General features: G+C 44.2%; 4 protein-coding genes and 2 long non-coding RNA genes across 11 annotated transcripts; 3 read left to right on the plus strand and 3 right to left on the minus strand.

Moving 5' to 3' along the window:
- Nucleotides 1-8,602: 8,602 nt before the first annotated feature.
- On the plus strand, nucleotides 8,603-13,037 carry LOC118366356 (zinc finger protein 37-like). Its single transcript, XM_035748957.2, has 7 exons — nucleotides 8,603-8,771; nucleotides 9,106-9,308; nucleotides 9,450-9,542; nucleotides 9,667-9,762; nucleotides 9,865-9,975; nucleotides 10,145-10,274; nucleotides 10,876-13,037. The coding sequence occupies exons 1-7, from the start codon at nucleotides 8,738-8,740 to the stop codon at nucleotides 12,585-12,587; spliced, it is 2,379 nt and encodes a 792-aa protein (XP_035604850.2). The 5' UTR covers nucleotides 8,603-8,737; the 3' UTR covers nucleotides 12,588-13,037.
- Nucleotides 10,943-19,339, minus strand: LOC127914633 (uncharacterized). 2 transcript variants are annotated; one of them, XR_008089140.1, is made up of 3 exons: nucleotides 19,194-19,339; nucleotides 12,927-12,968; nucleotides 10,943-11,082 (listed from the first exon to the last, which is right to left on the minus strand). It is a non-coding gene; the product is annotated as an uncharacterized LOC127914633 (long non-coding RNA). The 2 variants fall into 2 exon arrangements; XR_008089139.1 differs by lacking the exon at nucleotides 19,194-19,339 and adding an exon at nucleotides 13,223-13,368.
- LOC118365987 (zinc finger and SCAN domain-containing protein 2-like) lies at nucleotides 13,363-19,010 on the plus strand. 2 transcript variants are annotated; one of them, XM_035748272.2, is made up of 7 exons: nucleotides 13,363-13,531; nucleotides 13,789-13,991; nucleotides 14,076-14,156; nucleotides 14,638-14,733; nucleotides 14,823-14,933; nucleotides 16,461-16,581; nucleotides 16,848-19,010. In XM_035748272.2, exons 1-7 carry the CDS (start codon nucleotides 13,495-13,497, stop codon nucleotides 18,584-18,586), a joined length of 2,388 nt encoding a protein of 795 aa, XP_035604165.2. In that variant the 5' UTR covers nucleotides 13,363-13,494; the 3' UTR covers nucleotides 18,587-19,010. The 2 variants fall into 2 exon arrangements, with proteins under 2 accessions (XP_035604165.2, XP_052348345.1); XM_052492385.1 differs by having other exon boundaries at nucleotides 14,641-14,733.
- Nucleotides 19,329-25,388, plus strand: LOC118366357 (zinc finger protein 530-like). Of its 2 annotated transcripts, none has more exons than XM_052492386.1 (7): nucleotides 19,329-19,501; nucleotides 19,759-19,961; nucleotides 20,052-20,132; nucleotides 20,600-20,695; nucleotides 20,785-20,895; nucleotides 21,066-21,186; nucleotides 21,422-25,388. In XM_052492386.1, the coding sequence occupies exons 1-7, from the start codon at nucleotides 19,465-19,467 to the stop codon at nucleotides 23,113-23,115; spliced, it is 2,343 nt and encodes a 780-aa protein (XP_052348346.1). In that variant the 5' UTR covers nucleotides 19,329-19,464; the 3' UTR covers nucleotides 23,116-25,388. The 2 variants fall into 2 exon arrangements, with proteins under 2 accessions (XP_052348346.1, XP_052348348.1); XM_052492388.1 differs by having other exon boundaries at nucleotides 20,603-20,695.
- A 67-nt stretch (nucleotides 25,389-25,455) lies between these two features.
- On the minus strand, nucleotides 25,456-27,879 carry LOC118366358 (transcription termination factor 2, mitochondrial-like). Of its 2 annotated transcripts, none has more exons than XM_035748963.2 (2): nucleotides 27,735-27,879; nucleotides 25,456-27,118 (listed from the first exon to the last, which is right to left on the minus strand). In XM_035748963.2, the coding sequence occupies exon 2, from the start codon at nucleotides 27,090-27,092 to the stop codon at nucleotides 25,956-25,958; it is 1,137 nt and encodes a 378-aa protein (XP_035604856.1). In that variant the 5' UTR covers nucleotides 27,093-27,118; nucleotides 27,735-27,879; the 3' UTR covers nucleotides 25,456-25,955. The 2 variants fall into 2 exon arrangements, with proteins under 2 accessions (XP_035604856.1, XP_035604857.1); XM_035748964.2 differs by having other exon boundaries at nucleotides 25,456-27,139; nucleotides 27,735-27,868.
- Nucleotides 27,880-42,872: 14,993 nt separating this feature from the next.
- Nucleotides 42,873-59,999, minus strand: LOC118365894 (uncharacterized). Of its 2 annotated transcripts, XR_004821847.2 has the most exons (4): nucleotides 59,930-59,999; nucleotides 48,818-48,924; nucleotides 44,488-44,881; nucleotides 42,873-43,886 (listed from the first exon to the last, which is right to left on the minus strand). It is a non-coding gene; the product is annotated as an uncharacterized LOC118365894 (long non-coding RNA). The 2 variants fall into 2 exon arrangements; XR_008088894.1 differs by having other exon boundaries at nucleotides 42,873-44,881.
- Between the last annotated feature and the right edge of the window lie 949 nt (nucleotides 60,000-60,948).

Consider the following 60,948-nt stretch of genomic DNA (forward strand, 5'->3'; position numbering starts at 1 on the left):
GATGGAGAAAAAGAGGACGGAGATCGGCTGCTTTCTGAGAATTTGTTGGCAATCGAACAAACCCCTGCTGCCTTCCGTTCAACTACCTAACATGCAATCATTGGAAAATAAAATCGACGACCTACGAGGAAGATTAAACCACCAACAGGACATTAAAAATAGTAATATCATATGCTTCACGGAGTCGTGGCTGAACGACAACATTATCAACATACAGCTGGCTGGCTGGTTATACGCTGTATTGGCAGCATAGAACAGCGGGTTCTGTATATTTGTAAACAACAACTGGTGCACGATATCTAAGGAAGTCTCAATGTTTTGCTCGCCTGAGGTAGAGTAGCTGCTAGGCGACCTAAACTGGAACATGCTTAACACCCCAGCCATCCTACAATCTAAGCTTGATGCCCTCGACCTCACACAAATGATCAATGAACCTACCAGGTACCACCCCAAAGCCGTAAACATGGGCACCCTCATAGATATCATCCTAACCAACTTGCCCTTTAAATACACCTCTGCTGTTTTCAACCAAGATCTCAGCGATCACTGCCTCATTGCCTGCATCCGTAATGGGTCAGTGGTCAAATGACCTCCACTCATCACTGTCAAACACTCCCTGAAACACTTCAGCGAGCAGGCCTTTCTAATCGACCTGGCCGGGGTATCCTAGAAGCATATTGATCTCATCCCGTCAGTAGAGGATGCCTGGTTGTTTGTTAAATGCCTTCCTCACCATCTTAAATAAGCATGCCCCATTCAAGAAATTTAGAACCAGGAACAGATATAGCCCATAGTTCTCTCCAGACCTGACTGCCCTTAACCAACACAAAAACACCCTATGGCATTCTGCATTAGCATCGAACAGCCCCCGTGATATGCAACTCTTCAGGGAAGCCAGAAACCAATATACACAGGCAGTTAGAAAAGCCAAGGCTAGCTTCTTCAAGCAGAAATGTGCTTCCTGCAACAAACTCAAAACATTTCTGGGACACTGTAAAGTCCATGGAGAATAAGAACACCTCCTCCCAGATGCCCACTGCACTGAAGATAGGAAACGCTGTCACCACCAACAAATCCAAGCGTTTTTCTACGGCTGGCCATGCTTTCCACCTGGCTACCCCTACCCCGGTCAACAGCACTGCACCCCCCAGAGCAACTCGCCCAAGCCTTGCCCATTTCTCCTTCTTCCTAATCCAGTCAGCTGATGTTCTGAAAGAGCTGCAATATCTTGACCCCTACAAATCAGCCGGGCTAGACAATCTGGACCCTTTCTTTCCAAAATTATCTGTCGAAATTGTTGCCACCCCTATTACTAGCCTGTTCAACCTCTCTTTCGTGTCATCTGAGATTCCCAAAGATTGGAAAGCAGCTGCGGGACACTCTTGACCTAAACTGCTTCAGACCTATATCTATCCTACCCTGCCTTTCTATGGTCTTCGAAAGCCAAGTCAACAAGCAGATTACCGACCATTTAGAATCCCAACATAACTTCTCCGCTATGCAATCTGGTTTCAGAGCTGGTCATGGGTGCACCTCAGCCACGCTCAAGGTCCTAAACGATATCTTAGCCGCCATCGATAAGAAACAATTACTGTGCAGCTTTATTCATTGAACTGGCCAAGGCTTTCGACTCTGTCAATCACCACATCCTCATCGGCAGACTCGACAGCCTTGGTTTCTCAAATGATTGCCTCGCCTGGTTCACTAACTACTGCTCTGATAGAGTTCAGTGTGTCAAATCGGAGGGTCTGTTGTCCGGGCCTCTGGCAGTCTCTATGGGGGTGCCACAGGGTGGTGCCACATGGGGGTGCCACATTGGGGTGCCACAATTCTTGGACCAACTCTCTTCTCTGTATACATCAATGATGTTGCTCTTGCTGCTGGTGAGTCTCTGATCCACCTCTACGCAGACGACACCATTCTGTATACTTCTGGCCCTTCTTTGGACACTGTGTTAACAACCATCCAGGCGAGCTTCAATGCCATACAACTCTCCTTCCATGGCCTCCAATTGCCTCAAACCCTAACCCTAACCCAAATTACATGCATGAGAGCACCAGCTGTTCCGGACGACTGTGTGATCACGCTCTCCACAGCCGATGTGAGTAAGATCTTTAAATAGGTCAGCATTCACAAGGCCGCAAGTGAGAATGCTATTCATGGACTACAGCTCAGCGTTCAACATTGCCCTCAAAGCTCATCAATAAGCTAAGGGCCCTGGGACTAAACAACTCCTTCTACAACTGGATCCTGGACTTCCTGACGGGCCGCCCCCATGTGGTAAGAGAATGAAACAACACATCTGTCACACTGATCCTCAACACAGGGGCCCCTCACAGGGGTTTATGCTCAGTCCCCTCCTGTACTCCCTGTTCATGCATGGCCAGGCACGGCTCCAACACCATCATTAAGTTTGTCGATGACACAACAGTGGAAGGCCTGATCACAGACAACGACGAGACAGCCTATAGGGAGGAGGTCAGAAACCTGGCCGTTTGGTGCCAGGACAACAATCTCTCCCTCAACGTGATCAAGACAAAGGGGATGATTGTGGACTACAGGAAAAGGAGGACTGAGCACACCCTCATTCTCATCGATGGGGCTGTAGTGGAGCAGGTTGAAAGCTTCAAGTTCCTTGGTGTCCACATCACCAACAAACTAACATGGTCCAAGCACACCAAGGTACCAGAGAGTCTAACATTGTCCAAGCACACCCAGGTACCAGAATGCCAAGTCGAGATCCAATAGGCTTCTTAACAGCTTCTACCCCCAAACCATAAGACTCCTGAACAGCTAATCAAAGGGCTACCAAGACCCCTCTTTTACACTGCTGCTATTCTCGGTTTATAATCTATGCATAGTCACTTTAACTCTACCTGCATGTACATATTACCTCAATTACCTCAACTAACCGGTGCCCCCGCACATTGACTATGTACCGGTACCCCTCTATATAGCCTCTCTTGTGATTTTACTGCTGCTGTTTAATTACTTCTTACTTTAATTTTACATGTTTTACTTATCTATTGTTTACTTAACACTTATTTTTATTATTTTCCTTATCTTCTTAACGCATTGTTGGTTAAGGGCTTGTAAGTAAGCATTTCACTGTAAGGTATACCTGTTGTAGACCCGTCTACCTGTTGTATTCTTGCGCATGTGACAAATAAAATTGTATTTTATTTGATTTGATTCATCTTTACAAGAGGCTGTTCACCTACTAATCTCACTGCAACCCCCCTCCAGGTCTCTACTTTGTTTCCTTTTCTGTCTCCCTTTCCTCCAATCCTAGCCACCCAGCCCCTAACTGGATGGTCATGCACCGTTGCAATGTTCTCTCTCTATCCCACTACTCTCTTCTCTTCTATCATATCATCTCTCCATTCTGCTATATCCTTCTCCCTCCTGATTCTGCCTCTTCGACCCTACTCTCCTCCCTTTCCGCATCCTATGACTCGCACTGTCCCCTTTCCTCCCGGCCGGCTCGGCCCTCCCCTCCTGCTCCATAGCTGAGTGACTAATTGCGAGCTTACAGAACAGAGCTGCAAGCAGCTGATAAAAAACTACTTTTGGAGGTCCAATCATCCCTTCACTTCCTCCTCTCTACCTTCTTTTCCTCTGTATTCATGTCTAAAACCACTTTCTTTTACTCTAAATTTCAAACTTCTGCCTCTAACCCTAGGCAACCACCTCCTCCCTCCTTAATTCTCCCTCCCTCCCTCCCTCTCCCTCCCCCTCTCTGTGGACGACTTTGTCAACCACTTTGAAACAAAGATTGACGACATCCACATCTCATTCACTCAGCCTATTGAGTCCACTGGTTCCACTCACACAGAAATACCCTATGCCTTGACCTCTTTCTCCCCTCTCTCTCTCTCCAGATGAAATCCTGTGACTAGTGAGGTTCGGCCACCTGATTGCTCAACCCCATCCCCTCCTCTCTTTTTCAGACTACCTCTGGAGATGTGGTAAAATGGTAAAATGGCAAAGGAAGAAATGGCAGTGGTTTTAGGGGTGCCCAACCAATTTGTGCTACTTTGTGGGGGGGTTTTCACGTTATTTGTAACTTATTTTATACATAATGTTTCTGCAATCTTACAGCAGAAAAGAGCTTCTGGATATCATGACAACGATCACTCACCTCGAATTAGAAATGATTTTTTCAACAACAAGCGAGACTCACGTAATATTCTCCAAACACCCGGCAGGGCCGACATCCCAGTTATTCGCAAGAGGAAGCGACACGGGTACAGAGGACAAAGATCTGGATGCCTCGTCAGGACCCGCAGAAGCCGTGTAGGAACGCTGCCGTTACCGTCAATATTACTCGCCAAAGTGCAATCATTGGACAATAAATTAGATGAGGTGCGATCATGAATATCCTACCAACGGGACATCAAAAACTGTAATATCCTATGTTTCACGGGATAGTGGCTGATTGACGACATGGATATTCACCTGGTGGGATATACGCTGCACCAGCAGGATAGAACAGCACACTCCGGTAAGACGAGGGGGGGCGGTCTGTGCTTATTTGTAAACAACAGCTGGTGCACGAAATCTAAGGAAGTCTCTAGATTTTGCTCGCCTGAAGTAAGTATATTGTGATAAATCGCAGGCCACACTACTTGCCTAGAGAGTTCTCAGCTGTACTTTTCGTGGCTGTTTATTTACCACTACAAATACATCCTGACACTCTTTTTTTCTCCTTTATTTAACTAGGCAAATCAGTTAAGAACAAATTCTTATTTTCAGTGACGGCCTAGGAACAGTGGGTTAACTGCCTTGTTCAGGGGCAGAACGACAGATTTTGTACCTTGTCAGCTCTGGGATTCAATCTTGCAACCTTTCGGTTACTAGTCCAATGCTCTAACCACTAGGCTACGCTGCCGCACTCAGTCCGCACTCAGTAATCTGTATAAGGAAATAAGCAAACAGGAAAACATTCACCCAGAGGCGACGCTCCTAGTGGCCGGAGACTTTCATGCAGGGAAACTTAAATCAGTTCTACCAAATCTCTATCTACATGTTGAATGTGCAACCGGGGGGAATTCTAGATCACCTGTACTCACAGAGATGCATACAAAGCTCTCCCTCACCCGCCATTTGGTAAATCCGACCACAACTCTAACTTCCCGATTCCTGCTCACAAGCAAAAATTAAAGCAGGAAGCACCAGTGACTGTCTATAAAAAAGTGGCAAGATGAAGCAGATGCTAAACTACAGGACTGTTTTGCTATCTCAGACTGGAACATGCTCTGGGATTCTTCCGATGGCATTGAGGAGTACACCACCTCAGTCACTGGCTTTATCAATAAGTGCATCGAGGTCATCGTCCCCACAGTGACTGTATGTACATACCCCAACAAGAAGCCATGGATTACAGGCAACATTCACACTAAGCTAAAGGGTAGAGCTAAAGGGTAGAGGAGCGGGACTCTAACCCGGAAGCTTACAAGAAATCCTATGCCCTGCGAAGAACCATCAAACAGGCAAAGCGTCAATACAGGGCTGAGATTGAATCACACTACACCGGCTCCGACGCTCGTCGATTGTGGCAGGGCTTGCAAACTATTACAGACCACAAAGGGAAGCACAGCCGAGAACTGCCCAGTGACACGAGCCTACCAGACGAGCTAAATCACTTCTATGCTCGCGTCGAGGCAAGCAACACTGAGGCATGCATGAGCGCATCAGCAGTTCCGGATGACTGTGTGATCACGCACTCTGTAGCCGACGTGAGTAAGACCTTTAAACAGGTCAACATACACAAGCCTGCGGGGCCAGACTGATTACCAGGATGTGTGCTCCAGGCATGTGCTGACCAACTGGCAGGTGTCTTCACTGACATTTTCAACATGTCCCTGATTTAGTCTGTAATACCAACATGTTTCAAGCAGACCACCATAGTCCCAGTGCCCAAGAACACAAAGGAAACCTGCCTAAATGACTACAGACCCGTAGCACTCACGTCCGTAGCCATGAAGTGCTTTGGAAGGCTGATAAGGGCTCACATCAACACCATTATCCTGGCATCCTGGCATAAGACTCCTGAACAGCTAATCAAAGGACTACCAAGACCCCTCAGTCCGGAGCTGCCCCTCACTCAGGAGCTGCCCCTCAGTTCGGAGATGCCCCTCAGTCAGGAGCTGCCCCTCAGTCAGGAGATGACCCTCAGTTCGGAGGCGCTCCTCAGTCCAGTGGGGCCTTTAATTAGGGTCTTAGACCCAAGGTCGGAGGCGAGGGTCGCCACTCTAAAGAGGCCCTTGAAGAGGGAAATGACTATGGTGGAGTGGAGCCAGAACCGCCACCGCGGCTAGATACCCACCCAGACCCTCCTCTATAGGTTTAGGTTTTGCGGCCGGAGTCCGCATTTTAGGGGGGGGGGGACGACGACTTATACTCAGGGTCCTTCGCCGTCTAGAATCTCCTCCCAAGTCCATGAGTCCTGCGTTCTTTGCCGCTGCTGCTGGCCGTTACCACGCTGTTCGGTCCATTGTAGGTGGGTTATTCTGTCACGATCATTGTATTGAGGAGACCAAAGCGCAGCATGATGTGAATACATCTTTTAATGAAAGACGAAAAAACACGAAGTACACTAAACAAACAAATTACCGAGACGACCGTGACCGCTTTCAAAACTGAGCGCAAACATGCAACATCACATAGATAATAACCCCCCAACTACAATTCAAAACAGGCTACCTAAATATGGTTCCCAATCAGAGACAACGACAAACACCTGCCACTGATTGAGAACCATATCAGGCCAAAACACATAGAAACAGACCAACTAGACATGCAACATAGAATGCCCACTCATATCACACCCTGACCAAACAAAACATAGAAACAAACAACTCAAATAATGGTCAGAGTGTGACAGTCCTAACCGAGTTGCCAAAACTGTAGTTTGTTAAATTAACAAGAAATTTGTGGAGTGGTTGAAAAACGAGTTTTAATGACTGCAACCTAAGTGTATGTAAACTTCCGACTTCAACTGTATGTATACTGTAGCTAAAAAACCAATACTAAGTGTTAGTAGCCCATATCCCTCACCCTAAAAATGTACTCTATTTTCACCAACGCGGTATTGTAAACACATCTTTCGTGGCCGGTGTGTGCTTGTTTGCCAACATTTTTTGTACAGCTTTGACAGTGTTACTGATAATTATGGTGGCGCTTGGCTTGCACCTGCAAATTCGGCACACATAACATTCTATAATAGAATTGTGTTATTTAACAGGTCAAATTGTGTTATATGACATGTATGTTTTTTGACATGCAAAGACACACATTTTTTATTTATTTATCTAGGCAAGTCAGTTAAGAACATATTCTTATTTACAATGACGGCCTACACCAGCCATCATGTGACACAGCCTGGATTTAAACCAGGGTGTCTATAGTGATGCCTCTAGCACTGAGATGCAGTGTCTTAGAACGCTGCGCCACTCGGGAGCCCAAATGGTGCTCAATGTGCCTCACCCGAATAATTTGGTCTATTTTCACCTCTTAACCTCTTTACTTCCAGCAGCATACCGTCCTGCATACCACTGGTGGCTTGCTTCTGAAGCTAAGCAGGGTTGGTCCTGGTCAGTCTTTCGGATGGGACGTTAAATGCGTGTCCTGACTCTCTGGGGTCATTAAAGATCCCATGGCACTTATTGTAAGAGTAGGGGTGTTAACCCTGGTGTCCTGGCTAAATTCCCATTCTGGCTCTCAAACCATCATGGTCACCTAATAATCCACAGTTTACAATTGGCTCATTCATCCCCCTCCTTTCCCCTGTAACTATTCCCCAGGTCGTTGCTGTAAATGAGAACATGTTCTCAGTCAACTTACATGGATAAATAAAAAATAAATACTTTTTTTGCCTACTATTCTAACATGGTGGTGCACATGAAGCCTATAACCTGTTTTAGAAAAATGTAATCATTGAATAAATAATTAAATAATTTAATTGTCTGTTTATATGCCCCCTTTATTTATCCTACGGTTCTGACATGTTGTACAGGGAGTACACTGTAAGAACGGCTTATGTTCTGAATTCAGTCGCTGCACATTTCAAAAAGGCTGAACAAATATTTATATTGACTACGTCTGTCGTCGCTCGCTCATTAATGTCTTAATCGAAATTACGGATTGCCGCTTATCCGCTTGTCCTACCCTTATGCCATAGTTTGTACATCTCAATTGTCAGTAGAAATTACATTTGTTTAAGCAAATCAGCCATATCAGCTATGTTTTTTGAAACGGCAGTAAATGAGTCGGAATTAACTGTTTCGCTGCCAGACAAGGCTACGCTGAAAGCCAAGTGTAGCAGTGCTAAGGTGTCAGGACTGCTGTTGGGACAGCATTATGTAGGCCCTAACAGTTTGTGGGCACTGTTTGTCACCGCTATAGTGCAATTGATGTATTGTTTAGTGTTGAGTTGTGTAGTGGCTTTGCTGGCATGCATCTCCCATAAAATGTGTTTGCCCCACCAAGATGTACATGCTAAAATCGCCACTGAAATAGAGGTGAATTACTTTTGTACTATTACGTGGTTACTTTTATTTTGAAATTTCCTGAAACAGTGACCCGGAAATACTTTTCTAGTGTTGCTGACGAGACACTAATTACTTTCTGAATGTACGGTTGTTGTTTCCATTTCCACATTTATTTTATTGCATGTTGATATACAGTTGTATGCTGTTAATTATCCATACATACTTTTGATAACAACTTTTCCATCATGGACAAACGAGTCAAAGCGACTGCCAGTACGGGTAGGGGTTGTTTCTAAAAGTAACGTTACAGTCTATGCTATTAACCCTGGCTAACGTAAGCTAGAGTAGCTCAGATTCAACATACAGGCAGCCCCAAGTGAACTGTAAAGTAACTTACTAATACAGCTAACTACATTCATTTCATGTTAATATCATGTTGGCTTTCTATCTAAATGTTGCTGCTAAATATAGTAAAACCAACGATTCTAACGCTCATCTGTGGTTTTGTCTTATCATAATATTTTGTCTAGCCTTGATGTTGTAGACGAATATGATTTTTTGTTATGCAACAACCACAGCCTAAATATTTATTGGTTCCGTCTTCTTTCCATAGGCCCCCCTCTTCCTCTCTCCTCTTTACGACTCATGGTTTCTCCCCTGCGGCTGATGTATTCCTTTGTATGGCATGTGGTGAATCAACGAAATGTGATGCACTATGGGAAGGTCGAGGAATTTGTAACTGTGGTGACTGAAGCTGTTCCAAAGTTGCTGAGTTACAAACAGAGGGCTCAACTCATCCTGGGCCTGAGAGCAAGGGTGAGTGACATGTTGTGTGGTCATGGGAGGAGTAGTTGATTTTGCTTTGATTGACACATGTATATCAATGCCAGTAGAAACTATATGTGTGTAAGGAGGGCAGGGATGTTGCAAGTTTACTCAATATCTCCCATTATTTAGATGATCTTGGAGATGTTCCGCAAGGATTGTCCACCTAACACTCAGGCCATCCAATGTCTCCTGGGAAAGATGAACATCCGTGCATCCGCAGGGGTAAGAATATTTTTCTCTCTCCTGCATACATTCAAAGGGTGTAACAGCTACTAATTTTAATAGCTCAATTCAGATAACCAGATAAGTTATACTTGTACCAAATTATTCACATTATGTGTTACAGCAGCAAGATATGGAAGTGGAGGAGTCGCAGGCTAACTTTGTGTCGCTGGTCCAAACCCTTCTGACAAACCCTTATGAGAGGAAGCACTTCTTCCAGGTTTGACATACTTTCTCTCTGTCCCTTTCGTTTGACTTGCTTTTAGCGGCTCATCATTCAGGTAGGTTATCTCAGATACTGTCACTCTTTCCTTCCCTGTAGAAGGAGTTCCATACACAGTATGGCTCCAAGTATGACACAGCACTGCAGGCCCTTGTGGGAGGCTTGGTCTTCAGACTGGAACAACTGCTATCTGTGCCAGATCTCTCCCAGGTAATGAACTGGTGCATGACAGGTCTATAACTAACAGTTCACTGATCATACCTAATTTTGTCATTATTAGATAACAGTTTATGTCAACACATGCCATATTATTGTCTTGACCTCACATGCTAAGCCACCCCCCTGGTTGCTGATCTTAGCTTCTACCTCTCCTTCTCAGATAGCGTCCATTATCAGTGCTGACCCCTCTGACCTGGAGGAGTGTGGACAGTCTGTGTCTGACCCTGAGCACCTGAAGATCCTCCTCCAGCACCAGAATCTGCTAAATAAAACCCAGTTAAACAGAAATGGTAGGCTTGAAAACAGTCCATAGAAAGCTTTGGAGTCTCTACTTCAATCATTATCTGTTATCCTCTCTGTGTATGTACAGTAGATTTAAAAACAGATAAACAAAGAACATTACAAGTTTTATTTTTGACATCTATAATTAAAAGTACAATGTGGAGAAATTGCTCAGCCATTACCTTGTTGGTAAAATTCTGTAGAGTTCTTCTACTTTCAGTTAGTGACAAAACAAGCCATTTAAATAATGGCTGTACAATATAAACCACTGTAAAATATATTTTCAATGATCATGAATTTTTAGCTGTATGAATTTAGTTTACAAAACCTTAAATAAAAAGATTAAAAAACTAAACTTAAGGATGGAAGGCATAGAAGTAGCGTGCATAACACTGATATAGCACTTTTCAGACTTGTTTATAATGAGAAAGACAGATCTATAACTCATATTTCTATGTACATTTGGTTGACCTTTCAGTTCATTACGAACCATTTAATGATTTTTTAAAAACAGGAATGGAAATAAAAAGCTTAGTATTTTTTTAATTCGCAGAATATCCTTAACTGTGATGTACTTAAATATTTTTTATATATTTGATTTTTTCTCAGTACCGGTCACATCTTCTGTGGGTGACTGTGTGCTGTCCTCGCTGTCCTTCCGCCTCGCCTGTGGAAGGCCATCAATGGAGCCAGATTTTGATGAGCCATCAGAATCATTAGAAGCCGCTTTAAGCGTCATGAACCCTGCCTCCTTCAGTGACTTGGAGGATCTGGGAATGATGTCAGAGGACTCGCCACATGCTGGAGAAGATAGTACTGTAGAGAGAGAAGAGGATGCCAGGGATAGCGGAAGTGGGGTGAAAAATGCAGTGCGTGACAATGCACTGCCAGAGAGCGTGTCTCGTCCTCAAGGTGTTAGCGGACCAGTAGGAGGGGCACCATCAAAAGGGGCACCAACAGTAAGGAGTATGTTGCAAACGAGTAGTTCCTTCACCAAATCCTCTCCTTTACAGATAGTCAAATTAGTCATCCCTGCCACGGTCACCAATGGGAACCAACCGTGTAACCCACCGGTCAAAGTAGCGAGTGTCCACCAGTGGGTCTCCCACATTGCAAGTAACTCGATCTCGCTCCCTTCCTTGCCACCCCTTCCACAAAACAATGATGTAGACAAGGGGATCTGGTCAGGTGACACATGTCTTGGAAGCAGTGTGGTAATTGGGGGTCAGGAAACAGAAGCCAATCTCTTTGAGAAGGCTGTTATCCGAAGGAGATGGGTGCCCAAGCCACAAAGAATAACAGTACCCTCAAAGAGGAAAATCCCTGAGGCAACCATCATTTGCCAGGAGTGTGGGAAGAGTTTTGTCTATCCGTCTCAGCTGGAAAATCACCTCCGCATTCACACAGGAGAGAAACCTTTCAAGTGCACTGAGTGTGGCAGGGCCTTCAGGTCCTTAGGAGGCATGACCACTCATATGAAAAATCACTCTGAAGCGCGGCCATTTAAGTGTGATGAGTGTGACAAGGGCTTTCGGAAAAAGGCTGACCTGAAGAAGCATCAGCTCATCCACACGGGTGCGAAACCACATAAATGCACCATCTGTGGAAAGGGCTTCAGCCAAGCATTCTATTGCAGAATACACATCCAGTCTCATGCAAGTGAAAATAACTTTCCCTGCACTCATTGTCCAAAGAGATTCCCAACCCAATACAAGCTGTCTGTCCACGAGCGCTGGCACACCATGGAGCGCCCGTTCATCTGTGAGCAGTGTGGGATGCGCTTCTTTCATCCCAGTGGGCTGAAGAGGCACATGGGCTATCACATTGGGAACCGCCCGTTCCTGTGTGCCCAGTGTGGAAAGACTTTTGTTTATGAGTTTGACCTGAAGAAACACCAAAGGGACCATGGCCCCAAGCCCAAGATCCCATGCCCTGTCTGTCAGAAGGTGTTTGGCAGCAACGGACTCATTAAGGCCCACATGTTTACACACACCTCTGTAAAACCTTACAGATGTGACATATGTGACAAGACCTTTAAACAGAGCAGCAGCTTGAGCAGTCACAAACGTCTGCACACGGGTGAACGCCCTTACCACTGCGACATTTGTGGGAAGACATACAAGCTAAATCAGCACCTGAAGGAGCACATAATTGTCCACCACACGGCGGAGGGGCACCCCTGTGACCAGTGTGGAAAGGTCTTCAAGTTACAACGTCTTCTGAAGGCGCATGAGCGGTTGCACTCAGGAGAGCGATCTGAACAGACAAGGAAATACAGTCACACCAGCCGTTGTAGGAGAAATTCCTCCAAAATGAGTTGATTTACTGCACAGTGGCTGCCTTCCATAGACATCGACTGGAATGCTAGTTTTATTGTTCTGACACAAGTTTAACTTTGTCTCAATGCCATGCCATTGGCTGTAATCATGTCCTTGTTTTTGTTGCTGTAAACTTTACAATTTTGGCCCATAATCCAGGATTTCCTAGACTGAACATTGACAAATGGTAGAATGCCTGGCTTAATTCATGCAGAAACAAACATATGTCCTGTTAGATACCAACAATGAATGATTGTGTCATTAAAACATATTTGTTTGTGATGCTTTTTTTGGATAGTTTGAAATTCCAATGACATAAGATGTAAATTGATAGCTACTCACTTATTTCTCTTTTTGAGAGTAGTCAATGATTGCCGGGAAAGCCTTTACAAAAAATATGCACAACATTTGGTGTTGGATAAAGGCAAATAAAGTCAAAATTGTGTACCACAACTTTCTTGTTTTGCTATTTTATTATAAGCAAGGGAAACTAAATGTTTGCTAGAATGGTCCCGTGCGATGACTTTTTATAATACATTTAAAGATAGTATTAAGCCACAAAAGTTCATTAATAAAGATTAATACTCATCCAGATATATAACGTTATACAGGAAAAATTATAAAATTCATGTTTTTACCTAAAATGTCATTTCAAGAAAAGAGCAGAAGGATTCACTTGCGGCTCTTATTCCAGCACGATAGGTGGCGGTAATGTTGTTATGCTGCCAATCTTATTGTAAAATAGTCCGGTCAAAACTCTGTTCTGTGTTTGGTTCCGTTTCCCTCTGTTCCGTTGTCACCATTTTCACACAAAAAAAAATCGTCAGTGAGTTGATGATAGCTATGTACCATGCTAGTTACCTTTACTGTTAGATTTCTGCTTATCGTACATATTTGGTAACATTCCGGCATGGACAAACGAGTCAAGAAGAGTACAGCCAGTACTGGTAGGTTACATTATATGACACTTACTAGCAATCTAACCAATTTTACAAATGTGAACCTGGCTGGACCCAAGTCACTGCAGTGCAGAGGGCTAGCGACTATCTTTAATGGGTAGCTAAGTATAAAGCTAATGTCCGTTTCGGCTTGCCTTCTAAATTAAGTTTGCTTGCTAGTTAGCCATGTTGCTGGAGGTATGTGTTGCTAAAGGAAGAGGATGAAGCCACACAAGCTAACATTTTGTCCTATCGTCTTGCTATAGGTCCCCCACTTCCTCTCTCCTCTTTGCGACTATTGGTTTCTCCTCTGCGGCTGATGTATTCCTTTGTATGGCATGTGGTGAATCAACGAAATGTGATGCATTATGGGAAGGTCGAGGAATTTGTAACTGTGGTGACTGAAGCTGTTCCAAAGTTGCTGAGTTACAAACAGAGGGCTCAACTCATCCTGGGCCTGAGAGCAAGGGTGAGTGACATGTTGTGTGGTCATGGGAGGGGTGGTTTTGAAACTATTAGAAAAATCATATACAATTTTGTCCCATTATTTTAGATGATCTTGGAGTTGTTCCGCAAGGACCCACCCAACCTTCAGGACATCCAACGTCTCCTGGAAAAGATGAACATCTTGGGGGTAAGAATATTTCTCCTGTGTGAAAATGTGGAAATTCCGCCCCATACCAGTGAACAACTCACATGTAACACAACATATTCAAGAATGACTTGATACCAGAAAAACCAAGGCTGGAGCAACATCACTTAAAAGAGGGTCAAATATGCGCTGTAATCTGATTTGAAATTAGCCTTTAGCTCTGTAGTGTACAGATCTGAGGGGACTGGATAAGTTGAAGTGACATACAAGTGTTAACAACTTCTAGTGGGGTTGCGGGAGCTTTCTGCCATTTGTCTTGCTTTGCTGTCACTCATTTGATTCCTTGGATCTGCAAAGTGCAAACATGGATGGGGTAAGAGATAAAAGTTGTTTTCAGGTTAGACTTATGACTTTTACAAACCCAGTCACCCATGCACTCAATACCCCTCTTTTTAGTAACATGTAATTCTGATGGCTGAAGTGGCTGTACTTTGTATCAAATTATACCTAATCTGTGTTACAGCAGCAAGATGCAGAAGTGGAGGAGTCGCAGGCTAACTTTGTGGCGCTGGTCCAAACCCTGCTGAAAAACCCTTATGAGAGGAAGCACTTCTTCCAGGTTCAGCAGGCTTTCTCCCTTTCCTCTCACACTGTCCACTTTGTCATGTCATAGACACTGACTTTAACTTTTTCTTTCCTTCCGTGTAGGAGGAGTTCCATACACAGTATGGCTCCAAGTATGACACAGCACTGCAGGCCCTTGTGGGAGGCTTGGTCCTCAGACTGGAACGGCTGCTATCTGTGCCAGATCTCTCCCAGGTAATGAACTGTTACACAACAAGTCTATAACTAACAATTTACCAGTCATATCTAATGTTGACATTGTTAGACAACTATATACACTACCGTTCAAAAATTTGGGGTCACTTAGTAATTTCCTTGTTTTCCATGAAAACATACATGAAATGAGTTGCAAAATTAATAGGAAATATAGTGAAGATGTTTACAAGGTTATAAATAATGATTTTTAATTTAAATAATAATTGTGTCCTTTTAAACTTTGCTTTCGTCAAAGAATCCTCAATTTGCAGCAATTACAGCCCTGCAGACCTTTGGCATTCTAGTTGTCAATTTGTTGAGGTAATCTGAATAGATTTCACCCCATGCTTCCTGTAGCACCTCCCAAAAGTTGGATTGGCTTGATGGGCACTTCTTACGTACCATACGGTCAAGACGCTCTCACAATAGCTCAATAGGGTTGAGATGTGTAACCTTTATTTTACTAGGCAAGAGATCCAGTGACTGTGATGGCCACTCCATTATAGACAGAATACCAGCTGACTGCTTCTTCCCTAAATAGTTTTTGCATAGTTTGGAGCTATGCTTTTGGTCATTGTCCTGGTGTAGGAGGAAATTGGCTCCAATTAAGCGCTGGTCACAGGGTATGGCATGGCGTTGCAAAATGGAGGGATAGCCTTCCATTTTACCCTGTACACATCTCCCACTTTACCACCACCAAAGCAGCCCCAGACCATCACATTGCCTCCTCCATGCTTGACAGATGGCGTCAAGCACTCTTCCAGCATCTTTTCCAGCTGCCATTTGAGGACTTGTGAGGCGCCTGGTTCTCAAACTAGACACTTATGTACTTGTCCTCTTGCTCAGTTGTGCACCGGGGCCTCCCACTCCTCTTTCTATTCTGGTTAGAGACAGTTTGTTCTGTTCGGTGAAGGGAGTAGTACACAGTGTTGTACGAGATCTTCAGTTTCTTGGCAATTTCTCACATGGAATAGCCTTCATTTCTCAGAACAAGAATAGACTGAAGAGTTTCAGAAGAAAAATATTTGTTTATTGCCATTTTGAGCCTGTAATCGAACCCACAAATGCTGATGCTCCAGATACTCAACTGGTCTAAAGAAGGCCAGTTTTATTGCTTCTTTAATCAGACCAACAGTTTTCAGCTGTCCTAACATAATTGCAAAAGGGTTTTCTAATGATCAATTAGCCTTTTAAAATGATATACATGGATTAGCTAACACAACGTGCCATTGGAACACAGGAGTGATGGTTGCTGTTAATGTACCTCTGTACGCCTATGTAGATATTCCTTTAAAAATCATCAGTTTCCAGCTACAATAGTAATTTACAACATTAACCATGTCTACACTGTATTTCGGATCAGTTTGGTGTTATTTTAATGGACAAAAAATCTGCTTTTCTTTCAAAAACAAGGACATTTCTAAGTGACCCTAAACCTTTGAACGTTAGTATACATAGTATTTTTCATCCTGCGCACTCTAAGAAACACCCTGGTTGCTGATCCTAGCTTCTACCTCTCCTTTTCAGATAGCGTCCATTATCAGTGCTGCCCCCTCTGACCTGGAGGAGTGTGGACAGTCTGTGTCTGACCCTGAGCACCTGAAGATCCTCCTCCAGCACCAGAACCTGCTAAATAAGATTCAGTTGGGTAGGGTTACTTTAATTAGTATATCTTCTCCATGTTAATGTTCAGTGGAATTATCAACAGCTGAACAAAGAACAATGTAGTTTCCCCTTTTTGTCAAATTGCCATGGTTCAATCTATTGATAACTTTGAACATGCTGTATTTACAGGAATTTTAATTATTTTGAAATGGTATTAATCTAAACATGCCCAATACTTTCAAATTCAAACAATCAGAATGTGGTGTAATATAAAATATTGATTTTTCTTTATTTGTCCCTTTTTCTCAGTACCTGTCACGTCCTCTGTAGGGGACTGTGTGCTGTCCTCCCTGTCCTTCCGCTTAACCTGTGGAATGCAGTCCATGCAGACAGATTTTTACGAACCAGCGGAATCATTAGAAGCCGCTCTAAGCATCATGAGCCCTGCCTCCTTCAGTGACTTGGAGGATCTGGGAATGGTGCCAGTTGAATCGGACCATGCTGGAGCAGTAACTACTGTGGAGAGAGAAGAGCAGAATGCCAGGGATAACGGAGGTCGCGTGAAAAATTCAGCAGTCGACAGTGAAGAAGACAATGCACTGTCAAAGAACGACATAGTCTCACCTACTCCTCAAAGTGTAAGCAGGCCAGTGGGAGGGGCACCAACAGTAGAGAGCATGCTGCCAACAGAGAGACACAAGGAGCTTGCAACACTGATGAATACTTTCATCGCTGATGCCTCTCCTTCACATATTGTCACCCCTGCCACAGTCACCAATGGGAACCAGCCAGATAACCAGCCGGTCGGGCTAGCGAGTGTCCACCAGTGGGTCTCCCACATTGCAAGTAACTCGATTTTGCTCCCTTCCTTGCCACCCCTTCCTCAAAACAATGATGTAGACAAGGGGATCTGGTCAGGTGACACGTGTCTTGGAAGCAGTGTGGAAATTGGGGGTCAGGAAGCAGAAGCCAATCTCTTTGAGAAGGCTGTTCTCCGAAGGAGACTGCCCAAGCCACAAAGAATAACGGTACCCTCGAAGAGGAAAATCCCTGAGGCAACCATCATTTGCCAGGAGTGTGGGAAGAGTTTTGTCTATCCGTCTCAGCTGGAAAATCACCTCCGCATTCACACAGGAGAGAAACCTTTCAAGTGCACTGAGTGTGGCAGGGCCTTCAGGTCCTTAGGAGGCATGACCACTCATATGAAAAATCACTCTGAAGCGCGGCCATTTAAGTGTGAAAAGTGTGACAAGGGCTTTCGGAAAAAGGCTGACCTGAAGAATCATCAGCTCATCCACACGGGTGCGAAACCACATAAATGCACCATCTGTGGAAAGGGCTTCAGCCAAGCATTCTATTGCAGAATACACATCCAGTCTCATGCAAGTGAAAATAACTTTCCCTGCACTCATTGTCCAAAGAGATTCCCAACCCAATACAAGCTGTCTGTCCACGAGCGCTGGCACACCATGGAGCGCCCGTTCATCTGTGAGCAGTGTGGGATGCGCTTCTTTCATCCCAGTGGGCTGAAGAGGCACATGGGCTATCACATTGGGAACCGCCCGTTCCTGTGTGCCCAGTGTGGAAAGACTTTTGTTTATGAGTTTGACCTGAAGAAACACCAAAGGGACCATGGCCCCAAGCCCAAGATCCCATGCCCTGTCTGTCAGAAGGTGTTTGGCAGCAACGGACTCATTAAGGCCCACATGTTTACACACACCTCTGTAAAACCTTACAGATGTGACATATGTGACAAGACCTTTAAACAGAGCAGCAGCTTGAGCAGTCACAAACGTCTGCACACGGGTGAACGCCCTTACCACTGCGACATTTGTGGGAAGACATACAAGCTAAATCAGCACCTGAAGGAGCACATAATTGTCCACCACACGGCGGAGGGGCACCCCTGTGACCAGTGTGGAAAGGTCTTCAAGTTACCACGTCTTCTGAAGGCGCATGAGCGGTTGCACTCAGGAGAGCGATCTGAACAGACAAGGAAATACAGTCACACCAGCCGTCGCAGGAGAAATTCCTCCAAAATGAGTTGATTTACTGCACAGTGGCTGCCTTCCATAGACATCGACTGGAACGCTAGTTTTATTATCCTGACAAATTGCCATTAGCTGAAATAATATTTCTAATTTTTTGTGGTAGACTTTAGATTTTGGACCAGAATTCAGGATTCCCTTAATAGACTGAACATTGAAAAATAGTATAATGTCTGGCTTAGTTAATGCAGCAACAAACGTATCTCCTGTTAGATAACAATTAATGATTGTGTCATTAAAACATATTTGTTTCTGATGCTTTTCGGATAGGTTGTTGAAATTCCAATGACATAAGATGTAAATTGACAGCTACTCACACATCTCTTTTTGAGAGTAGTCGATGATTGCAGGGAGCCTTTACAAAAAATATGCACAACATTTGGTGTTGGATAAAGGCAAATAAAGTCAACATTGTGTGCCACAACTTCCTTGTTTTGCTATTTTATTCACAGCAAGGGAAACTAAATGTTTGCTAGAATGGTACTGTGTGATGACTTTTTATAATACATTTTAAAGTGTTCATTAAACCACAAAATAAGAATTCATACTCATCCAAATATATATATATATATATATACAGAAAAAATGACGAAATTCGTAATTTTACCTAAAATGTCATTTCAAGAAAAGAGCAGAAGGATTCACTTGCGGCTCTTATTCCAGCACGATAGGTGGCGGTAATGTTGTTATGCTGCCAATCTTATTGTAAAATAGTCCGGTCAAAACTCTGTTCTGTGTTTGGTTCCGTTTCCCTCTGTTCCGTTGTCACCATTTTCACACAAAAAAAATCGTCAGTGAGTTGATGATAGCTATGTACCATGCTAGTTACCTTTACTGTTAGATTTCTGCTTATCGTACATATTTGGTAACATTCCGGCATGGACAAACGAGTCAAGAAGAGTACAGCCAGTACTGGTAGGTTACATTATATGACACTTACTAGCAATCTAACCAATTTTACAAATGTGAACCTGGCTGGACCCAAGTCACTGCAGTGCAGAGGGCTAGCGACTATCTTTAATGGGTAGCTAAGTATAAAGCTAATGTCCGTTTCGGCTTGCCTTCTAAATTAAGTTTGCTAGCTAGTTAGCCATGTTGCTGGAGGTATGTGTTGCTAAAGGAAGAGGATGAAGCCACACAAGCTAACATTTTGTCCTATCGTCTTGCTATAGGTCCCCCACTTCCTCTCTCCTCTTTGCGACTATTGGTTTCTCCTCTGCGGCTGATGTATTCCTTTGTATGGCATGTGGTGAATCAACGAAATGTGATGCATTATGGGAAGGTCGAGGAATTTGTAACTGTGGTGACTGAAGCTGTTCCAAAGTTGCTGAGTTACAAACAGAGGGCTCAACTCATCCTGGGCCTGAGAGCAAGGGTGAGTGACATGTTGTGTGGTCATGGGAGGGGTGGTTTTGACACATTGTGTATTAGAAAAATCATATACAATTTTGTCCCATTATTTTAGATGATCTTGGAGTTGTTCCGCAAGGACCCACCCAACCTTCAGGACATCCAACGTCTCCTGGAAAAGATGAACATCTTGGGGGTAAGAATATTTCTCCTGAGTGGCAGTGTGGAAATTCCGGCGCACAAACTCGCAACACACCTGTAACACAGCATACCTAAATATTGCTGTCAATACCATTCTTGGACGACTACTTAAAAGAAGTTACATTTGCATGTTGGTCTGGTTTGAAAATAGCCTTTAGCTCTGTAGTGTACAGATCTGAGGGGACTGGATAAGTGTAAACGACATACAAGTGTTAAACCTTCCAGTGAGGTTGTGGGAGCTTTCTGCCATCTCTCTTGCTTTGCTGTCACCCATCTGATTCCTTGGATCTGCAAAATGCAAACATGGATGGGGTAAGAGATAAAAGTTGTTTTCTGGTTAGACTTGTGACTTTTACAAACCCAGTCACCCATGCACTCAATACCCCTCTTTTTAGTAACATATCATTCTGATGGCTGAAGTGGCTGTACTTTGTATCAAATTATACCTAATCTGTGTTACAGCAGCAAGATGCAGAAGTGGAGGAGTCGCAGGCTAACTTTGTGGCGCTGGTCCAAACCCTGCTGAAAAACCCTTATGAGAGGAAGCACTTCTTCCAGGTTCAGCAGGCTTTCTCCCTTTCCTCTCACACTGTCCACTTTGTCATGTCATAGACACTGACTTTAACTTTTTCTTTCCTTCCGTGTAGGAGGAGTTCCATACACAGTATGGCTCCAAGTATGACACAGCACTGCAGGCCCTTGTGGGAGGCTTGGTCCTCAGACTGGAACGGCTGCTATCTGTGCCAGATCTCTCCCAGGTAATGAACTGTTACACAACAAGTCTATAACTATCAATTCACCAATTATATCTAATGTTGACATTGTTAGACAACTGTATATGTGCCAACACATGCCATAATATTTTTCATCCTGCGCACTCTAAGAAACCCCCTGGTTGCTGATCTTAGCTTCTACCTCTCCTTCTCAGATAGCCTCCATTATCAGTGCTGCCCCCTCTGACCTGGAGGAGTGTGGACAGTCTGTGTCTGACCCTGAGCACCTGAAGATCCTCCTCCAGCACCAGAACCTGCTAAATAAGATTCAGTTTGGTAGGCTTACTTGAATGATATATTCTCCTTCTTGTTAATGTTAAGTAGAATTATCAACAGATAAACAAAGAACCATGTAGTTTTCCCCAAACTGTCATGGATCACTTTGAGTGAACTGTATTTACAGGATTGTGAAATAGTTTTTCAATGGTATTAATGTAAACATGCTCATTCCTAGCCTTTCAAATTTAACCAATCAGAATGTCATTTTTCTACATTTGTCCCTTTTCCTCAGTACCGGTCACATCTTCTGTGGGTGACTGTGTGCTGTCCTCGCTGTCCTTCCGCCTCACCTGTGGAATGCCATCAATGGAGCCAGATCTTGACAAGCCATCAGAATCATTAGAAGCCGCTCTAAGCCTCATGAACCCTGCCTCCTTCAGTGACTTGGAGGATCTGGGAATGATGTCAGATGACTCTGACCATGCTGGAGAAGATAGTACTGTAGAGAGAGAAGAGGATGCAGTGCGTGCCGGTGAAGAAGAGAATGCACTTCCAGAGAGCGCCGTGGTCTGCTCTTGTCCTCAAGGTGTTAGTGGACTGGTGGGAGGGGCACCATCAAAAGGGGCACCAACAGTAAGGAGCATGCTGCAAACGATGAGACAGCAACAGCTTGTATCACTGATGAATACTTCCATCACTGAAGCCTCTCCTTCACAGATAGTCATCCCTGCTACGGATAACCAGCCGGTCGAGCTGACGAGTGTCGACCAGTGGGTCCCCCATATTGCCAGTTACACTTTATCGCTCCATTCCTTGCCACCCCTTCCACAAAACGATCATTTGGACAAGGAGATGGAGTCTGCCGACACAGGTCTCGGGAGCAGTGTGGTGATCGGGGGTCAGGAAACAGAGGTCGATCTCTTTGAGAGTTCCATTATCCAAAGGAAGAGGCTGCAAAAGCCACTACGAGTAGCGTGCTCTAGAAAGAGAAACCCTGCAACCAACTCCTGCCAAGAGTGTGGGAAGCGTTTTCTGTCTCGGGGACGGCTGGAGGATCACCTCCGCATACACACCGGAGAGAAACCTTTCAAATGCACCGATTGTAGCAGGTTCTTCAGGACGTTGGCACTCCTGACCAACCATATGAAAATTCACTCTGATGTGCGGCCCTTTAGCTGCGACGACTGTGGCAAGTGCTTTCGGAGAAAGGTTGGCCTTCAGAATCACCATCGCGTCCACACGGATGCGAGACCATACAAATGCACCATCTGTGGAAAGGGTTTCACCCAAGTACAGTACTGCAAACGACACATGGATTGTCATACAAGTGAGAATACCTATTTCTGCACTCATTGTCCGAAGAGTTTTCCAACCCAATTCCAGCTGTCTGCCCACCAGCGCTGGCACACCACGGACCGCCCGTACGCCTGTGAGCAGTGTGGGTTGCGCTTCTTTATGCCAAGCTTGTTAAAGAGACACATGGGCTACCACATCGGGAACCGCCAGTTCCTGTGTGCCCAGTGCGGAAGGACCTTTGTCTATGAGTTTGACCTAAAGAGACACCAAAAAGACCATGACCCCAGTCCCAAACTCCCCTGCCCTGTCTGCCAGAAGATGTTTGGCAACAACAGCCTACTCCAGGCCCACGTACGCAGGCACTCTTCAGAGAAACCTTACAGATGTGACATATGCGACAAGACCTTTAAAGACAGCGGGGGCCTCCGCATACACAAGCGGGGGCTGCACTCGAACGAACGCCCTTACAGCTGCGACGAGTGTGGGAAGACCTACAAACTACACACGCACCTGAGGGAGCACAAGTTTAAACACACAGGGGAGGGCCACAGCTGTGGCCAGTGTGGAAAAGCCTTCAGGTACCTGCGTCTCCTGAAGGCGCACGAGCGGTCGCACTCCAAGCCATCTGAGCTCACACGGCGAAACAGTCACACCAGCCGTCGCAGGAGACATTCTTCCAAAAGGAGTTGATTTTCTCACATCTGCACACCCTTTACTGGTGCTACAGTAATATACAACCGTATTCAACTTTGTCAATTCCATCTCATTAGCTGTAGGGTTGTTATGTAGGGCAGCCCAGGGTTCCTCTGTGTTGTCTTAGGAATGCTGCATTATCCCACCATTCCCCCATTCTGTCACATCGCTGTGGTGCAGAGGGGCGACGTGATGGGGGATGGTGAGATATTTGACTTGAATGGAGAAGAGGGTCTCTGCTGTTCAGGACTGCTACTCACGGAGTTTCGCTTTCGCTGGCCCTCTGATCAGACATACTGGGACTATATATGCCCTTATTACATGATACACAGCATATCAAGTACATGTTCTAATGTCATTTCAAATCATGGGATGACATACATGGTCTATTTTGAGCAGTAGCAGTATTGCTGTTCTAACAGCCATGCATACAAAACCGGTTGTGCGTCTGAAGGCTCCCAGAAAACCTGTGGACCTGCAATTCATATTGTGAATCTGTGGAAGTGTGTTCAGTGAGGTGTGTTCGGTAAACCAGTGAAACAACCACTGTCAGGTGCAGTACGCTCTCAAGAGAACGCGGTTTTTACCTGTTAACTTGGATCAGGATTGGGGATCAATTACATTTGAATTCGGGATCTTTCTAAAATAAAATAATTTGAGTTACTACCTGAATTGACTGGAATTGATATGTCATTGAATCCAACCCTGGTTTGGATACAGTCTCATGGCTTCTCGCAGTATAATCATCAGTGTTTTATAGTTACATGTACAGGGTTGCAGGTGTAATTGCGGGGTACAGTGACAATCTTAGGGTCCGAACTCCAACAGTGTAGTTCTTCAATTTGTGCTTCTTGCTCTATCGCAATGTTCTTGTTTAATTCAAAAGCTTATAGGCTACATTAATTTGTGTGTTTCTTTTGGACATGAAACCGTCTCCAACAAGTGTGTGCCACACATTTCCTGTTCTGCAACATTTATTTCCTGTAGCTGCCATTTAAACCTTCAGAGAGAGAGAGATGTTTTTATTCTTCCAGATGCAGCATTACCCTTCTTGTAGGCACATCAGAAATTGTGTGAACATACGTGTTATGGCTATGCTGGAGTTGTCATTTTATATTTATTTTTATGAATCATGAGATTTATCTGGTGGATGTCAGTTTGCCTCATCAGTCTTTTGACATCAACAATATTTTAAGGTAAGCAATACACTAAGTTAATTTTGTTGTAATAGTTATAGCTAACAAGATTGCAACAGAAAATATATATACTTTTTGTTAAATTTTCATTTTTGGATATAAAAAAGATGTATTTATTTTTGCTCCGAAAACTTTGGGGGCCTAATAAAACCACCCGCGGACCAAATTCGCAGGCCGCCAGTTGGGGAACCCTGCATTAAAATGTATTAATAGAACTACTTAATAACTATATGCGAATTTATCTAACACTGTTCATTTTCAGTATGTGTGACTTGTTATAGTAAGTATCATTTACCTTATGCAGACTTTTAAGTAACAGTGCAAACAGATGGATATATTTTTATGATTCAACCTTTTCTATCATGCTATGCTATTTTTAGCCTTGAATTAAGTTGTGAGGGAATGATAACCACGTGGCTGGGTATCATGTTAAAACAACTTGAACCAGGTCATACACTACTGTCCCTCCCAGGAAGGAATGCTCTTCCTGGTGAATGTCACAAGTCTGACAAAGTGACACTAAACATCACAAAAAACTGAATGTACAGTACAGTGCCCTCAAAGTATTCAGACCCCTTGACAATTTCTACATTTTGTTACATTACAGCCTTATTCTGAAATGTATTAAATATTTTTTCCCAGTAATCTACACACAATAACCCATAATGACAAAGGGTAAACAGGTTTTTAGAAATGTTTGCAAATGCATACATAAAAAAATGAAATACCTTATTTACATAACTATTCAGACCCTTTGCTATGACTTTGCTATTTAACTCAGATGCATCCTGTTTCCATTGATCATCCTTGAGATGTTTCTACAACTTGGAGTCCACCTGTTGTAAATGAACTTGATTGGACATGTTTTGGAAAGACCCACACCTGTCTATATAAGGTTCCACAGTTGACAGTGCATGTCAGAGCAAAAAACAAATGTTTGTTAGAAGTTAACTTTTTTGTATTGAATAAATGTTTTTTGGTGACATGAAATGTGCTTATGATGCATTGTAAATTGCATACACTCTTAGGTAAAGAGCTATGTGGTTGCAAGTCACAAATAAATGGCACTATGTTATAAGTTTTAAATTTTTTTAACTTGATGTTAACAAGTCAATCCAACCTACAAGGACCTATACCAAAATGTGTGCCAATTAGCTTAAACGTAAAAATAACACAGCACTTTTCTTTACATCAATGATTCCAGTTACTATTTAGCGTAACAGTGTGAAATACTTGGATCTTTCACACTATCTCGATAATGCTGTCAGTAGAGTTCATACACATTTAAACCATAAGGTGCAAGGGATACCATTTCATCAATAGATACAAATATGAAAACTTGGAACATTATTCTCTCGTCTCGTGCTATAGAGTATAGAACAGTGGCTGTTGATAGGTGACTCAGGCTAATTGAAACAAACACAGCCATTTACTGACAATGATTGGATGATCCACCTACTTCTGGAGACAGAGGTCTCCATACGCAATACACATTGGGGAAATGTATAGCTCACGCCAACGGAGACATCATAAGACCTCAGTTTCCAATCAGTAATTACAGTAAAACACCCATAGCTTGTTCTGCAACCGTGCAGTATTCATCCCATCCCCTTAAAACATCAAGATGTGGTCCATTGACATTCACTCCTCTGCGGTCCTGAGGGGGGCAACAGGGTTGAAGAGTGGTCGTTGTCGCCTTAGCTGCAGTTTGCTATAGGTCATTTCAAAGTCCTTCTTGGTGCCGACGATAACGTCCAGGCTGCCACCTCGCACGTCATAGCCGTAGGAGGCTAGTTTCTGGATGCGGTAGAGCACAATCTGAGTGGTGAGCTCCAGCACGTTGGGCGTCTCCTTCACTTGGTCCATGCTCACCCCCACGTCCAGCAGCCCCTTGAACCGGCCCACCAGAGTAGGCACAGAGTAGTACAGTACAGCAGGGCAGCGGAGGACTATCTCCCGGAGCTCATCTTCAGAGCACACGAGCACCCCCTGGGTGTAGTCCAGAGCCTGTTGCATGGCCTCAGGCTGCAGCTCTGCGATGGAGGCCCTGAGGCTGGAGACCAGGACCAGGAGCTCCTCTGTGGTGAAGCCCTTCTCCCTCAAGAAGCCCAGACTGTCCCTCCACGCCTCAGCCGGCCGCATCAGGATGTAGGGGTTCTGGCTGAGCAGCTTTTGGAACCATAAGCGCAGGTTTCCCTCGTCCCCTCCCAGGTCCAGGTAAGTCTCTCGCAGCGTGTGGATGACCTCCTGGTTGCTCTCCACAGGCCGGCTGAAGCTCTGGGGGGCGCTGGCCATCAGCTTCCCGATGATGCGCTTGCTGAGGCGCAGGCTCTGGAGATAGCGTATGTTGTCACGCTGGTTGGTGTGGTGCGTGAGTGTGAAGAAGGAGGCAGGGAACTTCTCAATGATGCCTACCAGCTCACGCCGGTTGGGGCATACGGAGGACCAGAGGTCCCGCTGAGCTGCCACGTCCTCGGGCCGACACAGGATAGCCTCGGGGTGGGTCTCCAGCACACGGGCAATGGAAGCAGTGTCAGCGCCCATGTCCCGCAGCAGGTCCGCCGTCTCGTACACGTACACAGAGTTCTCTGACAGCACCCATTCCTTGAACTTACGCACTTTACGGATGTCCACCGATAGGTCATAAAGGGAGTCGACAGTTTGCTGGTTCTCTGGCCGCTTGTTGGTGAGGGTAGAGGCAGAGAAGCCCATATGAGGGGTTAAGACGCTCCTCTTCTGGCAATAGGAGCACAGGAAGGCAGTGGTGGCACGGAGCATTGTTAAGGCACTAAAGTACAGATGACCTGTATAAGACAAAAACACACCTTCTGGGCAGAGTTACATCACACAAGACCATTACGTCCTTTGTCAGTATTGTGTACCACTTAGCCCTATACTACTGTTCTATGCTTTCAGTACATATACTTGTTTTCTCCTGCTCTAAATTAGACCATTAATTAACAGTAAGGCACATTTTATTTAGGATTATCACATAACAAACATTGCTTTCCTCACTGCAAAGCCTGTCAAAATCAAGCGATGTTGAACTGATCTATTGAGGGCAACATCAGTAAATGTAAGTATATTTGGCCAGTAGATATCAGAGTAGTGTTCGTGTGGGAACACGATGTACTAAACGTGTTACTGGGTGGTGGAGAATGTGGACTTAAACTCATAACCAATTCGCCCTCTATATTACGGCCAGTAGCAAGTCACTATAGTTCTATAATTATCAAGTTCGTAAAAGGTATATGCTGCTGTAACAACTTTGTCTTTCAGCACATGGGACAGAGACCACCTGAATCAACTATAGTAATTCAAATACAGGCTATACATTCTATATTGTAAACACCTGAATCAACTATAGTAATTCAAATACAGGCTATACATTCTATATTGTAAATAAAACCAGTTGTTTACCAGTTTATTGTCCGGGGGAATACACAAATTGACGCTGGAAGTTGTTCAGGCATTTGTACCATTATGAAAGATTCTCAACGCCCTCTGCTCACGTGTTTCATAACGCGTGTGATTGGCTCTTTTCCCGTCCGCCTACATTGCTGTTGTGCTGCGCAGGTTATTAAATTGTGAGAACTCCATCAATATGAATTACCAATGTAATTAACAATAATATGGTGGGTGCTTATATTTGTCCTATTTCATACATGTAGGCTACAAGTGTGTATTATACGCATGTATAATACGCACGCATATCCCAACTCTCCCTGAGATACCCTCAGAGAGTGGGGTCACGGTGGGGCCGGTGTGATTTGGGGGGCCTGGTCCGCCCTACTTTACCTCGTTGCCCGTCCAAATACAATTTTGAAATATACATAATTTATTTGACGGAGATGCGCGCCAACAGAAAGACGCATCAATCTCAGATGAAGCATCCGAACAAGCGAAACAGCGCCACTCTGTCTCAGTATGTAGGCCATGTATTTAATACTGTCTGGACCAAAAGAGTATGGCATGTCATACTATTTCTGTCCAGACAGCATCAGATACATGGGCTACATAGGGGCGCTGTTTCGCTCGCTCGGATACTTTCTTCGTGATATAGTTTCAGCAGAGAGGAAGAGGGGAGGGCTCACTCGTTAAATTCTGTCCAGTATAAGCCCAATGCGTTTCTATGGGGATAATATGCAGACCTAAACTTGTCGCCTGCCTTCCTGCCTTTGGGACAAAAACGAATTGTTAGGGCGGAGACATGAGCATCTCGTCATTATATGCAGAGATCTGGTGTCAGCCTCTTGTGAATTGGAAAGGAAAGTTGGCAGGTGTACAGTGCACTGTTAAAATGCTGGATTGCCCTAAAGTAAAATGATGTTCCGACAAAATTATACAATTATCCTGTCTAAATCAAATACTTCAAAATACTTCACACGTGAGCATTACTTAGCCACATGGGATAATTAGCTTCTTCAAAAAAGGTTTGCTGTGGTTGCTTTAAATCACCCGTGTGTTTGAGAAGCCCGCGATTTGGGTAATGGGTGTGGCAATAGGTCCAGCTGATTGAGTCGCAGCTGTCAGTGAACATAAGAATGAGAGGGTTGTGGCGAAGATATGGCGCTGTCAGTGAACACAGGAATGAGAGGGTTGTGGCGAAGATATGGCGCTTTCAGTGAACATAGGAATGAGAGGGTTGTGGCGAAGATATGGCGCTGTCAGTGAACACAGGAATGAGAGGGTTGTGGCGAAGATATGGCGCTTTCAGTGAACATAGGAATGAGATTGTGGCGAAGATATGGCGCTTGTGAACATAGGAATGAGAGGGTTGTGGCGAAGATATGGCGCTGTCAGTGAACACAGGAATGAGAGGGTTGTGGCGAAGATATGGCGCTTTCAGTGAACATAGGAATGAGAGGGTTGTGGCGAAGATATGGCGCTTTCAGTGAACATAGGAATGAGAGGGTTGTGGCGAAAATATGGCGCTGTCAGTGAACATAGGAATGAGAGGGTTGTGGCGAAGATATGGCGCTGTCAGTGAACACAGGAATGAGAGGGTTGTGGCGAAGATATGGCGCTTTCAGTGAACATAGGAATGAGAGGGTTGTGGCGAAGATATGGCGCTGTCAGTGAACACAGGAATGAGAGGGTTGTGGCGAAGATATGGCGCTGTCAGTGAACACAGGAATGAGAGGGTTGTGGCGAAGATATGGCGCTTTCAGTGAACATAAGAATGAGAGGGTTGTGGCGAAGATATGGCGCTTTCAGTGAACATAGGAATGAGAGGGTTGTGGCGAAGATATGGGTTGTGAACATAGGAATGAGAGGGTTGTGGCGAAAATGGCGCTGTCAGTGAACATAGGAATGAGAGGGTTGTGGCGAAGATATGGCGCTGTCAGTGAACACAGGAATGAGAGGGTTGTGGCGAAGATATGGCGCTTTCAGTGAACATAGGAATGAGAGGGTTGTGGCGAAGATATGGCGCTTTCAGTGAACATAGGAATGAGAGGGTTGTGGCGAAGATATGGCGCTGTCAGTGAACACAGGAATGAGAGGGTTGTGGCGAAGATATGGCGCTTTCAGTGAACATAGGAATGAGAGGGTTGTGGCGAAGATATGGCGCTTTCAGTGAACATAGGAATGAGAGGGTTGTGGCGAAAATATGGCGCTGTCAGTGAACATAGGAATGAGAGGGTTGTGGCGAAGATATGGCGCTGTCAGTGAACACAGGAATGAGAGGGTTGTGGCGAAGATATGGCGCTTTCAGTGAACATAGGAATGAGAGGGTTGTGGCGAAGATATGGCGCTGTCAGTGAACACAGGAATGATTGTGGCGATATGGCGCTTTCAGTGAACATAAGAATGAGAGGGTTGTGGCGAAGATATGGCAGTGAACATAGGAATGAGAGGGTTGTGGCGAAGATATGGCGCTTTCAGTGAACATAGGAATGAGAGGGTTGTGGCGAAGATATGGCGCTGTCAGTGAACACAGGAATGAGAGGGTTGTGGCGAAGATATGGCGCTTTCAGTGAACATAGGAATGAGAGGGTTGTGGCGAAGATATGGCGCTTTCAGTGAACATAGGAATGAGAGGGTTGTGGCGAAAATATGGCGCTGTCAGTGAACATAGGAATGAGAGGGTTGTGGCGAAGATATGGCGCTGTCAGTGAACACAGGAATGAGAGGGTTGTGGCGAATATGAGTGAACATAGGCGAAAATATGGCGCTGTCAGTGAACATAGGAATGAGAGGGTTGTGGCGAAGATATGGCGCTGTCAGTGAACACAGGAATGAGAGGGTTGTGGCGAAGATATGGCGCTGTCAGTGAACATAGGAATGAGAGGGTTGTGGCGAAGATATGGCGCTTTCAGTGAACATAGGAATGAGAGGGTTGTGGCGAAGATATGGCGCTGTCAGTGAACATAGGAATGAGAGGGTTGTGGCGAAGATATGGCGCTGTCAGTGAACACAGGAATGAGAGGGTTGTGGCGAAGATATGGCGCTTTCAGTGAACATAGGAATGAGAGGGTTGTGGCGAAGATATGGCGCTGTCAGTGAACATAGGAATGAGAGGGTTGTGGCGAAGATATGGCGCTGTCAGTAAACACAGGAATGAGAGGGTTGTGGCGAAGATATGGCGCTGTCAGTGAACATAGGAATGAGAGGGTTGTGGCGAAGATATGGCGCTGTCAGTGAACACAGGAATGAGAGGGTTGTGGCGAAGATATGGCGCTTTCAGTGAACATAGGAATGAGAGGGTTGTGGCGAAGATATGGCGCTGTCAGTGTACATAAGAATGAGAGGGTTGTGGCGAAGATATGGCGCGTTCCTCTCTATAATGCATGCATGTAGGAACGTGTCCATTTGGCAATTTCTGATTGACATACAGCACTATTTTTTTATTTGCCTCACACGTCTGCGAAGTCTGTTTTTTTAAACATCCACTGCGAATGATAGTTATTCAGTATTTGAAAAATCTTTCCAACACTCCCGGCCTCGAAAACGCAAAATATCATGATCTGATGATCCTATATATCCAGTGTAAACGTCATAAAAACAGCTTTCTATCCCGAGCTCACAGGCGCAGAAAACTCTAGGGCCCGGAATAGCTAGTTGATACAATGTCTCACTCTTTTTTTTTCGATAGAGACAGCTTCGATCCGGACCAAGTGATGATTTAACGTAGTACTTCACTAGCAATAGCTCAAATCAAGACAGATAGAAAGGAGGTCAGGTCTGGGTCACAATTATGGTCTGACATTATCAACTCCAACCATGGAGCAATTAAGGCTAAGTGTCTTGCACATTGGCAGATTTCCCCATACCTAGTTGGCTCTGGGATTTGAATATATCGCCCATATCGGTGGCCATTTTAGGGTTAGGGTTGTACCTGTATGTCAGGTTAGCTCAAGCACCAACTTCTTAGCCTCTGAGCAGGGGCGGAGCCAGAGGGGTGTCAGGGTGGCACTGGACACCCCTATCATTTTAAATCCATTAACTCAGTTAGATTTTTGTACTTGAACTCAAAACGAACAACCGCTATTATCTATCTGTTATAGTTACTCAAAAGATGAGCACAATTTCCAGATAGCCTGTTTGCTATCGTAAAGGTGTAAGAAATCATAGCTAAATTTCTTACTGCAGAGTAGGGGCTCGATGACATCTCCTGGCAGCTCTGGCTCACTGTCCTGCTCAGAGCCAGAGGTCTCTGTGTCGTCCCTTGATACATCTATCACATTAAAATAACACAATGGCATGATCTATCTAGAAACTTAGGCTGGTAGTTGGTTTTAAGGTACAGTTATGATAATGGAGATTTGTAATTAAGATTGGACTCAAATGTGGATTTGATGCTTAGATGTATCCATAGACTGTCTTATTTTTGCAACAGTGTCAATTAAACATGAAAAGAAAGGGAGAGATATCAAACTTCTTTTTAAAGAAGCACAACCAGGCAGATCAGGTGCAAACAGACCCCAGGCCTTGCATCACCACCGGACCCCAGAGCAGCTGGCCTACCTGAGGCTAGTCAGAGTCAGTGTGGTTTAGACTTCACAAGGACCCAGTCTACCACCACCAGGTCAGAGCATCTACCATGCAGTCAGTCACATGCCCAGTTCAGAGTTTAAATTTAGCTTCAGCTTGTAATAGATGATTTTGTCAGAATAAGCCTCACTTTAAAATGTTGGTTATGTTCTTGTTTTGATGTGATTATACACTAATGGTTCTTGTGTTATTTTAATGTAATAGATGTATCAAGGGATGACAGAGACCTCTGGCTCTGAGCAGGACAGTGAGCCAGAGCTGCCAGGAGATGTCATCGAGCCCCTACCAACTTGCATCAAGCACCAGATGTGCTGTTCCAAAAGGACCCAGTTGTAGGCCAGGCCTAAACTTTAACCTACACATTTTATTTAGCAGCTGTTAGTATCTAATCTTGTGAATCTCTTAATTCTACATTTCCATAGAAATATGACACATTATTTAACGTGTATTTCAGACATTTCAAGATCCAGAGAAGAGGGTCCCGTACAGCCGTGTTTGAAAACATTTCCCAGAACTCAGCATGGTACTAGGAAAATGGCTTTCAACAGCTCCTGGTATAAGGACAATTCATGACTGGAATATTCTGTAAGTCAAGATAACGACTTATTGTTGGCTCTGTTTAAATATTCTGGATTTAAGCTCAATTCGAAGGCAGAGCATCGTATCAATGTTATGTATGCTTGGAATCAACACAAAAGGTCTAGTGAAAGCAATTCATCAATGTTAGATGTCATAGATGAGGACTGGAAAAAGAAAGTGGAGGAAAACTGTACTTGCATTAAAAAAATTGTAGATATGCTCATATTAACTGCCACTCAAAATATAGAGCAGTCATCGAGAGTCTGATGACTCTCACAACAAGGGTAATTTTGACCCTCTCATAGAGAAAAGGATGAATTCATGTGGCAATGGTAAGTACACAAGCCACCAAATTCAGAACGAAGTTCTTGAGGGCTTAGCTGAGATGGTAAAAGTGAAATAATAAGAGAAGTAAAAGAAAGTTACGTTTTTAGTGTAAATGCAGATGAAACCAAAGATAACTTTTTTTTCTTTTTTTTTTTACAAATGTCTTTAGTTGTGAGGTACTATTACAATGGGGCCATCCACGAAAGCTTTTTACACTTTCAGTCAGCTGAAAGCATAGATGCAGCAGGTCTCACAAAAATGATCATTTGATTGCCTTAATAATCTTGTGGGGCAAGGCTGTGACGCTGCATCCGTCATGAGCGGAAAGCATTCTGGTGTGTCTGCACGGATTAAAAACAGTGCAAGATTTGCATTTTATGTGCACTGTAATGCACATTGTTTGAATTTGGTTCTTGTCAATGCTGTAAAATCAGTGCCTGAGGCAGTTCACTTTTTTGCTCTCCGGCAGAAGCTTTATAACGTTGTATCTGGCGCGTACGTTCATCTCAAGTGACTTACAGTTCAGAAAGAGCTGTATCCACAGCAGCAGCCCAGGGAACTACAGAGACTTACAGATGTAAGGTGGGCATGCAGAGACATGGCATGCCGTAATCTGAGGGACAGGCTTCCAGCAGTTGAGTGCCACAGGATATCACACTTGAAAATAGTGGTGATGTCACACCCTGATCAGTTTCACCTGTCCTTTTTATTGTCTCCACCCCCTCCCGGTGTTGCTTGTTATCCCTGATGTATATAACCCTGTGTTTCCTGGCTCGCTGTGCCAGTTTGTCTTGTATGTTCCAAGTCAACCAGCGTGTTTTCCCCGTGCTCCTGCCTTTTTCTATTCTCTTTTACTAGTCCTCCCGGTTTTGACCTTTGCCTGTTTTCTGGACTCTGTACTCGCCTGCCTGACCTCTCTGCCTGCCCTGACCTCAAGCCTGCCAGCCACACTGTACCTCCTGGACTCTGAACTCGTTTTGACCTTTTGCCTGTCCACGACCATTCTCTTGCCTCCCCCTTTTGGATACAACAAATATCAAAGACTCAAACCATCTGCCTCCCGTGTCTGCATCTGCGTCTCGCCTTGTGCCCTTATAGATGATAGATCAGTGGAGGCAAGGGGCCTTCTTTCTCAGATAGATTTACATTTCAGAGGGCTGTTGGTTACCTTTTGTTAAGTGCTTGGTGATGCCAAATGTCTTTCTGACATGCTCCAATCAAGCTCTCTTGACCTAGCAAGGTCTGTGGATTTAGTAGGTGCCCTTACAGACACATTACAGGACTACAGAAGTGAGGGTTACTTTGGAGAACTATGGAAATAGATTGCAGAGCACTGCAAAATAAGTGTACAAACAGTGTGTAAAAGACAGCCTAAAACAAGCTTGAGAAAACCTGCACGGTGTACTAGCTAATACACTGATGTTCTAAAATGATCATTCCAAAGGGTATCACACTGATTTAATTTGGTCTTGATTAGGCCAATTCCAAAACTTTTCATTGCTCTTAGTTAACATAATATATATGAGCATAAATATGATACTGTAAGTTTGTGGTATTGATGGGCAACAAAATTATTTTTATTTTTCTGCTTCGTATTTCTGTCCATTTCTGCTTGATACCTGGTATGTCAAATTGCCGTGTGTTTTTTTTGTAAATTTACTTTTTTGTAAATAAGCTATTCAATTTATGTAACACACAAATGCTGTCTTATCTCCTTGGTGCTTCAGCTTTATTTTTCTGAAAATAATTTTGATGTTCAACACTTATAGACCCAGATTATATATTCATGAAAACAGAGTGACCCAAGTCTCTCCAGTATGTGAGTACAGTATTGTGTGTGTGTGAGAGAGCGAGAGAGAGAAATTGAGCTGCAGTTCCGAGGTAGAGACACTGACTATTCATAGTATGTTAAAGAATTCTAGTGAAGTGACCCTTTTGGACCACATTATCTGCCACATTGAAGAACTCTGGGTGAAGTGAATTATCACTTCTACCTCTAATCAGCAATCATAGGATTCATTCATGCTCCTTAGATGCCAGGTTAGGGTTACACAGTCATTTTGTTGTCATGGTCTATGGACCCCCTGAAGTAGCCTTGGCCAGTCCATGTAGAAACTCTAGTTCTGCCACTGCCTCTGAGTTTCACAGAAACACAACACTTTGAATGAATAACAGACACATGTTCATAACAATTGTCTATGGATGAAATTGATCAAATTATCTGTTCAAAACATGAAAAACATACAAAAACGTTTATTTAGAATGATTAGATTTCACTATAAATGTGACATTTTATTAATATATACTTATTTTGGGGAATTTAAACCATGCTTTTAGGGTTAATCTCATTTGCCCTTCTCTTTCTCACAAAAATGCCCTCTAAACTTCTCTCTTCTATGGGATGCATTCAATTTTCCAATTTTCCATTTTTTTTCAGACAATTTCTGATTTGTCCATGGGCATGCTGAGCATCATTTATTTGTATTGCTCTAGTTACAGGAGGGCATGCAAGGTTTGTGGCAATAGAGTTTGCAATTTGGATTATGGAAGAATGGTCATCACAGACAGAAAGTGTGTTTATTACTGGAATGTACTGCTGCGGTCGTCTATATACGTACGTGTCAAGTTTCAACATTGTGCAGACATTGTAGTAGCCTACTGTAATGTTTATTTTTTCAGTGTGTCTGTCCTTAGTTCCCCGTAATCCATTTAATGACAAAGCAAAGAGAGCAGTCCAATTCATTGTGGGAGAAATCAGGTCAGAACTCCACAGAGACCAGGGGAAATTAGCTGCTTCCAAAACTGAGTTGATGAAAGGCAGTCGTGCGTCCCAGACAGGCGTGTGAAGGGAGTCCTTATTATCCAATGTCCTGCATCAATGCTTCGTTGAGATACATGTCTTAAACACTTTTTAAAGACTTTATTTTCGTAGAATTAGGAGGTAGCCCTTTACCAACTAGGTACCCCCCCCCCCACACACACATACATATAAACACACACTGCTGGCTAGTAGCAGTGAGAAAAGCTCAGAAAGAGAACCTGAATGAGTAATGTTGCATAAGGAAATGACTCTTAGTCATTGAACAGAGATGTTAATATGTGTAATGAAATACAGCCACAACAGCTATTTATTTGGGATGTTGACGCACATACCTTGTTGATCTGATACAGGGCATCCTGTACAATCTGAGTAATCCAGATGAGGCACACTAAACGTTGACGCACAAGTCAAAATTAACAAAGAGAAAGACTAAACGTGTTGTCAGGTTGCAATATTCCATGTGTAGCAGTAGCTTGCTCGGGTTATAGAACAGTGTAAATCTTTTTGAACCATGGGTCGTATCAGTGTCTATCTTTCAAATGCACTGATAACGTCAAGTCTCTCAATCAATAAAATGGTTCACCTCATCCACTGCTATAAAACTCTGCTCAACAGCATCCTCAGGTGGAAGATACAGGTGAAAACACAATTGAGCAGCGACATCAGCGTTCAGACTGACAATTGACAAAGATGAAAAGGATCAACCAATTAGCACATTCAACCTGACATTCTAAAATGTCACTTTTTTTAATGAGAGAAAAACACCTCTAAATCGCAAACTCAGTACAGTTACACAAAGTGATGTGTTCCCACCATATTTGTTGCAAGCAGTTGAATGTCCATCAGATTTGGCCTTTAGGTCAGTGCTGACCACAGAGAGCCACATGACTCAGTGGTGTCGAGGAGCTTTGGGCCTGGGGTCTGATGGGAATGGGCCTGCTGTTCACGTGGGATAGAGGAAGTGGGGAGCCTCTTTGACATCAAGCATCCGACCATCCGACCTGCAGTGTATTGGTTGCGTCTGTGGTTGTTTGCTTTCCCATGATTTATCGTAGCATTGCAGTTGACAGAGCAGCATGTCAATGGAAATAAACAGAGTGATTTTGTAGGATTTGTTCATCTGTGTTTTCTGCTGCTGACACCAGAAGCATTTATTGTGTGAAGACTCACAGACTGCGTTTACACAGGCAGACCAATAAATAAATGCAAATCCCCACTAATTGGTCTTTTGACCAATCACATCAGCTCTGAAAAAAATATCTGGAATGATTGGTCAAAAGACCAATTAGTGGAAAAAGATATCAGAAACAGGCTGCCTATGTAAACGCAGTGACTTTGGGCCTGGGCACTTTGTTTACCACACTGTTGTATGCATTAGAACAGAGCACATGACGAGGCAGAATGGAAGGTTACATTACACAGAGCAGTGGAACAGCCTATATGAATGACAACTCTGTCTGTCTGGAACCAGAGAGAAGAGAGGAAAGTAGAGTCTGCGTCTGGTCATACTCTTACCCTTAAAGGAGGGAAGCGGTCAGGCCATACCCGGGGCAGGGGAGGGCTGAAGATAAATAGCGTCTTGGGAATCTGTATACAGTGGCATGAGTCATGCGAGTGCCGTGCAGCACCTACCTATGCCTGACATTTACAGCAGGGAGAGAGGTGTTTACAATGCCGGACGTGGGTGAACAGGCACCTGGCTCCTTTTATTGTCAGGGAGAATTCCCACTTCCCTGCTCCAATGACCCAGTGCAGTGTGGATGTGTAGTGATGGTAATGATGTTACCCTCACTTCTTCCAGACTGACCTCCACTTAGGGTCCTCTTCAACCTGGCTTTGGCTACCCTACTGAAAGTTTTACACAAAATGAATAAATTACATTTGCCATTCTAATGTGTTAATATATTTTAAATATATGTGGTAAAAAACTTGCAAACTAAAAATGCATTTCAAACCATATTTCTTTGTGTTTGTTTACAATAAATACATTTTCAACACATTTTGATGGGTACATTTCCTGTAGGGTTGGCATAGCTGTGCCAGGCATGCCAGCTTTGAGTCAGCCAATGCCCTCACCAGTCTCCAGTCTATTCATTGCACCACCACCACTCTCTCGTTTAGGCACACAGGCCAAGGGGGCCCATATGCATTTTTAAATTGCATTTGTTTTTCTCCTCTGAGTTGGGATACGGTCCTCTTTTAAATCCAGGGGCCTGCTATTCTCATGCAGTGTGTTGGAGTTGGATGAGAGGAATGAAAAGAGGCCCTCTGTGTTTTAGAGTGACAGTTAAAGTGAATGAGGACGTACAGTGTGTGTTTGACTTCTGGGTTATTATGTGATGGACTCAGCTTCACAGTCAACACTGTATGTGGTGTGTGAGATGTCTTAAGCAGGTAGGTGTGATTCAGAAGCCCCGCTCACTGAGGCTCCCTGTGCTCTTCCCATCAGGGCCGCAGCCATGGTTCATGCGTGACAAACCCATAGAGTAATCAGCCTACAGATAACTCGGAGGGATGTTCCTCCACCATGTAAGCGTGCCAATGTCTACACCCCAGTGTCAGACAGAGGAAACTCTGTGCGAGGAGACGACCCAGGCTGGACATCAAGCAGGACAGATAGACCTGTGTGGTCGTGTTGAGGGTTGCTGGGGCCCCCCTTGCTGTCTGCATAGGAAACACGTTAGGGCCACAGAATCGTCCTCGATTTCCTGCTTTGCTCAGCGACCCGCTAAAGCACACAATCCCTTTGTGTTCACAACTGTCAAGTTCTCCTTAAATTGTCCAGGTCACTCCGCGATCTCAAGTTAAACGCTCTCAGATTACTGCTTTGGGTATGGTATTTCAAACACAGCATTTGTAGGGTACCGGGGGCCTGCACAATAACCTCAGCACTGCTTCATAACAGGATAAAAAATTGTATTTTTCATACGTAAAGAGTGTTGGAGTTGGTTAACTAAAACCTGCATTGCTAAAAGAGTTAGCTGAGTCTCTACTGTACTGTGTCAGAACAGAAGTGCAGGACTCTGGGAGAGAAGAGTCTGTAGCCAGTCACCCAGTAAAGCCAGGGAACAGGCATTAAATAAAGACAATACCATATATGTGCATTCCCTCTCCACAGCCTTATGGAAACACATCACCTGGAGGTGTGACACCCTGACCTTATCTTGTCACACCACCCCGAGCATGAGACAATGGCTCGCAGATTTACAGCAAAGGAGCAGGCTTTTCGGTTCGAAGTTATGCTCTCATTTGACCATAATAGGTTGAGGCGAGGTAGCAAAAGTGTTGCTGGTAACTGAAGTTTCCCTGAGCAGAGGGAGAGAGAGGGCTGCCAAGCCCTGGGTGCTGGGGGTGAGGGGGCGAGAGGGGTTCTTTGGAGTTTTGTGAGGAATACAGTAGTACGGTTGCCATGGAGACAGGGAAGCACTCTTCAGGGCCAGCTTATGAAGAAGAAAAGCGACGTGGCAGCGAGGGCAGTGAATACAGCGCCTGCCTGCCTGTCTGCTTGCCTGCCTGTTCGCGAAGGGAAATAACGATTAGGAGCCACAGGTCTTACCTTTCATATCTCTGTCTGTGGGTCCATGAATAGGCCCTGTCATTCCCACTCTTCACCCTACATCCTGCTCTTAAAGAAGTCACATGCATCAACCTTCTCAGTTTCGTCATAATGACTTGTTCCACTGCGTAAAAGGCAGGCCATCCAAGGTTAGGTTGTGATTAGTCAGACAAAATAGGAAAATGACAGTAGATGTATCAGCGACGTGACCAGGCCACCATCCTCTAGCTGTGGGCATGTTGGCTTGTTTAGTTGACGCACACAGCTATCCAAACCATATATTTTCCCATAATGCCTAGCCTTAAAACTTTACTCCAATGCCCTTAACCCCTTTAGGTCTAAGCCCTTAGAGCACAATATCTACTAAGCTAATATATGGAATTGTTTTAAGGACCCCTGCAGGTATAAAAAAATATATACCTATATTTGATAAAACATTGAATTTGGCCTTTACTGCTATAGCCCATAGAAACGCATTGAATAACACATTTGTACATGGCAAACAGACAGTGTCTGTCCTATTTCCGAGAAACATAAGAACTTTGTGAGAGTCTCCCTTTTCTATAAATGTGACATATTATTTTGTAGCTCCAATGATTCGGTCTGGACAACTTGTTCTGTGAGAAGATCTCTTCGAAATGAGGATGTCCGCGACAGTTCAGACAACTGATGTAAAGCTTGTGGATGTTGTAGAGCGAAACAACCATTGTGTTCATGAGTCTAATTTTTCGATGGTGGTGACACTAGATTGTAGCTCAAACATTTCGGGTTTTAAACATGATTTCGTGATGATTTTCTTGTCTGGATCTTGTCATGCATAGAAAAAGACCGCTATAGGCTCAAACTCTATATCGGTGGAAAGAAGGGATTGAGCTGTAGCCACAACAAGAAACAGCAAGTCTTTAGCAGAAACACACGGGGAGCTATTCAATATTCAAAATGACATCACTGTGAGACGCACAGGTCTGTCAATGTGACATAATAGTAGTCTACTTATAGGCTACTGTATGCATCCACAATTTTTAAGTGGAATCATATTGCTACATAATCTAAACACATTTCCTGCTTGTCCATAGAAACATTGCTTGAGCTTCTCAGTGTCAGTTGTGTACATGCTGATAGGCTCTGAGTGACAGTTATTTACAGTATGTTTGGCCGCCTCCAGCCTCTTTCTTAAAAGCACCAGGGTGCATAGCGGTGGGCCACTGAAGGGGGGATTTCCTCACCCTTTACCACAGTATAAAGTTACCCTGGAGGGCAACCAAAATGGCCGTCACTCCATCTCCACCTCTTACTGTTGTGCCATGGCAGCGGTAAATATTGATGTCTGCTGCTGTGTGTGACAGCTCAGGCCGGTAAAATGTGTCCTGGTATTAAACCCTCGTTTGGACTTGAGCCTCTTCCATTAATTTGGCTATTTTATCAGGCATCGGCTGCATAGTGGCGGGCCTTGCAGACAGCTGTCCTCTAGCCCACTGGGGTGGGAGGCATTGTCCCCTGGCCTGTACACAGGACCTGATGCTCATCATTAGACAGAGCATTAGGTTCCAGGAAGAGACAGAGACTCACACACACTGCTTTTTCAGCAGAGAGAGAGAGACAGAGAGAGAGAGAGAGAGAGAGAGATGGATAGAGAGAGAGAGATGGAGAGAGACAGAGAGAGAGAGAGACAGAGACAGAGAGGTAGAGAGAGGGAGAGAAAGAGAGAGAGAGACAGAGAGAGAGGTTAATTAACAGGGTAATGTTTAACAGCCAGTTGTAAACATCTAGATGTTTGAGAAAAGACACGTAAGGGAGAGTGGGGTAAGTTGAGCCAAAGAGGATGAGACACACTTGTTTCTAGGAAAACATACACAAAATGAATAATTTGACCAAATATTTAGGAAGTCATCATTCCATTGAGTCTGTGAAGGAAGAAACCACAAGGAAAAAGTGGTAAGTAAGTTAGGTCCAAAAAACGATTTTCACAAAGTTAAACAAATGTATTGTGTTAGAGGTTTCATGATGCTTACATCTAAACAAAAGTAGATACTTTGAAGATCGTTTTATACATCAGTTGGGGTCTCTATAAGCTTAAAATGACGTCCTAAACCTAGCATGAAAGTTCTTCCTTGTAGCTATGTTGGCTAATATAGTCAAAATGTTTGCCTTGAGGTAAGTTGAGCCAATGGCCACCATACAAATTATTATACAATTTTGTCAGTTTAATGCATAATATGCATAATATTTTGCAATGTGTCATGCATATGAACTCAAGATAGTACATTTTTATTGTTGAGCCAATTCAAATGTTTTCTTCCCAGGCGTAATGCAAGGCATTATCGCTGGAAAATGAGATAACAACAGGGTCTGGCCTATGTTAAAATTGTTTTAAACATAAACTTACCCCACTCTCCCCTACTGTAATATTAAGTTAAAAGCTAGCGCGATGTAACGGCCATGACATTAAGGTGATATCCAATGTGTTCTGTTCACATAAACTACATTTCTTCATCCCACTTTCTCTTAAAGCATCATTATGTATTTTAGAATGGGTTATTGTTTATAGAGTGTCTGGATCATTCAAAGGTTCTGTCTTAAAGCTACACTTGAAACATTGACCTGGGAAAGTAACTAAACTTGCCAACGCAGTTCTCTCTCTCTCTCTCTCTCTCTCTCTCTCTCTCTCTCTCTCTCTCTCTCTCTCTCTCTCTCTCTCTCTCTCTCTCTCTCTCTCTCTCTCTCTCTCTCTCTCTCTCTCTCTCTCTCTCTCTCTCTCTCTCTCTCTCTCTCTCTCTCTCTCTCTCTCTCTCTCTCTCTCTCTCTCTCTCTCTCTCTCTCTCTCTCTCTCTCTCTCTCTCTCTCGTCCTCCTTTTGTGGTTCTGGTAAGGATTCATGCAAGAGGCAGAGTGTGGAGGGTGTGTGGGGGCCATCAGCAGCGTTCGAGTCAGGGCAGGGAGGGCCACCACAGCACAGTCTGTCTCTGTCTATCTGATGGGCTCTGGGACAGTGGCTGCAGCCTGGACAACATCTGCTGGACCTGGGAGGAAATACAATGACGAATACTGCTGCCAGAACCATGGAGGTTCTTTCCACCACCACACTCTGAACATGGCCTTGCTGATGAACACCAGTTAGCCAGACTGAATCATACAGTGATAGCGGTAGTGTTATTGCTCTACCTCAGTTACATAATGGACCACCATTATAAATCAACTATTGAATGAGATGCATTTTGATTGAATTGATGCATGGAAATACATTTTGGTCTGTCTCATCTGTCTCTGGTCTGTCTCAGTTTTTCTGTGTTTATAGTTCGGTGCATGTCTGCGTGTCTATAGGATAGGTGTCTCCGATCCATGAGGCCTGCAATGTATGCCATTTTCTGTCCTCACCATAGCTAATCAATGACATCATCAACGATGTAGTTCCCAAACCAAAAATAACTCCAGCAGGACTGAGGCCCTTTAGGACGGGGGTTGTACACCCCTGACATAAGCAGCCTGACGGAGTGTCTCTGTGTAACCGTACAGCATGTCTTTGAATCGTCACTGTGTGTGTCTGTGTCTCAGTACAGTCCGTGTCTGTGCTCCTGGCTCCCCAGGAGAAGAGAGAACGGGGCTGGGAAACTGTGTGCTGCTGCAGCTGGGAAAGTGGGCCAGCACAGCGCTCACAAGGCCTCCACAGGAGCACTCCTTAAAAGGCCAGGATGAATGATGTCGTTGTGGACTCTCTTCTTTTCATTTTTTTTTTCTTTCCTTCTTAAAGAGGAGAGAAGCCTAGCAGCAGGCTTTGTGGAACTCGTCGTGCACATCAGATACACACACACAACATCGATGACTTCAGAGGGCTGGAGTACGTAAGCCTCATGTCCATCATATTCTGACTGGTGCACACAGAGACCATGGGTATATTGGACAAATTGCTACAGTATGTGTAGTCTTTCAATGGGGCAATGTTTATATTTGTCTCTATTAGATATTGGAAAAGTAGAATAAATCCCTGAGTAGTATAAAACTGTTATTTCCAGCAATGCAATCGAATTGTCTCCTCCTCTTCCTCACAGTCAAAGGTACGTAGTTCTCCATGATAGGGCATGTTTAAGGGAGAAAGTGAAGAAGAGAGAGGAAGAGAGGGCTGTCCACTTTGATAGAATGTGACATGAACATGGTTGACAACATGATGCGCCGAGGCAGGGTTCTCAAGCGTTCTGGACCATTTACAGTCTGCTGAAGGCTCTGGAGAAGGGCGTCATTAATTCAACTGTTATCCTTATGAAACCTTGGTTAATGTGCATGGTTCAGTCTTGGGGCCACTGAAGATGGAGAGAAAAACAAGATCATGGAGTGAGCCAAGGGATATATGGGAACAATAGCAGGTTCCCCTTCTACGAAAAATATAAACATTTCATCAACTACCATGTATGTGTTAATCTAGGCCGACAATACAAATATCAGCAAGATGTATCAAGTGATAATTTCCATGCTATGAAATTCTCATGCAGTTACCAGGAAGGCTCTTTAGCTACATCTTGACCCTAACAACTAATTAAAAAACACAGAGCATGTTCAGTAGCGGATGTCTTCTTCAGACAACAGCTGTTGGCCTCTCAGTTTCAGGGGGTTCAACTTTTTCCACCAGGACCTCACTGATAGGGGTCAAGGACTGCTTTATGTACACAATGCTACAACATGGCCGAACCCAGGGTCCCTCTTAAACCCCTGTTTGCCTCCACACAGGACAATTTGGTAGCCCTGTCTGAAGTCTTCCCTTTCTCCTCAGTAAACCGCCGCACCAAAGGGCCTGCGATGCGAAGCGAGTGTGGGCTGTTCCTCCTCTCCCCGCTACGCCCAAATCTGTGAGCCATCTGCTGTTATCTGAGGAATGTGCTGCACACTTTATGGACATATATGTACCAGCGCTTTGACGTCTTCCCTATTTTTAGACACCGGCCTCGCTGCTGGAGGTTGTCATTATGATGTCACAGGATCTGAAAATAAATCAGTTTGTTTGTCTTAGGTTGCACCTCCCGCCTGCTTTCCATGTCAAGTCTGTTTGTGTTTACATGTCTGTTAAACTGCATTTTTTTGATGGCTTCCATGCAGGCTGGTCACAGTTCCAAGGACATTTCCTTGAGCGATTTCCAAATGTGGAGTTGATTGGAGGACAATGTGGTGTGGGGATTGGAATCCTTTTCAGAGCTGAAAACCTGAAAATGGTTCCTTTTGCTGTATCTTTTCCCATGACAATGTTGAAGTCCATCTCCAGGATCGCGTAGATCTCGATTGGAGTCAGCTGATATTCAGTTCCCTGGAGGAGATGCATAAAATTCATATGTAAAACTGTAACCAGAAAATAAGCATTAATGGGCTGGATGATTTCCATGTCATATGAATTGGTTGATAATTACTTCCATGCTTTAGTTCACTTTCTCCATCGGTAGATATATCAAATTATTGTACCCCTATTTTGAATAGACAACGAGTCCATTATGTAATGATCACATCCTGAAAACAGCATGTCATGAGAGATGTATATGCTCTTCTGTGAGTGAGTGAGTGAGTGTGAGATTACATGCACACATTAACACGTGGGAGACCTGTATGTGTGTGCGTGTGTGTGTGTGTGTGTGTGTGTGTGTGCGTGCGTGCGTGCGTGTAGAGAGAGGGGCATCAAACCATGCAGGGTGATTTGATCTGGGGTGACAGGTAAATGTGTTTGACTAAGTCTGATTTAGGGAAGCTCTGACATGAGGATCCCCCAGGGGTGTCTGGGAGGTACACAGTGACTGGCTCTACAAGCTGCATGTCATCCCTCCCTCTCCCTCTCCGACACATACACAAAAACACACCTTATGTCCTCCACCCTCCATCCTCCACCACACCCCTAGTACAGGCAGGGGAAGAGAAGAAGCGAGAGATTTTACTCTGCCCAAAATCTGTCCAAGAAAATAATCCCACAACGTGAGGAATTTTAGCATGGAGGTCAATGAGAGAGTGTAGAATAGCTTATTTTCTATGTGAGGTTTATTTGATTGAATAGAAGTTTGGTTAGGTTGTTAGGTTGTTACGAATGCACTGATATAAGTGAACGCACATGGCATTTCGCAACTTTATATCAAAGCATTGCCTGTTTTCATAGAGATAGATAAAGGGCACATCATGGATATAACCTGTTTTAGCATGGACATTGCCCTTGAGAGCTTCCACCATTTTAAAGTAGTCAACTGGGTGGGGATTCCTATGAGTTGGGAGATATCAGCCAATGAAGAGAAAAATGGACTATGATAAAATGGAGATAGCCTCAATGGCACTGCCTATGCTGTCACAGATGCTATAATGGCACAGATACAAAGATGAGTCATCTTTCTATCTCTATCGCCTGTCTTCCATGTAAGTATCTGCCCTCTTATGGGCTAGAATGGTCCCACCTAATCTCGCCTCCTCCCGCCTGCCATCCATCTTTGAGGACATGTAATTACCATTGTTAGAGTGGTCACTTGACTATCTTGTCAATATAATAGACAGTCTTTGGTACATGTAATGCGTGAGCACTGATCAGGACCTGTCACGGGGCTGATGACAATTTCTACATGATGAACGGCGTCAGTCGTTGGCTTGTCATCTCTGACACGGGACACCTCGCCATCCGGCCTAATAGCTCAGAGACAACACTGACATTACCTCAATATCATGTAGCAGGTGAGAATACCCATTCAGACTGGCTTGTTGTATTCTACACTATAAAACTCAACACTTTGTAATGAATACCTGCAAAATACGTTATACATTTTCCATTGAACCTCAATATATATATTTTTTTTAAAATTTTATTTCACCTATATTTAACCAGGTAGGCAAGTTGAGAGCAAGTTCTCATTTACAACTGCGAACTGGCCAAGATAAAGCAAAGCAGTGCAACACAAACAACAACACAGAGTTACACATGGAATAAACAGCCAATAACACAATAGAAAAAATCTATATACAGTGAGTGCAAATTAAGTAAGATTAGGAAGGTAAGGCAATAAATACATTTACATTTACATTTAAGTCATTTAGCAGACGCTCTTATCCAGAGCGACTTACAAATTGGTGCATTCACCTTAAGGCATCCAGTGGAACAGCCACTTTACAATAGTGCATCTAAATCTTTTAAGGGGGGGGTGAGAAGGATTACTTTATCCTATCCTAGGTATTCCTTAAAGAGGTGGGGTTTCAGGTGTCTCCGGAAGGTGGTGATTGACTCCGCTATCCTGGCGTCGTGAGGGAGTTTGTTCCACCATTGGGGGGCCAGAGCAGCGAACAGTTTTGACTGGGCTGAGCGGGAACTGTACTTCCTCAGTGGTAGGGAGGCGAGCAGGCCAGAGGTGGATGAATGCAGTGCCCTTGTTTGGGTGTAGGGCCTGATCAGAGCCTGGAGGCACTGAGGTGCCGTTCCCCTCACAGCTCCGTAGGCAAGCACCATGGTCTTGTAGCGGATGCGAGCTTCAACTGGAAGCCAGTGGAGAGAGCGGAGGAGCGGGGTGACGTGAGAGAACTTGGGAAGGTTGAACACCAGACGGGCTGCGGCGTTCTGGATGAGTTGTAGGGGTTTAATGGCACAGGCAGGGAGCCCAGCCAACAGCGAGTTGCAGTAATCCAGACGGGAGATGACAAGTGCCTGGATTAGGACCTGCGCCGCTTCCTGTGTGAGGCAGGGTCGTACTCTGCGGATGTTGTAGAGCATGAACCTACAGGAACGGGCCACCGCCTTGATGTTAGTTGAGAACAGATCGTAGTGGCAAAGTAATTACAATTGATCAATTAAACACTGGAGTGATAGATGTGCAGAAGATGAATGTGCAAGTAGAGGTACTGGGGTGCAAAAAAACAATATGGGGATGAGGTAGTTGGATGGGCTATTTACAGATGGGCTATGTACAAATGCAATGATCTGTGAGCTGTTCTGACAGCTGATGCTTGAAGTTAGTGAGGGAGATATGAGTCTCCAGCTTCAGTGATTTTTACAATTCGTTCCAGTTATTGGCAGCAGAGAACTGGAAGGAAAGGCGGCCAAAGTAGGAATTGGCTTTGGGGGTGATCAGTGAAATATACCTGTTGGAGCGCTTGCTATGGGTGGGTGCTGCTATGGTGACCAGTGAGCTGAGATAAGGCGGGGCTTTACCTAGCAAAGACTTATAGATGACCTGGAGCCAATGGGTTTGGCGACGAATATGAAGCGAGGGCCAGCCAGCGAGAGCATACAGGTCGCAGTGGTGGGTAGTATATGAGGCTTTGGTGACAAAATCGATGCCACTGTGATAGACTGCATCCAATTTGCTGAGTAGAGTGTTGGAGGCTATTTTGTAAATGACATCGCTGAAGTCAAGGATCGATAGGATAGTCAGTTTTATGAGAGTATGTTTGGCAGGATAAGTGAAGGATGCTGTGTTGCGAAATAGGAAGCCAATTTCAGATTTAATTTTGGATTGGAGATGCTTAATGTGAGTCTGGAAGGAGAGTTTGCAGTCTAACCAGATACCAAGGTATTTGTAGTTGTCCACATATTCTAAGTCAGAACTGCCCAGAGTAGTGATGCTGGACGGGTGGGTAGGTGTGAGCAGTGATCGGTTGAAGAGCATGCATTTAGTTTTGCTTGCATTTAAGAGCAGTTGGAGGCCACGGAAGGAGAGTTGTATGGCATTGAAGCTCTTCTGGAGGTTAGTTAAAACCTCTTGATTCTAGCCATCCCGGATCCGGGATCGTGAATACAGCCTCAAAAGCTCATCTTATTCATGAAAATCTAAATATATTTGCTCTCAAGCTTAGCCTTTTGTTAACAACACTGTCATCTCAGATTTTCAAAATATGCTTTTGTTAAAAAGAGTATTGATAGCCTAGCTAGCATTTAGCCTAGTTCAGCATAGCATTCAAATCCCGGAAAAACTCAGATGTTTTCGGGAGACTCTCAGTTAGATATGTTCACAAAAATATTATTTGCCTCAAAAGCTGTATCAGGGGTGTACCATAACATAACGTTAACTATTCATGAAAATCGTAAATTAAATGAAATAAATATATTAGCTCTCAAGCTTAGCCTTTTGTTAACAACACTGTCATCTCAGATTTTCAAAATATGCTTTTGAACCATAGCTAAACAAGCATTTGTGTAACAGTATTGATAGCCTAGCATAGCATTAAGCCTGGCATTCAGCATGCAACATTTTCACAAAAACAAGAAAAGCATTCAAATAAAATAATTTACCTGTGAAGAACTTCAGATGTTTTCAATGAGGAGAATCTCAGATAGCAAATGTTCAGTTTTTCCAAAAATATTATTTGTGTAGACAAATCGCTCCGTTTTCTTCATCACTTTTGGGTAAGAAAAAAAACGAAAATTAAGTCATTACAACGCAAACATTTTTCCAAATTAACTTCATAATATCGACAGAAACATGGCAAACGTTGTTTAGAATCAATCCTCAAGGTGTTTTTCACAAATCTATTGATGATAAATCATTCGTGGCAGTTTAGTTTCTCCTCTGAAGAAATGGAACGCGCATGGACCTAGAGATTACGAAATAATTTTGACGCAGGACACCGGGCGGACACCTGGTAAATGTAGTCTCTTATGGTCAATCTTCCAATGATATGCCTACAAATACGTCAAAATGCTGCAGACACCTTGGGGAAACGGCAGAAAGTGCAGGCTCATTCCTGGCGCATTCACAGCCATATAAGGAGACATTGGAACACAGCACCTTCAGAATCTGGGGCATTTCCTGTATGAAATGTCATCTTGGTTTCGCCTGTAGCATTAGTTCTGGGGCACTCACAGATCATATCTTTGCAGTTTTGGAAACGTCAGAGTTTTTTCTTTCCAAAGCTGTCAATTACATGCATAGTCGAGCATCTTTTCGTGACAAAATATCTTGTTTAAAACGGGAACGTTTTTATCCAAAAATTAAAAGAGCGCCCCCTATCTCGAAGAAGTTAACACAGTATCCAAAGAAGGGCCAGAGATATACAGAATGGTGTCGTCTGTGTAGAGGTGGATCAGAGAATCACCAGCAGCAAGAGCGACATCATTGATGTATACAGAGAAAAGAGTTGGCCCGAGAATTGAACCCTGTGGCACCCCCATAGAGACTGCCAGAGGTCTGGACAACAGACCCTCCGATTTGACACACTGAACTCTGTCTACGAAGTATTTGGTGAACCAGGCGAGGCAGTCATTTGAGACAAAAAGGCTGCTGAGTCTGCCGATAAGAATGTGGTGATTGACAGAGTCGAAAGCCTTGGCCAGGTCGATGAATACGGCTGCACATTATTGTCTTTTATCGATGGCGGACTCAACTCAATGATATCGTTTAGGACCATGAGAGTGGCTGAGGTGCACCCATGACCAGCTCGGATAACAGATTGCATAGCGTAGAAGGTACGGTAGGATACGAAATGGTCAGTTTGTTTGTTAACTTCGCTTTTGAAGACCTTAGAAAGGCTAGTAATAGGGGTTGCAACAATTGCGGTGGATAATTTTAGAAAAAGAGGGTCCAGATTGTCTAGCCCAGCTGATTTGTAGCTCTTTCAGAACATCAGCTATCTGGATTTGGGTGAAGGAGAAATCGGGGAGGCTTGGGCATGTTTCTGTGGGGGGGTGCAGGGCTGTTGACTGGGGTGGGGGTAGCCAGGTGGAAAGCATGTCCAGCCGTAGAAAAATGCTTATTGAAATTCTCAATTATAGTGGATTTATCAGTGGTGACAGTGTTTCCTAGCCTCAGTGCAGTGGGCAGCTGGAAGGAGGTGCTCTTATTCTCCATGGACTTTACAGTGTCCCAGAACTCTTTGGAGTTTGTGCTACAGGATGCAAATTTCAGTTTGGAAAAGCTATCCTTTGCTTTCCTAACTGCCTGTGTTCCTTGGTTCCTAACTTCCCTGAAAAGTTGCATATCGCAGGGGCTATTCGATGCTAATGCAGTACGCCACGGGATGTTTTTATGCTGGTCAAGGGCAGTCAGGTCTGGAGTGAACCAAGGGCTATATCTGTTCCTGGTTATACCTTTTTTGAATGGGGCATGCTTATTTAAAATGGTGAGGAAAGCACTTTTAAAGAATGACCAGGCATCCTCTACTGACGGAATGAGGTCAATATCCTTCCAGGTCGATTAGAAAGGCCTGCACACTGAAGTGTTTTAGGGAGCGTTTAACAGTGATGAGGGGTGTTCGTTTGACCGCAGACCCATTACGGATGCAGGCAATGAGGCAGTGATCGCTGAGATCCTGGTTGAAGACAGCAGAGGTGTATTTAGAGGGTAGGTTGGTCAGGATGATATCCATGAGGGTGCCCATGTTTAGGGTTTTGGGGTTTACCTGGTAGGTTCATTGATAATTTGTGTGAGATTGAGGGCATCTAGTTTAGATTGTTGGATGGCCGGGGTGTTAAGCATGTCCCAGTTTACGTCACCTAACAGTATGAGCTCTGAAGATAGATGGGGGGCAATCAATTCATCATATATGGTGTCCAGGGCACAGCTGGGGGCAGAAGGTGGTCTATAACAAGCAGCAACGGTAAGAGTCTTGTTTCTGGAAATGTGGATTTTAGACGTAGAAGCTTGAATTGTTTGGGCACAGACCTGGATTGGATGACAGAACTCTGCAGGCTATCTCTGCAGTAGATTGCAAATCCGCCCACTGTGGCAGTTCTATCGTGCCGGAAAATGTTGTAGTTAGGGATGGAAATTTCTGGATATTTGGTGGCCTCCCTAAGCCAGGATTCAGACATGACTAGGACATCCAGGTTGGCAGAGTGTGCTAAAGCAGTGAATAAAACAAACTTAGGGAGGAGGCTTCTGATGTTAACATGCATGAAACCAAGGCTTTTACGGTTACAGAAGTCAACAAATTAGAGCGCCTGGGGAATAGGTGTAGTGCTGGGGGCTACAGGGCCTGGGTTAACCTTTACATCACCAGAGGAACAGAGGAGGAGTAGGATAAGGTTCTTAAGGCTATAAGAACAGGTCATCTAGTGCATTCAGAACAGAGAATAAAGGAGCAGGTTTCTGGGCATGGAAGAATAGATTCAAGGCATAACAGACAAGGGTATGGTAAGATGTGAATACAGTGGAGGTAAACCTAGGTATTGAGTGACGATGAGAGAGGTTTTGTCTCTAGAGACATCATTTAAACCAGGTGAGATCACCGCATGTGTGAGAGGTGAAACAAAAGGGCAAGCTAAGGCATATTGACTAGGGCTGGAGGCTCTACAGTGAAATAAGACATTAATCACTAACCAAAACAGCAATGGACAAGGCATATTGACATCAGGGAGAGGCATGTGTAACCGAGTGATCATAGGGTCCAGTGGGTAGCTAGGTGAGCTGGAGGCACAGCGATTCAGACAGCTAGCGGGCCGGGGATAGCAGGCTAGTGGAAGGGCCTTAGGGGGACGTCGCAACGGAAGAGTCTGTTGTAGCCCCCTCGGACGGTTACACCGGCAGACCAGTCGTGATGGATCGGCAGGGCTCTGTGTAGGCAGTAAAAGGGTCCAGGCCAATTGGCAAAATAGGTATTGTAGCCCAAGAAATTGGCTGATGGACCTCTTTCAGCTAGCAGGGAGATGGGTCTAGCAAGAGGCTAGTTCCAGGCTAACTGGTGCTTGCTTCGGGACAGAGACGTTAGCCAGGGGTAGCCACTCGGATAGTAGCTAGCCAGGTGAAAAGATTCAGAGCTTGCGGTAGTAATCCAGAGATGTGGAGAATAAGCAGTCCGGAATGCTCTGGGTTGACTCGCGCTGTGCAGACTGGCAGGATCTGACCGTGCTAAGGTTAGCTGATGACCGCTAGCAGTTGCCAACTGACTACTAGCTAGTAAGCTGGCTAGCTTCTGTTGGGGGTCCCGGTTCTAAAGTATAGAAAATAGCACATCCATACCAATGGATTGTATATTGGCAGCCATTTTGTTTTTACTATATCTGGGCCTAGGATGGAGTGGGACCAGGGAAGGAGGCTGTTATTGTGACTTTGGACATTCAGCTAACCTTGACCTAATTTGTTACTCTAAATTTAAAGCGCATCCCAGAAAGCCGTAGTGGTAGCTCGCCGCTCGGTGACATAACCATGGTCAAAATCATTGACCATTAGCAGCTATGCTGAAACGGTTACTGTGGGGTGTAGATTGGCCTTAGAGTCTGTCAGAGGGCCGACGTACGACACAGTTGTCTGGTCATGAAGGGCAAGGCGAGAGAGGGCTGTGTTTGGAATAGGATTACAACGAGCTTGATGAGCTATTTCACTCTATTTGTTTAATGAGAGAACGTCTGTCTGTGATAAGTCAACACAGCTGAGTAATTCTACTCCTGTTAGAAATGCAGGTCTCAGCAAAGCTTCCTTGGATGCTGAATATTCATATTCACACCTGTGACACCAAGCCCTCATCTCACCAAAGCAGAATCACTCTCATTGAATTATTATTGCATTTTATGATAATACATGAATGCATTAATCCTGCTATGTTAATGCCAATGCCATCTCCTTCTTACGTGTGTATATTGTATACTTCAAGCCACCTGTGTTAACTGATAAACCAACTGTATTTTGTGCTAAAATAATAGTTTTGTTTCAGCTCAGGAGCATGATTTTTTACCTCCTCACTGGTCTTCTGATTCCGGTTGAGTGGAGAGCTGCAACATAAACGCTAATAATGAGTGTCTCCAGTGTAAAGAGAGGGGGAAGAGTTGTATCTAAGTAAACAGAGGAACACAGCTCTATTTATAACTCTGGTTGGAGGGTCTATTCTGTTTGCTTCATCTTGCAGACACTCAACACTGCTGCTCCAGGGCTTCCTGTGTAAAATGGAGGGTCTCTCACTGTACATGTGCCAACACTCCACAGTGGTAACCATGGTGGACTAGGTTTAAGGAGGATTATGTCTTTAATGGCCAGAGGCTCTGGTTGTCTATCTATCTACAGTATTTTTGGTCTGGGCTTCTATTCGCTCTGTAGATGGTCAACTAACACTGGCTACAATGTTGTGGATAGATAATACTAATTTCCTGTAACTAGTTGTTTTGCTCTGAAACTCTGGGGTCATGGGGGATATGAGGCCGATGGGAAACAAAATATATGACACCTGTTAATTGAAACGTGAACCTATCTGCATGCAGATTTGACTGCCTTGAAATGGCAAATGGACTGGTCTGGTGAACTTTGAACCCTTAGATAGAGATGTCTCCACTGGGCTCCCATCCACTGATCATCAAAAGGGTTTGAGTTCAGTTCCAACTGAGGGTTGAAGACCCGACAGCCCTCAGGTTGAGTGATCGATCAAGTGGCTGCCCTTTTCATCACATGGTTGCCATGAAGGTAGGCTAAATGGAATGGAGTCTGGATAGGAGATATAACCAATAGTAACTCTAAAGGGGAAAGCCTTTGTCCCAGAGGTATATTTTAGTCTTTGAAGTCAAGAGGCTTTCTAATATATTCTCCATTATCAACCACTCATTAATGTTAACCACTGATATGTATACTGTCATGGAGAAATGGAGGCAGACAGACAGACAGACAGACAGACAGACAGACAGACAGACAGACAGACAGACAGACAGACAGACAGACAGACAGACAGACAGACAGACAGACAGACAGACAGACAGACAGACAGACAGACAGACAGACAGACAGACAGACAGACAGACAGACAGACAGACAGACAGACAGACAGACAGACAGACAGACAGACAGACAGACAGACAGACAGACAGACAGACAGACAGACAGACAGACAGACAGACAGACAGACAGACAGACAGACAGACAGACAGACAGACAGACAGACAGACAGACAGACAGACAGACAGACAGACAGACAGACAGACAGACAGACAGACAGACAGACAGACAGACAGACAGACAGACAGACAGACAGACAGACAGACAGACAGACAGACAGACAGACAGACAGACAGACAGACAGACAGACAGACAGACAGACAGACAGACAGACAGACAGACAGACAGACAGACAGACAGACAGACAGACAGACAGACAGACAGACAGACAGACAGACAGACAGACAGACAGACAGACAGACAGACAGACAGACAGACAGACAGACAGACAGACAGACAGACAGACAGACAGACAGACAGACAGACAGACAGACAGACAGACAGACAGACAGACAGACAGACAGACAGACAGACAGACAGACAGACAGACAGACAGACAGACAGACAGACAGACAGACAGACAGACAGACAGACAGACAGACAGACAGACAGACAGACAGACAGACAGACAGACAGACAGACAGACAATGAGGAAGTGACAAGAAAAATAAGGAACAGCAAATCCTCCCATTGTTAATAAGCCAATAGACACAAATGGAGGAGTAGACAGCTGAGAGTGCCTCTCGTCCACTGGGCTCTTGATGACGCTGCCAGTGCCAATGTTGCCATGGTAATAATTAGCAGCCCATAGGAGTGAACAGGTCAGCTGTTTGGTAGAGAGACTAAACACACTCCATCACCATAATACAAAGCCTCACCAATGGCCTATATGTTGTTAACCTTTTATGACAATAAACGATGGATAGGCAGGCGTCTTTATCCATGGTTTGCTCTGTGACTAATTTGAGCTTTCAGCTCTAACCCATTACCGGTTGCTGCACAGCTCCAGATTCATACTATTATTAGACTCTTGATATGAAACAAGGTCAGTCCAATAGCCTTGTCTTATTAGGCTGCCACTACTTTGCCTTAAAGAGACTTGTATCCCTGTACCAGTAGAGTAATGTGCATAGTATACATCCATTCATTACAGTAAACCATAGCCATACCATAGGAAGTATAACCCCACACTGTGAGATATCTTACAAGCTGAAGTTCCTGTGATGGACTACAGTATCTGTGTATGTGAAGTCTTTAGACTAGTAGAGAGAATGGAGTGACGCTATAGTAGGAAGAGCTGCTAAGTGAGGGGCCTGCCCTGTATCTGACCGAGGCAGGACCTCAGCTGTTGTCCATGACAAAGATCAGCTAATGATCACTCCTCCTCTGGGGGGGGGGGTTGGCGAGGGACGCTCTCGCTGAGATATATCTCGTGTTGAACACAGGGGCGCACCAGCAAATTTTGCCTACCCACTCACAACGGAGAAATATTGCTCCTTACGTTGAAGAAGCCACATGCTCAGTGGTGTAGATATCCTAAGAGTGTGAATTCAAAGTGACAAGCTCCCTGAGACTACAGAGAGAAGCTGAGCCTCCCCCATAAGGAGGCTCTGAGCAGCACAGTGAAAAAGGGGGCCTTGGGACAGCTGCAGGGGGGCAGCTCCATCACAGATCTGTCTGACCTCTGACCCCTGGATGCAAGAGTCAAATCCCTGAGTCTCTCTGCCTCAGTGTCTCTGCTCTGCTGCTGTTTGCTGGGCGCCACAATTATACCCTGCACTGAGAGTTTAGCTACAGCTTGTTCTTTCCACTACTTTCCACTACTTTCCACTACTATTTAGTGATGTGTTTCCATGGTTTGGTTGTTGGTTGTATTTGGTCTTCCGTGAACCTCAAATTGATTGGACTCATCAACAACTGACATGGGCAATAAACTACACTTCAACCCTTGAGAAGCTTGTCTCACAGAAGTGTGTCACCCACAATGTCAAACCTAAAACCCCAGCCTTACATACCATACAGTCATTTTATTCATTTACTTGGGGGAACTGCTCAATAGATTTCTATAGAAATTATGCAAACATGTGCGCGCGCACACACACACACACACACACACACACACACACACACCAACAGACTTCAAATCATGTGACTGGCTGCTGCGGAGATCAGCTTGCTATTATTACTCTATTCAATGAGGAGGGTCTGACAGAATCTAACCACACTGCCTCAGCCAACTCAGCTCAACTCATGGTGGTTCAAAGTTCCACATGTAACATTACTTTGAATATTTACAGTAGAGGCGTAGGACCTATTTGTCAATGACAGACGTGGATGAGCACAGATGTATAGGAACGGTTGCATTGGGCCTGCTGCCTATTTAAGCGTCATGCTGTGCTTTTCTGGGAATGTGATGACATTTACTTTGCCCATTGCAAAACAGCAGGCCCGAGAGCGACACTGTCTGCAGACCTGCTAACTCTCACCTGATACCAGGGGCTGGAGGAGAGCTTTAAAATCTGACAGTGACTAATTGAAGAGGCTACGGTCTGAGCCGGCACTATCTATGCATTTCTTGCCATAGCCTTTTGCATCGCAGATAACATCAAAGCAGGACTATTTCTATCAGTGTGATGATAGCACTGCAGTCTGGGGTTTCTGCTCTGGGAGGAGTTGAGTGTATGTCACAGGCGCCAACGTCGACGAGGCAGCAGGCAGTGGGCGACAGGAAGTGGGCACCTGGCTTCACTCAGATGGTGCTCACTCGTCCACACTCACCCAGCTCTGAGTGGCTGCTGCCTCAGTTACCTTCTGGGACATGTTACTGTTGTTAGTGAATATGTCTGAAGAGACCGTTTTTCTGTCAATGGTAGTCAGTTATTTATTGGAAGGATTCTAACTAAGCTGTATTTTATCTTCAGTGCAATATCTGATAATTTAACCCTGTCCAATATATTAACAGTTTCTCTCCCACTCACAACCACAGACAATAGCAATCATCCCACTCACAACAGTCCACAATATTGTATAGTCCTCCACCCTCGGCCTCAGTCAGCAATCCCTTATGCTCTTAGACTCCTCACCTCATCTGGTTTTACAAACCACATCAGGGAACAGTTGCTTCAGAAACACTCAATTACAACAGTAAACACCAGCTTCCCCTGAGGAATCAGTCATAGGTATAACCGTTCTGACACAAGATCACACAGCAGCACACACAAACAACGAGCCCCTGGGATAAGTCTTTAAAACTTCAGTCACTAACATGTCAATGGACACTGCCAAAAAGAGAGTGTTGGTGGTTCTCTCTACCAAACAGCTGACCTGTTCACTCCTATGGGCTGCTAATCATGGTCCTCTGTGAGGAAGAGGAACAACAGCAAATAGTCCTCTGGCATCAAAGTGAAAGGTAATGAGAGACAGAGTTCGTCTGGATTTCCTTCCCTCCTAGTGACACATGATGACTGGACTGGCCTGTATGCAGTTGAGGCAGCCACTAATGGCCCACGTGAGCATTGTGGTAAACACAATTGTTTAATGTTTAAGGAAAAGACACCTAAACATTTACTATACATTCAAGAGGCAGGTTAGTCCACATGGGAAAAGCCAAACAGAACGCAACAGTCATATAACTGATGTGGTTGGATGATGGATCACATGGTTGCCCCAGGGAGCAAATGACCACTGTTAGACAAGCAGAGGGGCTATGGCAGTTGTGGCGAATGACTACAGACAGGACCTGGCAGGTTGGGAAGTACAGGCCAGAAGGAGGGGCGGTGGAGAGTGGATATTAATTCACCTTGGGGGCCGTATGATCTACTGTTTCTCTGCTGAGGCATCCAATCAGAAGCCTGTAACAAATTAGCACCATGATGTCTCAGAAGGCCTTGGCTGTAAGATAGATAGCGCTTGGCTCTGTATTACACCCACAGATGGTTTCTTGGTGGTACCTGCCTCGTGGAGAGAGACAATTCATTGCCATGCTTGGCTCTGCCTGCATCGCAGACTTTGTCTTCTATGTTCCGCTCAAGCTACCAATGATCCCTGCAAATTTTATTACAAGCAAATGGATTTACTGTGTTTGACGTGACATCCTCCTTACATAATGAATGGTTTGTTCTTTATAATCTAACCCGTGGGAAAGGTGTAGCTGCTCAGTCTCACATACAGTATGGTGCTGCATGTTATGTATAGTAATAGCATAAACCGATGACAGTAAGGTGTTTAGGTAGGAGAGGGGCCCTGCTTTAAGATTGATATACAATTTCTCCACTATTGGCTTGACAATCAACATTTGAAAGGAGTAGCAAGAACTTTTGAAGTTGATTTTGACACACATTTGACACATTTTCTAGTGTGTGTTTATTCGGGTGGATGATTTCATTGAGTTTGAGCACCTCCATTAACACATTGAGAAGAAATATACGCAGACGCTGACAGATTGTCAGTGTTCCAATACGAACACTACAGATATCAATGCCGTCCAACACACGTCCCTTGAACTCACTCACACTGTCCATCACATTACGGGGAGGACTGCTCCCTGCAATGCCCAGCAGCAGCTTACACATCACTTTCCACTACTAGCTCTCCTGATATCAGCACATAAAACCCTTTTAGCCATCCTCCTGACACCACAGACGTTTGGCGTGCTCCACCTCCCCTGTGACTAAACACAAAAGACCTCCCTCCAGGATCTCCTGATGGCTGTTTGCACCATAGACTTTGGTTCGAGGGGTGGCCAGTAAATCAGGATGAACTGGGCCTGATCCCCCTTCTGTGTATCTTGGCCTCCCACGGGTTCTCCTGGCCTAGAGATCCTCCACGCCTCAGCGTCGGTCCTACCAGGAGGCTGATTTATGCTGCAGAAATCAATTACTGTTAAGTCTGTCCTCCTTATGATTAAAAAAAGATGGCAAAAAAGAACTAGATGGCAAATATATCTAAAAAACTGGAGGCCATTTACACTTCAATAGCAGCTAAGAGAGTTTTGAAATTTCAAGAGGAGTTAAAGGGTGTCCTCTGTCACCATATCTATTTGTTATGGCCATCGAAATGCTAGCTATTAAAATCAGATTAAAGAACAAAGTTAGAGGATTTGAAATCCAAGGCTTAAAAACAATGTTATCTATGTATGCCGATGACTCACGTTTTATATTAAGTCAGCAAGCTAGATCCCTGTGTTGTCTCATTGAAGATCTAGATTACTTTTCAAATCAAATCAAATCAAATGTATTTATATAGCCCTTCTTCAATCAGCTGATATCTCAAAGTGCTGTACAGAAACCCAGCCTAAAACCCCAAACAGCAGGCAATGCAGGTGTAGAAGCACAGTGGCTAGGAAAAACTCTAGAAAGGCCAAAACCTAGGAAGAAACCTAGAGAGGAACCAGGCTATGAGGGGTGGCCAGTCCTCTTTTCTGTTCTCTCTGGACTTATACCTAATTATGTGTACAATATTACGTATTGAATCTTAAAAAAATACAACTTTTACATTACACTGCAGTTTACCTATAAAATGGGCTGACGGTGAAGTAGACATACTTGGTGTTCATATCACAAGATATATAAATGATCTCTCCACAATGAATTTCGATAGAAAACTACTAAAAATAGAGAAGATCCTGCAACCATGGAGAGGTAAATACTTGTCTATTTATGGGAAAATTGCAGTGATTAACTCCTTAGTCATATCTCAATTTACTCACTTACTTATGACTCTGCTTACTCCCGATGTCACGCCCTGACCTTAGAGAGCCATTTTATTTCTCTATTTGGTGAGGTCAGGGTGTGATGTGGGGTGGGCATTCTATGTTTTGTATTTATTTGGTTTTGGCAGTGTGGTTCCCAATCAGAGGCAGCTGTCTATGGTTGTCTCTGATTGGGAATCATACTTAGGTAGCCTGTTTTCCCATCTATGTTGTGGGATCTTGCTTTTTTTTATATATATTTTTTTTTAAAGCTCTGTGAAGCTGGCAGAACGTGACGGCCGTTATTCCTTTTGTTGTTTTTTGTTTGGTGTTCTGAGAATTAAAGATCATGAACACTTATCACGCTGCACCTTGGTCTACTTCTTCAGATGATCGTTACTCCCAATGATTCGTTTTTCAAATCCTATGAGCAGAAAATATTTAGCTCTATCTGGGATGCTTAACCAGACAAGATAAAGCATGCCAATCTATATAATGCATATGAACTGGGTGGGTTGAGATTATTAAATATAAAAGCACTAAACATATCTCTATGAAAAAAAAAAGCTTCACTTATACAAAAGTTTTACTTGAACCCTAAATTGTTGTCAAGTAGATTACTAAGAAAAGCTCATCCAATGTTTAAAAATAGCCTTTTTGCCTTTGTGCAGATTGCCATGTCTCATTTTCAATTAATTGAAAATTGAACCTTTTTCAAAGTATTTCTCTATTTCAAACAAGCATTGCAGAGCTGGTTACAATTTCAATTTCATCCCCCTGAAAAGATATAACAAATATTACAACAAATATTATGACTGAACTCAAATGTGCTGGTTGATAAAAGACCTTTATTTATGGAAAATATGTTTTAAAAGTGTATTTTGTTTTTAAACGATATTGTAAATTGGAATGGTAGATTTATGTCTTTCATGGAGTGAATGGGAAGGTCTGCTCAATCAAAGATTAGAACCAACTGATTACATCATTACACCAAAAATGGAGCATGCAGGTGGCAGTGGGAGGTGGTATGGAACTGGTCTG

Source organism: Oncorhynchus keta, chromosome 33 (assembly GCF_023373465.1).
Source record: "Oncorhynchus keta strain PuntledgeMale-10-30-2019 chromosome 33, Oket_V2, whole genome shotgun sequence".
NCBI classification, from domain to species: domain Eukaryota; kingdom Metazoa; phylum Chordata; class Actinopteri; order Salmoniformes; family Salmonidae; genus Oncorhynchus; species Oncorhynchus keta.

What these genes read in the sequence shown, in the direction of transcription:
- LOC118366357 (XM_052492386.1), top strand. Translation starts at nt 19,465, where the DNA reads ATGGACAAACGAGTCAAGAAGAGTACAGCCAGTACTG. An exon ending in AGAGGAAGCACTTCTTCCAG is followed by an intron (nt 20,696 to 20,784) that starts GTTCAGCAGGCT and finishes CCTTCCGTGTAG; the next exon opens with GAGGAGTTCCATACACAGTA. An exon ending in GCTAAATAAGATTCAGTTTG is followed by an intron (nt 21,187 to 21,421) that starts GTAGGCTTACTT and finishes CCTTTTCCTCAG; the next exon opens with TACCGGTCACATCTTCTGTG.
- LOC118366358 (XM_035748963.2), bottom strand. Translation starts at nt 27,092, where the DNA reads ATGCTCCGTGCCACCACTGCCTTCCTGTGCTCCTATTGCCAGAAGAGG.
- LOC118365987 (XM_035748272.2), top strand. Translation starts at nt 13,495, where the DNA reads ATGGACAAACGAGTCAAGAAGAGTACAGCCAGTACTG. An exon ending in TCCTGGGCCTGAGAGCAAGG is followed by an intron (nt 13,992 to 14,075) that starts GTGAGTGACATG and finishes CCATTATTTTAG; the next exon opens with ATGATCTTGGAGTTGTTCCG. An exon ending in AGAGGAAGCACTTCTTCCAG is followed by an intron (nt 14,734 to 14,822) that starts GTTCAGCAGGCT and finishes CCTTCCGTGTAG; the next exon opens with GAGGAGTTCCATACACAGTA.
- LOC118366356 (XM_035748957.2), top strand. Translation starts at nt 8,738, where the DNA reads ATGGACAAACGAGTCAAAGCGACTGCCAGTACGG. An exon ending in AGAGGAAGCACTTCTTCCAG is followed by an intron (nt 9,763 to 9,864) that starts GTTTGACATACT and finishes CCTTCCCTGTAG; the next exon opens with AAGGAGTTCCATACACAGTA. An exon ending in CTGTGCCAGATCTCTCCCAG is followed by an intron (nt 9,976 to 10,144) that starts GTAATGAACTGG and finishes TCTCCTTCTCAG; the next exon opens with ATAGCGTCCATTATCAGTGC.